Source organism: Erpetoichthys calabaricus, chromosome 10 (genome assembly GCF_900747795.2).
Source record: "Erpetoichthys calabaricus chromosome 10, fErpCal1.3, whole genome shotgun sequence".
NCBI lineage: Eukaryota > Metazoa > Chordata > Cladistia > Polypteriformes > Polypteridae > Erpetoichthys > Erpetoichthys calabaricus.
In genome coordinates this window covers 28,336,384-28,408,472 of record NC_041403.2, presented here as the reverse complement: position 1 = coordinate 28,408,472, position 72,089 = coordinate 28,336,384, and the positions used below count along the sequence as shown (strand labels likewise).

At 42.4% G+C, this 72,089-nt stretch overlaps 1 protein-coding gene across 2 annotated transcripts; it reads right to left on the bottom strand.

Annotated features, from left to right (window-relative positions):
• Nucleotides 1–16,222: 16,222 nt before the first annotated feature.
• LOC114658904 (regulator of G-protein signaling 2-like) lies at nt 16,223–29,708 on the bottom strand. 2 transcript variants are annotated; one of them, XM_028811015.2, is made up of 5 exons: nt 29,531–29,708; nt 24,711–24,812; nt 21,474–21,535; nt 18,227–18,393; nt 16,223–17,417 (listed from the first exon to the last, which is right to left on the bottom strand). In XM_028811015.2, exons 1-5 carry the CDS (start codon nt 29,629–29,631, stop codon nt 17,223–17,225), a joined length of 627 nt encoding a protein of 208 aa, XP_028666848.1. In that variant the 5' UTR covers nt 29,632–29,708; the 3' UTR covers nt 16,223–17,222. The 2 variants fall into 2 exon arrangements, with proteins under 2 accessions (XP_028666848.1, XP_028666849.1); XM_028811016.2 differs by having other exon boundaries at nt 24,711–24,809.
• Nucleotides 29,709–72,089: the final 42,381 nt, after the last annotated feature.

Below are 72,089 nucleotides of genomic sequence, written 5' to 3'. Positions count from 1 at the left end.
CTTTGTAGGGTCGCCCTTTGGATATGTGGATGTTTTGAATATCCAGATAAATGAAGTTATGGTTGAACCTAATTTCTTAAAAAATGATTATGTATATTGGAAAGTTTTAAAATAGAAAAAGAAGCTTAGGAAGAATATTCATCTTAACAACGTTAATTCTTCCAGCTGAAGTGAGATGAAGGGTTAACCATCTATGCAAGTCGTGCTTATTTTTTTCCATGCAGACAGCAAAATTTTGTTGATAAAGAGCTTTATGTTTACTCGTGATGTTTACCCCTAGATATTTAAACTGATCTGCGATGAGCATAGAGCTGTAAGTGTAGTGATAGACCTGCATTTATAGTTAAAGAAGGAACATGGCCGGGTAAACATTGAGGGTGGCAGAGTGGTTAGAGGGCAACTCACTGCAGGAATAGGCGTATTTGGAAACTAAATGAATAATTAAATGGAGACTTCTACTATAAAGGTCAATGCCTGGAGTAAGACTGCTATATTTAGAGGTTGAACAGAAGCTCCTGTTTTAGCGCCCACACCCATGTCCTGAGGCACAGCTGGCGCTTGACTATCCGGAGCACGCTGTACCCACTAGAAAACCTGCAACAGACATTAAACAAATTAGAAAAATGTGCACATGCTGTGACACTGGGATGCATTTGGGGAGTTCATTTTAAAATGTTTCTTTATTTACTTCAAGAGACAGTTATTATATTTTTGTATATTAAATATTTTTGTAATACATCAGCAATATTAGTGATAATAGACAGTAAATGCATGTATTAGTAATATTCATAAAATATGTATTTTATAAGAGCATTTTATAATATCATATAGTTAAAAACAGAGCGCAGATAGGCTGGTGGTGGCTAATATAAATTTCACAACTCCAACTCAAAATGGCATCGACTGATGTGCCATTGTTAGTTGTTGGACATGGAGGGTCACTGACTAATTGTCGTTCATATTGTTTAAACATGAAGTTATTCAAGGATGTACCTCCTGGACAGTGAAAAACCTCTGTTGTAGTCTCAAAGTAAAATTGTTAACTGCAATAGTGCCGACCCTGATGGACAGGAAGACCACCATGGCTGTTTACTGACTAATTAGAGAGCAGGAGAAAAATGGAATATTCACATAGCCGATGCCAGGGAAAGAAAATCGGTGGGGGGGCATCTGAAATTCTACAGGATATTCTGGTTGAAATGGGCCATGGCAGAAACAAGAAGATTTGCGAGAAGAACCACAAAGAGGAAGACCATCACTTTGAAGGAGCCCCAGAGTTTAGAAGACCAGTCAACTACAGCGCCTATAAAAAGTATTCACCCCCTTGGAAGTTATTACTTCTTCAATGTAACAAAATGGTACTGTCTGTGTGTATGGGTGTGTCTGAGCAACCTGATTGGTCAGTTTAGCTTTGGTCTGATTGGTCATTTTGGCTTTAATCGGATTGGTCAGGTCTCTTTGGTTGCTCAATGGTAGAGATGATGACGCGATAGTTTAGGGATGTAAAGTTCAATTCCTGATTAAAAGAATTAAATGGAGAAATTCAACCACAACAGATATTATAATGTATCGAATAATGTTTGGTGGCTAAATGCTAATGACATGCAACCTGAGTCACCTTCAAAGATGAGAAATTATGATGGCTGTTTTCATAGCTGGTAACGTGGGCCTGTCTACCGCTAGCAGTCAAAAAGTGGACAGGAGGTGCGATAAGAGTCCATGAATCGACAGAGTCGGAGAAGCAGGTTTGAGGGGAATGAGACTACGAGAGAGGAGAAACTTAGTCAAGAGAGGCAGAGACACACGGACGAGCACTGCAGGTACAAGAGACATTAACGCACGCAAACATAACAAAAAAAGCCACAGGATTAACACTGCATGTATGAGGATGGAAAGGCAAAATCACCAGCAAAGTCCTACACGATTAATTACATCATAGCAAATCGGTTACAGATTCATTCTATAAGCTGTCCACGACAGGTAACTGTAGCTGGTCTTATTATAATATAGTGGGTTTCAGCAAAAAAAGGCTCTTTTACTCAGGATGACAACAGGTCTACACAAAGTGGTTGCCACTCACGTGTGCATAGGAGGGAGCTGATGGACCAAATGAAGGTAATTCCACACCAGGCCAAGGGGTGGGGGAGTACGGTAAGTCTTCCTCTGTTGCCGCTGCAGACCAAATATGGGAAATTCTGCCTGATTCATCCCTGATGACACCACTTCCAGTTCCAGCCCCAAGGATGACGTCACTTCCACTTCAGGCCCCAAGAACATCATTTCTGGTTTCCGGCCCTAAATAACGTCACTTCCGGTTCCCTGTCTTAAAATGCCAGACGACTCGAATGTACCTCAGTTCACTTTTGGATTCCAATCTATGCACTTCATTGTGACTTTTCATACCCTTTTCCAGCCAGGGATAATATACGGGTGGCTACCCCAAACTTTTTTGTGGTTATTTCATAATGGTATAACTTAAATATGGATATCAAACACAAAATAATTGATTGTGTTAAGTGTTACTGCACTTGTTGAGGGTTTCCAAATAGTTTAAAATAGTTCAAATGTGGCTACCAGTGAGGCTTTACAACACCAGTATGACTTGCCATACATAAAAAAACTCCACAGTCCAAGTGTCCAAGTGTGTATAGATTTTAGTGAAATTCAGAGCAAATGGTTCACACAAAATAAGGAAAAAAGGAAACCTTCTTGTATCTACTGTAGGTTACATTTCTTAAGGTTCCTATTTGTCTTCTCATTCACTGCACATCAACAAGGCCGTCTTAACAGCATTATAGGCCCCCCGGGCAAAGCAGTGCACTGGGGTCCCTACTTACACAACCACTCACAGGAATAAAAATGTAAATGGTTGATAAAATGACTCATATATTTATTGTTTTCATAGCTGGTAATGTGGGCCCGTCTACCACCATCAGTCAAAAAGTGGACAGGAGGTGCGATAAGTGTCCATGAAACAACAGGTTTCATCTGAGAGCAGGTTTGAGGGGAATGAGACTGTGAGAGAGGAGAGACTTGGTCAAGAGTAAAGGAGACACATGGAGGAGTACTGCAGGTACAGATAGGGCAAGAGACATTAAAGCGCATCATCAGGGCCGTCTTAACAGCAGGTAGATCCCTACCTACGCAACCACTCACAGGAATAAACAAAATCAGTGTTTAAACATTAAAAAACATGCTGGACAGCAAAGATTAATCAACATAAACATTTGAACAATATAACATGAACCTTGAAAAACACAAAACTTTTAACATATAAATGATACTCAATTGGTAAACCGTGCAGACGGAGATGGCACAGTATGAAACCACTATGAATTATTTATTATTAATCAAGTGTTCAACACAAACATTTGCGAAATTTCTTTGCAGAGAATTGAGTTGAAGTGACGTCAACATATTGTGAAGACGCTGAATGCAGCCCCCCCTCTTAAACGGTGATTCAATGGGAATCAAATACAGTTGTTTATCTCCTCTTTGCCTGATCAGCTGCAGTCTTGCTGCTGCTGCTGCCGTGCCACGTGATCTGCATCTCACGCAGCATTTCAAACATTTAAAACCCTGTACTGCAGCTGTCCTTTGATTCACTGCCTTGTTTCTCTTACACCAGACATCCTCTGCTCCTTTTGGGGCTCCCGCTCCTGAGGCGCACCCCTTTGAAGAGGAAGATTTTCTGTTCTTTTGATTGAGAGACAGAGCTGTGCCCTCAGGGTAGTCACGGAGCCCAGACTACTCCTGAAAGAGACTTAAGTTTGTTCAAAGTGTTTGAATGAAGTTTTTGTCCCTGGAATTTCCTGAGTGTATCTGTGGAACTTTGTGACCCAAACGTGACAATATACATTTTTACGTTATGTAGTGCATGAGATCTGTACACATCCATGCTTGTGAGGTTGCAGAGGTGACCATGATACTAAATCAGAGGCGAATGCCTATTGTAACACAATAACAGATATTTATAGTTTAGTATAGTATAGTATTTATTTATTGACAGAAAGTCACAACATACATAGATTAGCATGAGGCCCCTATGCTCGTAGGGTCCCCGGGCAAATGCCAGGCATGCCCATGCGTTAAGACGGCCCTATACATTATACATATGGTCAGACAACTACAGCATATGCCCTTAATGGTGATCTGATGAACAGTTTGTGGTTCTCTCTAGCTGTCTAACTACAATCCAAGAGCTACACTATTGTCACACAGAGCTGACATTAAGAACATTATGTTACCTTAACTTATAGGGCTGGAACAGAGTCGTCCATTATCTATGTGAAGGAGACATATTGTTCAAGTTCAAACTAAGCAAACTAAAATAAATGTACCATTAGCATTAATATACAGGACTTGGCTCTTACAATAAGTATTCACCCCCTTGAGATCAGTCCTTTTGGTAGCCATGATGGCGCTGAGTCTATGTGCGTAAGTCGTTCTCTCAGTCAGCTTCGCACATCTGCACTCTTGCCATTTGTCTCCATTTCTTGTTCTCTGTCCATCAGCATGGTGTTTGTGAATGAACAGCCATTTGCAATCCGGCCACAAATTCTCAGTTGAATTGAGATCTGGATTCTGATTTGCCAACTCCAGGACGTTAACTGAGTTATTTGTTTCAAGCCATGCTTGGGATCATTGGCCTGCTGGCTAACAAATCTTCTCCTGAGGCACCAGTTCCTGGCAGACTGCCTCAGGTTTTCCTCCAGGATTTTCCTCGATTCATTTTACCCTCACAAGCCTAACAGGGCAGGCACCTCCACAACATGAAGCTGCCACAGCATACCTCATGACTGGGACGGTGTGGTTTTGAGGAGGTGCAGGGTTCAAACATGGAGTTCAGCTCAGTTTTAGTTTCTTTAGCCCACGGGACTTCAGAGTTGGAGTTCAGAGTCTCAAGCTGAGATGTCCTCCTACGCATTTATTCTCTTTTCCACTCCATAAAACGGCAAGTTGTGAAGCACCTGAGACGCTGGGGTCTGCACAGTCTCTCTAATTTCTACCGCTGTAGATTATAACACCTTCAGAGTTCTCATAGGTCTCTTGGTGGTCTCCCTTGCTTGTCTTCTTCTTGCCTGACCTCTCACTTTTTGTGGTAGATTTCCAGCTCTACCAGAGTCTTTCCGTTTCTTGATGACCAATTTAACTGGACTACAGGGGATACTTCATTCTTTGGATGTTTTCTTGTATCCATTTCCAGACTTGTGCTTTTTGATCCTCTTTTTACAGTGGAGTGGTCTTTTGTCTTCATTGTGTAGGTCAGACCCCAAACTGACTCACCATGAGTTGGCCCTGCAGCATCCAGGTGCATTTATACTACAATTGGCTTAAACCCCATGCAGGTGGTCTCCACTGACCTGATTCTGGGACTTCTAAAAGCAACTGGATGCTCCAGTGATGATTTAGGGGTGTCATATTGAAGGGGGATGAATGCTTACACAGTCAAGTATTTTGTGGTTCAATGTTGTATAACAATAAAATGTAAAAATGTCCAGGGTGTGAACACTTTTGTTGGCAGTATATATCACGGGCTCTGCAGCATATTGGCCAGTGTAGGAGGGGGGCACAAATGAAGCCACTACTCAAAAAGGACCATGTGAAAGTACATCTAGAGGTTGCCAAAAAGCAAGGAAGTCACCCTGTTGCGATGAAAGGTTTTGTGGTGAGATGAGGCCCAGGGCAGAGCTTTTAATCTAAAGTTCAAAGAGATGTGTGTGGTGCAAATGTAGCACTGCCAACACCTCAGAACACACCAGGCCTGCAGGAATGTATGGTGGTAGCAGCATTAGGCTGTGGGGCTGCTTTGCATCAGGGACTGGGCATCTGCTGGAAATAAGAAGGAAGAATGGAGGGTGAAAAATAGAAGCAAATAAGCAGGCAGGGTCACATTTCACACATGGCCGATGGTGGGATACCCAAGGACCTCCTCTCTGGAGAACTGGTATCTAGCGACAGGCCAACAGGAGGACCACAGACGCACTGCAAGTGTGACCTCGAGCCTCCGAACTCCTTCACTTGGCAGTCGGTCGCCTCTGACAGGAGTGCCTGGAAGCAGAAAGTGATGAAGGGTCTCTTGAGGTATGAGAGTGAAGTGATGCGGAAAGATGACAGTAAGAAATCCCACAGGAAGTCCCATACCTGAGATGCCTGCGATGTTAGAGCCCCCTTAGCGTTCTGCTGTACGTGGTGATACAAGCACTGCCACTCTCGTATTGGGGTCTGCTGACACAGGAGACGCCACTGCAACCCCTCAGCAGGGGCACAGATGCATGATCCCCTGAGTCTGAAGGCTGCCTACCATGTACTGTACACGAGGTGAGACGCAAAAATAACCGGATTGATAAAAAAATATATATTTATTGATGAGTTGCAGCATTCTAAACATTGTCACCTTCTATATACTCCACCTCCTGATCTCTGCACCGCTCCATACGTGTCTTCCATTGATTGAAATGGTGCTGGAAGTCTTCTTGCTCGAGACTCTTCAATAGGCTTGCCGTTTCTGTCTTCACTTCATCCATTGAAGAAAAACGTATTCCCTTCAGGTCACTTTTGATTTTCGGCAAGTAAAAATCACAGGGAGCTAAATCGGGTGAATAGGGAGGATGATCGAGGACAGCAATGTTTTTGTCAGTCAAAAACTACTTTATGGAAAAAGCATTGTGCGTGGGAGCGTTGTCTTGTCTTGTCTCGCTGTTCGCTTTTTTCACCCGATATTATCGTGGCAATTCATGTAGCGATTGTTGTGCAAATGCTGACTGGGCTCTACACAGGATACACCTAGCCAGTCGACAGTTTGAGAAGGTGTGTAGGAGGGGATGTAGTTCTATGATGCATGTCCAGTCCGGTTATTTTTGTGTCTCACCTCGTATACTAAAAAGGGACCCAAAAATAATGAGATTTTTTTTTTTTTGAAATCGTTTCTTTCTCTGAACATTTCCAAAATTTAATCACCCTCAAAATACTCTCCCTGAGACACAATACACTTGTCCCACCATTTTTGTTTATTGTTCAAAACTGTTCTGAAGCTCTTGCAAAGTGATAGCCTTCTGTGCCTCCATCATTTGCTTCTTGACCTCCTCTACATCCTGAAAATGCTTTCCTTTACTAACCCTGGACAAACTGGTAAGGAAGGCAGGCTCTATTGTTGGAATGGAGCTGGACAGTTTAACATCTGTGGCAGAGCGAAGGGTGCAAAGCAGGCTCTTCTCAATTATGGAGAATCCACTGCATCCACTAAATAGTGTCATCTCCAGACAGAAGAGCAGCTTCAGCGACAGACTGCTGTCACTGTCCTGCTCCACTGACAGATTGAGGAGATCGTTCCTCCCCCAAACTATGCGACTCTTCAGTTCCACCCGGGGGGGGGGGGGGGGTAAACGTTAACATTTAACATTATACATAGTTATTGTCTTTTTTTCACCTGCATTATTATCATTCTTTAATTTAATATTATTTATTGTATCAGTATGCTGCTGCTGGATAATGTGAATTTCCCATTGGGATTAAAAAAGTATCTATCTCTATCTATCTATCTATCTATCTATCTATCTATCTATCTATCTATCTATCTATCTATCTACTATCTATCTATCTATCTATCTATCTATCTATCTATCTATCTATCTATCTATCTATCTATCTTTATCTATCTATCTATCTATCTATCTATCTATCTATCTATCTATCTTTAAGGTTTCTCTTCATTCTTGGAAATAAGAAAAAATCGCAGGGTGCAAGGTCCAGGGACTGGGGGGGAACCATTGTCATCCCAGTTTTTTGGGAGAAGCTGCCACACACTCAAATATGTGTGGGTGGGAGTGTTGTTGTGATGTAGAAGCCACTCGCCTCATCGTCGCAATTCGTGTCATTTTCTCGGCACTGCATGACGCAATCGCTTGAGCACTTTAAGGTAAAAACCCTTGCCTGGCTCAAAACTTCTTCTTTGAAAGCCTCTCAAAGCATTGTGACAGCTTCTGCTGCTGTTTTCCCCTAAAGGATACAGAACTTGACTCAAACACATTATTGTTTCAAGTCTGCCATCACAAAATCGACAAAGACGGTGACAGAGGCTCAAGAAAAAAATTACACTGACCTTACAGACCTTTCCCCAAGAATGCTTCTTGGCCAAATGATGCAGAGAGCAGTCTAGTACATGCACCTAGCCGGCAAACATTGGAACTAACATCCCTCCAACCTCCAGAAAAAAATTCTCGTTATTTTTGGTTCCCCCCTATATACAGTGCATCCGAAAAGTATTCACAGCACATCACTTTTTCCACATTTTGTTATGTTACAGCCTTATTCCAAAAATGGATTAAATTCATTTTTTTCCTCAGAATTCTACACACAACACCCCATAATGACGACGTGAAAAAAGTTTACTTGAGGTTTTTGCAAATTTATTAAAAATAAAAAAACTGAGAAATCCCATGTACATAAGTATTCACAACCTTTGCTCAATACTTTGTCGATGCACCTTTGGCAGCAATTACAGCCTCAAGTCTTTTTGAGTATGATGCCACAAGCTTGGCACACCTATCCTTGGCCAGTTTCGCCCATTCCTCTTTGCAGCACCTCTCAAGCTCCATCAGGTTGGATGGGAAGCGTCGGTGCACAGCCATTTTAAGATCTCTCCAGAGATGTTCACAATCAGATTCAAGTCTGGGCTCTGGCTGGGCCACTCAAGGACATTCACAGAGTTGTCCTGAAGCCACTCCTTTGATATCTTGGCTGTGTGCTTAGGGTCATTGTCCTGCTGAAAGATGAACCGTCACCCCAGTCTGAGGTCAAGAGCGCTCTGGAGCAGGTTTTCATCCAGGATGTCTCTGTACATTGCTGCAGTCATCTTTCCCTTTATCCTGACTAGTCTCCCAGTTCCTGCCGCTGAAAATCATCCCCACAGCATGATACTGCCACCACCATGCTTTACTGTAGGGATGGTGCCTGGTTTCCTCCAAACATGACGCCTGGCATTCACACCAAAGAGTTCAATCTTTGTCTCATCAGACCAGAGAATTTTCTTTCTCATGGTCTGAGAGTCCTTCAGGTGCCTTTTGGCAAACTCCAGGCGGGCTGCCATGTGCCTTTTACTAAGGAGTGGCTTCCATCTGGCCACTATACCATACAGGCCTGATTGGTGGATTGCTGCAGAGATGGTTGTCCTTCTGTAAGGTTTTCTTCTCTCCACAGAAGACCTCTGGAGCTCTGACAGAGTGACCATCGGGTTCTTGGTCACCTCCCTGACTAGGGCCCTTCTCCCCCGATCGCTCAGTTTAGATGGCCGGCCAGCTCTAGGAAGAGTCCTGGTGGTTTCCAACTTCTTCCACTTACGGATGATGGAGGCCACTGTGCTCACTGGGACCTTTAAAGCAGCAGAAATTTTTCTGTAACCTTCCCCAGATTTGTGCCTCGAGACAATCCTGTCTCAGAGGTCTACAGACAATTCCTTTGACTTCATGCTTGGTTTGTGCTCTGACATGAACTGTCAACTGTGGGACCTTATATAGACAGGTGTGTGCCTTTCCAAATCATGTCCAACCAACTGAATTTACCACAGGTGGACTCCAATTAAGCTGCAGAAACATCTCAAGGATGATCAGGGGATACAGGATGCACCAGAGCTCAATGTTGAGCTTCATGGCAAAGGCTGTGAATACTTATGTACATGTGCTTTCTCAATTTTTTTATTTTTAATAAATTTGCAAAAATCTCAAGTAAACTTTTTTCATGTTGTCATTATGGGGTGTTGTGTGTAGAATTCTGAGGAAAAAAATGAATTTAATCCATTTTGGAATAAGGCTGTAACATAACAAAATGTGGAAAAAGTGATGCGCTGTGAATACTTTCCGGATGCACTGTATGTATGATGCACATTTGACTAACTGACTGACTGACTGATGGACTCAGTCACTCACTCACTTCTCACTAGTTCTCGTTTACCTAAAAAGCTGACATTTGGCTGAAATGTACATCTAGGCCAGTAGGTATCTGCTAAGAAAGGATATTTTGATATATCAGAAAAAAACTCTAATAGAATCCCCAAAATCTCAAAAATGCTTTGACTGATTTCATTGAAATTTGGTTATGTTAGAGAAAAAAAAGAAATTTAGCCAACACATGTTTTTTAGATAGATAGATAGATAGATAGATAGATAGATAGATAGATAGATAGATAGATAGATAGATAGATAGATAGATAGATAGATAGATAGATAGATAGATAGATAGATACTTTATTAATCCCAATGGGAAGTTCACATTCTCCAGCAGCAGCATACTGATACAATAAATAATATTAATTAAAGAATGATAATAATGCAGGTGAAAAACAGACAATAACTATGTATAATGTTAAATGTTAACATTTACCCCCCGGGTGGAATTGAAGAGTCGCATAGTTTGGGGGAGGAACGATCTCCTCAATCTGTCTGTGGAGCAGGACAGTGACAGCAGTCTGTCGCTGAAGCTGCTCTTCTGTCTGGAGATGATACTATTTAGTGGATGCAGTGGATTCTCCATAATTGATAGGAGCCTGCTGAGCGCCCTTCGCTCTGCCACAGATGTTAAACTGTCCAGCTCCATGCCAACAATAGAGCTTGCCTTCCTCACCAGTTTGTCCAGGCGTGAGGCGTCTTTCCTCTTAATGCTGCCTCCCCAGCACACCACTGCATAGAAGAGGGAGCTCACCACAACTGTCTGATAGAACATCTGCAGCATCTTATTGCAGATGTTGAAGGACGCCAGCCTTCTAAGGAAGTATAGTCGGCTCTGTCCTTTCTTGCACAGCGCATCAGTATTGGCAGTCCAGTCTAATTTATCATCCAGCTGCAGTCCAAGATATTTATAGGTCTGCACCATCTGCACACAGTCACCTTTGATGATCACGGGGTCTATGAGGGGTTTAGGCCTCCTAAAATCCACCACCAGCTCCTTGGTTTTGCTGGTGTTCAGTTGTAGGTGGTTTGAGTTGCACCATTTAACAAAGTCATTGATTAGGTCCCTATACTCATCCTCCAGCCCATTCCTGATGCAGTCCACGATAGCAGTGTCATCACCGAACTTTTGCACATGGCAGGACTCTGAGTTGTATTGGAAGTCCGATGTATATAGGCTGAACAGGACAGGAGAAAGTACAGTCCCTTGTGGCGCTCCTGTGTTGCTGACCACAATGTCAGACGTGCAATTTATTAGATCCTGTCCACACGTACCCGGGTATTTTTTGAAGCGTAAAATTTTTAAAACGCCTTTCTTCCACACACAAACTGCGTTTTAGCTCCTTGAAAACGGACCTTTTGAAAAACTCCTGCCTGGGTGAAGATGTTTAGAAACTCCATCACCCCTGTTTACGTGTAGACATAGAAAACAGGGTTTCTGGCTTGTAATGTCTCAGTGCATGCCGGTATCTGCTTTGCTTGGCGTCAGTGTGTGTGCCAAGTAGTGCTGGTGTTAACCTTGTTAACCGGTCTTTTAACAAATTAGCAATTACTTTATCTCTAAATTGAACAACAGAGGGGTCAGAATGCACTAGGGAGGTCACTGCTACGTCGAACACTCTGACGACACAGACCCAGCTGACCCGGTCGGATCTCCAGTTGGTGGGACAACTTTAAGAATGAGGTGGTTGCTATTGATGACAATTTTTGTTTGTCAAGCACGTCGCTGTTGTTTTTGAGTGAGCTGCTTCACCTGTACATCAAAGGAAAGACAACTGTAATGAGATCGCCTGTCAGTGCTGTCAAAAAAGTTGCCTGCACACTCTACTGTTTAGCAGACGAGGGGAGATTACGCAAGACGGCAAAATGCCTTTGGGTTGTCAAGACAGGTGGTTTCTAAAATAGTAAGGCAAGTGTGTGAAGCAACTACAGTCCACATGGGCCCTGTGTATAAACCTGGCACTGAGTCTAAAGTAGAGGAACTTGTAGCAGGGTTTCACCGAGCCAATGGCATCCCTCAGTGCAAAACGTTTTTTGTGTTTTCATGTGGATGGGATTTTTTTTAAGAATGAAGGAGGGAAAACTCCCATTTTTAAAAATACCTGGGTATGTGTGGCTTTAGTATTATGTTAACTTACATGCTCTGCCCTGTGCTCAGAGGTGGTGTTGTGTAAAAAAAAAAGAAAAAAACACAGCAGAAGTGATTGACAGCTGTACGAACCAATAGGGTGGACGGGTGATTGAATAGAGGGAGGTGTACTGGACAGGAAAAAAACAGAGATGCGTCTGTAGTCAGGTATGAAATGGAAGAACAAAGTTCACTGAAGTTCAAGGAAGATGCAATGGTTAGAAAGCTCTATGAAGTTCGAGTGCCGCTGGTAGACGCTGTGGCTGTGAGTGTTGGGGTGGATTCACTTGAAGCAAAAAGGCAGAAACAGAGAAGCAGAGGTGGAAGTGGCCTCCTCAGATAAAGGAGAAGGAGGGCAGATGGCGTAAGTTTTTTTTTTTTTTTGAGTTTTTTTCTTGTCTTTAAATCTGGCACCTGTAGAAACATGGAAGAACCTGTAGAAACATGGAAGAGGATGCTCAGGAGATTCATCTTCATCCTGCACGTCTAAACGAAATACCTAGGGAAGTTATCATTACTGTCTAACTGGAAATGCAAACACGCAATGACAAAATCGGTGCAGTGTTATCACATATGTCGTACTGTATATCCGTAGACCACAATGCTTGTCTAAACTCTATTCACTGTTGTTATGCCACAGAGTGATACAATAGTGAAAATGACATATTGATATGATATTGCAGCAAATAGAAGCACTTCTCAAACACGTGGAGCCAAGTACCCGCAGGGGTCACCGTGTTTGTGTGTGTCTGTCTCTTCTGTCTCCACTCTCGTTACAATCACATACATTCCTCATTAAGCTTCCGTTATCTAGTGCTACTGAGCTTCTGATTTGATAACAGCTATTTTAGCTTTTCATTTTCTCTCAGTGTCAAGTCATTTCCTCAGTTTCTTTTTGCTCTCTTCCTCAAACCTCAGCTGTTTAAAGTGCACGGACCGGAGGAATTCAGGACAGTTGTTTCAGGAAGAAGCCCTGTGCCTTTGCAGCGGCAGATTTCACCGATATTCACTACAAGCTTTTTAACGGGTCGTCCACAGACGTGTGTTCTCATTTGAGAATCACGTTTGGCAGTGCGAGACTCTCACCTCAGTGTGGCTTTCTGTTTTATTTTTTTACAATTTGTGCTTCCAGGCAAAAGGAAATGAGGAAGGCTTAAGAAAATGTTTATGGATGTGGTGAGAGAGGACATGCAGGTGATGGGGGTAACACAGCAAGATGTAGAGGACAGAAAGATATGGAAGAAGATGATCCACTATGGTGAGCACCCGAAAAAAGAAGAAGATTTGGGTTTTTATTGAAATTTATACACTTTAGTGTAAATAATATGAAATATATCTAATACAAAATATAAATTTGTAAATGTTATGGGGAATTTTGTGCAAAGAGACTGTCACCTGTGATTTATTAATTTCTTATTATAAAGAGATTAAAGATCAAGGCGTTGAGTGCATGAACATCAACACGAGAGCTGCACAAAGCTGTTTCAAACAGTTGCCATTATCTAAGATTCCCTCATTTTCCTCACTGGGTTCACATACAACACTCTCCCAAGTACCAGAAATGTACAACCAGAATCCAAGTTTACAACGTATTCTCTCCAGCAGCAGGGTGGGCACTCACCCAGGGTTGGCGCCATGACCGAGATCTTTGGAAGATCACAGAGACTTCCTGGAGGAAAACTGGCTGGAAGTGAACAGTGCCAGTCTCATAACAACACAACCCGTCAGGGTGAAGGGGCACAGAACATCACTCAGAGACACTGGCATAGACTGAGACCTGGAAGTGAGTAGAACTTGGACTGGCTGTTGGAGTTTCCATTCAAAATCACCACAACTCCCCTCCAATCAGGTGATCATGACTGAACTCACCACAGTTTGTCTTTTGGTGGCTCAGATGGCACAATATTTTAGGGGTGTAAAGTTCTGTTCCTGATTTTGACAATTTTGTTTTTTTATCTTTTTTACAAAAAGGAGTTAAAATTGAGAATTTCAGTGACAACAGAGTAGATAACTTACCAAGTGATGCTGGGTTCAGTTTATACTAACAAGGTGAGATCTGAATTGCCTTTAGAAACTGTAATGAGGGTCCGTTGACCATTGGTGGTAGTCAAAAAGTCAACGGGAAGCAAGCGAGGTACTTCAAAATGATGGTGTCTGAGAAGAAGGTTTTAAAGGGAATGTGATCGAGAGAGGGACCAGCAGGCAAGAGAGGTTTAAACACACGAGGATGCTGAGAAAAGGCTCAGCAGTAACACTGAGGGTACACATATAGCAAGAGGTATCAAATATTTTTAACTTTATATTTAACAGGTAACTGGGGCTAGTAGGAAATTAAACTTAATGCAGAAGAGAAGATGCAAAGATGAAACAGTTCCTTGGGTGTAAATTTCAGAACTGTACAGACAAATTAATAAAAATGTCATAACACTATTATTATCAATTGTCTGATTGTTACGGGCAAACAGAAACCCCAACAGTATCTCTTTGCACTGTGTGGCAGAATGAATCAGTGGCTAAAGGTAATCCAGGGCAATGCATCATGGGAAGGATGGGCATCATTAAAGGGTGATGGCCTCTGCTTTTGTCTCGGCCTCTGGTGAGTCCAGGGGCAGCCCAGTAATACAGCTGGCCTGCATGATCAGTTTATTCAGGTGTCTGCAGACCACAACACGCTGGCCACTATGGACTGGCAGAACATCCCCAGCATCTTCTCAGCGGCATGCAGGTGGATTAGCATTACATCTGTAACACTTGATGAAACTGATGATAACTCTACATCAAGGGGGTGTATCGATAAGGGAGATGAAACGGAAGTCAGGTGGAGAACTTTGTTTCGTATTTTAGAAAGAATTATCTGTAAGTTAAGATCAGCAAAACCAGGGAACTGCTTAGACTTTCACCGCACCAAAGAGCCTCCCGTCACCGTTTTGGGAGTAGATGAGTAGATGGTGCACTCCTACAAGTACTTGACAGGCTGAACATGTGTAGTAAAACAGAGGAACCATATAAGAAAAGACAGAGCAGACTGTGCTCCTTTATTATGAAAAATGATGTCCTCTACATCTTCTACAACTCTGTGATGGCCAGTGTGATCTTCCATGCTGTGGTGTGCTGGGCTGTTAACATCACTTCAGGAGAGGCCCACCGAATAAACAAGGTAATAAAAAGGTCAGGCTCAGTTGTAGGACATACTTTGGACCCCCTGGAGGTCGTAGCGAAGGAGAGAATGAAAACATATCTGAGTGTCATTATGAACAATGCTGCACATTCTTTCTCAGACACACTAACACTTAAGACTTTCAGTGTTATCATTCAACAGAAGGTTGTCAAGAAACACTACAGGGGGTCCTTTCATACCAACAGCAATATGCCTACATAATGCCTGAGTGGGACTGGCACTGCCAAGTCAGATGATTTCCTTAGGAGGCTCTGTTCCTTTAATGTTGGTATTGACATCCTTCACATCTTCTACAACTCTGTGATGGCCAGTGTGATTGTTCTACACTGTGGTATGCTGGGCTGGTAACATCACTTCAAGAGAGGACCACCGAATTACAAGCTGATTAAGAAGGCAGGATTAGGACCCCATGGAGGTAGTAATGGAGGACAGAATGAAGACAAACCTACGGTGGGTTGGCACCCTGCTCAGGATTGGTTTCCTGTCTTGTGCCCTGTGTTGGCTGGGATTGGCTCCAGCAGACCCCCGTGACCCTGTGTTCGGATTCAGCGGGTTGGAAAATGGACGGATGGACGGATAAAGACAAACCGATTGTCACTATGAACAATACTGCCCATCCTTTCCCTGACACACCAATACTGAAGAATGTCAGACAATGAATTAATCAGTAGAAGTGTGTCAAGAAATTCGGTGGGACTCCTTCATATTTTACTTATTTATTGAGAATCTGTTAAAAGCCATATGGGGCAAACATCTGTCTATCAGGCCTGAGTCCCCTTTGCACAGCAGTCATCAGGACAGACAGACTCAGTTTAATCTTAGCGTACGCTCGACAAAGAGCAGAGGAGCGCACGTACTGTGATATGACGGCAGTCCATTTGAACGTTTCACTGTCCTTCACACCTGATGTGTGGCCTGAAAGGCGGCCCAAGAGGAAAGCCATATTCGACTCAATCCCCAGAAGCACCACAAAGCTCTTTTAAAATGTCTTCTTTTAATGTACATATTCAACATTTACACATCTACATGTCCAAATGTACAACTGAATCGAGAGCATATTTACAAAACTAGTGTTGACCATATTGCAGCATTGCTGCTCTTACACATTAAAGAAACGAATAAATACACAATTTTATAAAAATATATTTCCTTCATTTGGACCTATGGTAATGCCAACGAGTCCCAGCACTTCCTCAGTTTTCCGATTCCTGCACTTCCACTGAACTGAAGGTGGCAGTTTACATACACTTCTCAATAAGTCTAATGGAGCTCGAGAAGATCTGCTTGGCTGCCCAAGTCCAGGTGTACAAAGCTTGGAGAGCTTGAAGAGATGCTGCTGTGTGTGTCTTGTGCTTTCACCATGAAGCTTCAGTGATGCTTGCCCATCAGTGGACTCCTCTGCCCTTCACTATTGCTGTGTAGTGATGGCGGTGCCACTGATGCATCTCTGTTTTGATGTGAACAGTTTCAGGATGGCTGCTGACCTCGTTTTTATAACATTGCTGAATACATTCATGAAAGAACGATATATAAATAGAGCACCTTTCATTTCTGAACTATCAAGAGTTTCCGTTCGTGTAACAGTCGTAACGGTCATGATGACCAGTGTACAATGATAAAGGTGGCACTTCAGTTTTTTCAGAGGCATCCACTCAGGACGCCATCTTTCAGATCTTTACAAGCATTTATCACGGCCTAAGCTCACCTCGGCGTAGCGGACAGTGTGCCACATGGCTGCTTTTGAGTCCTCATTCAGCAACCTGCACACTCAATAGAAGAGGCACCCAACACCTAAAAGTCCAAAAAAAATTCCTCCTCCTCCAACTGATGGAGCAAATGTGGCAACCGTTATCACATTCCCATCTCTCATGCCTTAGGCATTCCTGTTCATTTGCTGCAATTGAAGAGAAGAAGCGTTCACGCCTTTCCCGGCTGACCTTTCAGTCCTGCCAGACTCTTCCCGCCGGCGAGCGACTCACGATCTCTCAAAGTTGCCGTCCTGCTGGGCCCTGTGGCTTAGCTCCTCAAAGGCGGCGGACTGAAGGAAGCGCGGGTAGGCGTTGTTCTCCATCAGGCTGTACACTCGCTTCTGGGCCGCAGTAAAGCAGGAGGCCGGAGGGTTGAACAGAGTTTGCTTAATTCCTTCCCTTGTCATGAATTCTAAGTTGATCTAAAAGATTGAAAGAAAGAAAGAAAGAAAGAAAGAAAGAAAGAAAGAAAGAAAGAAAGAAAGAAAGAAAGAAAGAAAGAAAGAGAGAGCCATTAAATAAAAGGAAGAGCTGAAAATATGCAATTACTGTATTACTTCATGATATTGTCTTAAAAAGGGCAAACATGGCCTAAAAAGGGGACTGCATAGCAGACTGAGAAAGTCAACTTTCTGCACACATCACTGTGTCGTGGATTTAATTTTAAACGGACCAGTTTGCCATTACTGCCCATCCATCTACACTCGATCACCCATAATGACAAAGTGAAAATTATGTTTTCAGAAAGGTTTACAAATTTATTTATCAAAATCGGAAATCTCTCATTCATGGAAGTATTTGGATCCTTAATTCAGGATTTTGTTAAAGCCCCTTTGGCAGCAGTTACAGTTTTTTTTTTTGCTTTCTTGCGTTAAGTCTCTGCAAACTTTGCACACCTAGATTTTGGCATTTTGCTAATATATATTTTGTTCAGAAAAGTTCATTTATTTTCTAATATGGAAAGGGTAAGTCCTGATTGTCAGTTAATTCCTATAGGTAGTTCCTAGTTATTAGCACCTTCAGTTAAACCTTAATGGTGTGTAGGATGTTCAGCTACGTCATATATTGTTTTCACATTGTTTAGATTGCAGCACAGTAACTTCATCCAGCGGTGGGATTTCCAAACACTTTACAGATTTATTTATTTTGTTTGTTTTTGACTCAAGGGGGGTTTTAGCAGATGCTGCCAATGACCCAAATGAATGTTCAGATAAATAAAATGGACACCAACCTGCTTGGGAGCTTCTTCGTAAACGAATTTTTCATAAATGACTCTGGCTTTTCTGACGCGCTTTGTCGTAGATTTCAGTTGCTTGAATTCCTCGCAGGCGAGCCAGAAGTCAATGTTCTCTTCACTGTATTCAGATTTCAGGAAAGCTCGGAACATAGCCTGGCCAACTAAAATAAAAAATAAGACAAACAATGCATCATTATGCGTTAAAGGGCTTCTCGTTTTTCAGGGCAAACAATGCAACACGTTGTGTAACACGTATGAAGGATACACGTAATTATTCCTTCAAATGAATTCTCGATTCTATTGCGATATTACCGTGCTTGGTATTTTACTTGAGTGATAGAATGTCATTATATAACGTTCAGTCCTCCATTCTTATTCAGTTCAAGGATGTGGGGAGGTGATGCGTGTCTTGGCCACAGTGGGTGCAAACAAAGGAGCAAATTGTAGATGAAGTGCCAGTCATGGAGTTCTCCTTCATGCACTCATACTAAGCCAGTTTAGAGTCACCCATTATGAGATGTGTGCAGCAGAACATGAACACAGGGACAACATGTAAAACCCACCGGTGGGAATTCAAACCCAGGAGTTTGATGGTATGAAGCAGTAAGTTGAACTACTGTGCCACCACTTATACTAAGTCAGTTCTCCATATACGTAGCACACTTTCAGGAGGGACTTCACAAAGAACCAGACATACTGCTTATTATACCATATATCATGAGTCCTCTGGTCTCATCCTAGAGGTCCACAGTGGCTGCATTCCAGTTGCTTATTTATGCCAGTGTCACATTACATGGCTTCTAGTCGAAGGGGATGTCAAACCTGATAAGTGAGTTTTTGTTCTTGTTCCCTGAGGATGTCAGATCATGTGACTAGAAATCATAGGGGATGACAAATTGATAACATTGTGACGTTTGTCCAGCTCAGTTTGACATTGTGATGAGGTTTGCAAGGCAACAACATGCTGCCTGACAGGAGCAGAGCCATACCAAAGGTTTACAGGTACGACGAGTTCAGTAACGCATTCTTGACCCTTTCATTTCCTTTTGTTTCATTCTGTTGTGGTACATAACACAAGAGACATGAGACAGATGAGCAGCTCTTCTGTTTGCCAGGTCCGAAACACCCGTGTTCCTTATTCTTCGGAGTACTTGTTGGTTGTCAGCTCACACACACGCACGAGACCCCCGCTACAACTTACGAGTCGCAGACCCGTTTGTCTGAGGCCCCATCCACACTACTATATTTTAGCTTAACAACACAGGCTTTTATGTCTCCATGTTCGTCTTTTGTCCACACAACCCTGGTGTTTTCAACACAAGAAAATGGAGATTTTTGAAAATGCTGAGTACTCCTAAAAACGTCAGCTTAGCGCTTCAGTGTGATGGGTGAAAATGGAGAGCTCTGAAAATGCACTCTGATTTGTTTGTGCTTATTATGTAGCCCTTCCCTGATTGGATCCTGCTCATTACCACATTTCATTCCCTGACTGCAGTGGCGATAGCTGCCCCGGGTGGCACATTTCTGGGGGCAGCATTATTGGCTAAAAGGCTCAATACAATTCATGTGTAAGCAGCAGGGTTTGGAAAAATATCACTCATGAATGAAAACAGTAAAATTCTCTGATTTTTATCCACAAATGCTTCAAAAATTATTTTCAGACTGTCCTTGTGTGACGGCATCAGACACAGCAGTTGAGGCAATAACAAAAATAAACAAACATTAAACCGATAATAATTTCTAGGAAGATAAACAACTAATTTATAATTGTGTTTCGTTATCAATCCAAATACGTTCTTGCTCTGCGCAGAAAACATCCCCACCTATCACTTGTACACTACACTGGTTTTGGTTTTCGCAACGTAATTATAATAAACTAATAATTAGGACACGGCTTATCAGTGCGTCTATACTACATTCTTGTCTAGTTGAGGCTTATAAATAATAATATGTGAAAAATTATTGCTGTTTCTCTATATATGATTAAATCTATGCAAAATATATCTTAATTTTTCCCTATACGTCATTTTAATTTTCTATTTAAATAAGTTAACATATTCAGATATGTTGGGGGGTGGCAGAAGCAACGCAATGCCCCAAGCGGCATGAACTCGAGCTACGCCACTGACTGGCTGATGAGCCTTCATGATTGAAAAATGCATTCCAACATAGCAGACGCAGAGGAGTTGCTTTCCATGGCACTTGGTGTGTCGCTTATATGTTTGCATTGAAATTACGTTTTTTACAACATGAATTCTGCATATGTATGCAAAATGTAAATAATTTACTGGTTGCTACAGTCTAAATTTCATGGCAGTGTGATGTTACAATCAATAACCTTCAAGGATTTTTCCACCACCTTGTGCATGGCAAGTGTGGGTGAATATCTACATCACATGTGATTTCGGTTGCTCTAGTGTGGGCAGAGATACTTGTGTAACCGATGTGAATACACTGGTGTGGACGGAGGTCGTTTCAATTTGAAAACACTTTGTAAATGAAAACATAACTGCGTGAACATAGCCTGAGCCAATGGGGGGCACCAGACGACATGACCAGCAGTCACTGCAGTGCCTCTGACTCACTAAGAAAAATCGACAAAATAGAAACGACCTGACATAGCAAAACAAAAACACGTACACACTGCAAAATGAAACAAGTTCTCTTATGGGTGACTCTTCTTCTTTTTTTATTTTTTTTTATTGAACTTATTAAAAGCACATAACATGCCATACAATCAAGTCAAACTTAACAAAACTAAAATCAAATCAAATCAATCCCCACCCATGAGAAAGAGAGGAAGGTCAACAGCCAGAGCAAAACTGATAAGAGTAGTAAAGAGAGAGAGAAAGGAGTTTTTAAAACCCAATATAAATTCTTATTCTAAAATGTTATTGATTAGAATGTGCCAGGTTTTTAAAAAGTTTTGAACAGATCCTCTAAGTGAGAATTTGATTTTTTCCAATTTCAAATAGTATAAAACATCAGTTACCCACTGACTTAGCAGAGGTGAGTTAGGATTCTTCCAGTTGAGCAAGATAAGTCTACGTGCCAATAGTGAAGTAAAGGCAACTACAGTTTGTTTGTCCTTCTCCACTTTAAGGCCACATGGGAGTATGGGCGACTGTCCTAAAGAAGCAACTGGGATGAATCAAAAGCCTGAAGCCAATTTGCCCACCCGACCCCACCAGCCACCTGCAATAAGAAAATGTACAGTTGAGGAAACACAAATGCAACTTACATTTATTTTGTATCAGGCTTTCAAAAGACTGAGACCACTTGTTTAATTCCTCAGTTGTAGGCCTGTAAATAAATCGAAATTCATTTTAATTTTGAACAAACAAAAACGTACATTAAGAGCATCAGTAAAACATTCATCCACTTCATTAACCTGCTTATCCAGGATGGGGCTGTGGGGCAGCTGTTATACTTAAAGGGGCAGATAGATAGATAGATAGATAGATAGATAGATAGATAGATAGATAGATAGATAGATAGATAGATAGATAGATAGATAGAAGGTTATTTGATAGTCCCAGTTCAATTAATTATCTCTCTCACCCCTTCACCATTTAATAAATTATGTTTGGTGAGCATACTGGCACAACAGGGGCTGCCATCACATCATCCAGGAGGATGCTGCACATTGTGGCTGCCCACTCACTAGGTAAAGTGCTTTACTGACAGGTGAAGTGAATGACATTGATGATCTCATTACAATGGCACCTTTCAAGGGGTTGGATGTGTTAGGTAGTAAGTGAACAGGCAGTTCTTGAAGGTGATATGTTAGAAGCAAGAAATGTGGGCAGGATCATTCTGGCCCCCTAATTATCCCCTGTCTCTAATTGGCTATCTCTCTCACCACTTCACCACCGAATAGCTAATGTATGGTGGGCATACTGGCGCAAAAATGGCGGCCGTCACATCATCCATGTGGGTGCTACTGCACATTAGAGGTGGCTGAAGTAGCTCCCCACTAACTGTGTAAAATGCTTTGAATAGTGAGAAAAATGCAATATAAATGTGAAGAATTATTATTATAATTATTTTATAGATAGATAGATAGATAGATAGATAGATAGATAGATAGATAGATAGATAGATAGATAGATAGATAGATAGATAGATAGATAGATAGATGTAAAAGGCACTATATGATAGATAGATAGATAGATAGATAGATAGATGTAAAAGGCACTATATGATAGATAGATAGATAGATAGATAGATAGATAGATAGATAGATAGATAGATAGATAGATGTAAAAGGCACTATATGATAGATAGATAGATAGATAGATAGATAGATAGATAGATAGATAGATAGATAGATAGATAGATAGATAGATAGATAGATAGATGTAAAAGGCACTATATGATAGATAGATAGATAGATAGATAGATAGATAGATAGATAGATAGATAGATAGATAGATAGATAGATAGATAGATAGATAGATCGCTCTACACATTTATATATAACAGGTAATCTTATATAGCATGAGCTGGCAAGGCGGCCCCAAGTTAACGAGTCAGAAGAAGAAAGAAGTACGAGGCTACAGTACAAAGGTGAAAGAAAGAGACTCCATCGCCAAAGTGAAACCACCAAAAAAAGACAAACTCGCTCAGCCGCTAATACACAAGCGAGACGAGCACATCAGCAAAACAAAACATCCAAGGAGAAAGAAACTCGCTTAGCCGCTGACAGTAAAGGGGGACTAGCACGTCTGCAAAACGAAACCGCCGACTCTGCCTCTGTCTGACGATTTCAATAGTTTCTAGGAGCCTGGTTGTTTTACAGCACGGCCTTACACGGCTAGTATATGTATAATATTTTATTACTAAGCTTTCATGCTGTGAATCACTTTTAGAAATGTAATTTAAACAAATTCAAACAAGTCCTGGCCTTCTTATATTCCCCTCAGTGCCCCATAACTTCTATTTGGTGTTCCATTCATTTTCTGTATCGGCTCGTTCTTGCTTCAGATTTCAGGAAGTCTGAGCCACAGGTGCAAAGCAGGTACCAGGCTGGCAAGGAATGTCAGTGTGGCGCAGTGGATGAGTGAGGCATCCATTAAGATACAGGTTGTTGAATTAATTTGTAATCCTGCTCTTGTTAAGCTGCCTTTGCTCCAAATTATCTGTAAACCATTATTATGATTCCCGATGGTGTTAGTCGCCTTAAGTAAATGCATCTGCTAAGTTTGCTGTAACAGCCCATAATGTCAGGCTGTTGTCAGGATTTGCTTCTACATGACAAGCCAGCCAAGGTAAAAGACGAATTGGGAGGAAATTGGAATCCGTTAACTTGTAGCGGGCAGCCCAGGTAGGGTATGACCCATGCCAATACGCTGCCACAATGCACATAAAAAATGATAACATTTAGAAACCTTGCATCTCCATCATCCAGTCCAGTATGAAGTGATGGGGAGATGAAGCCTTCCCCCGCAGCATTGAAAGTAAGGCAGGGACCTCACTTGGATGGGGTGCAAATCCAAAACTCACACCAGACCCTCACTAACATCATAACAGGCACACACCCGATGGATCGCACTCTGGCCCTGTTAGTAACTACCTGTGTAGCTAAATCCGACGCTTTGCGACTCTGGAGGTCAGTTGGTTTGACGTGGGGCCATTCTGTGGATCTTCTGCATGGTTACCAAGGGCACGATGACGTCACTGCACAGTGCGCATGTCCAGAGATTTGTTATAATACAGGCCTTAAAATGAAAGCCATGCATCAAGTTGGCGCACTCTTCAGGGTTCTTTCGTGCTTTGTACCCAGTGCAGTGGGTATGCCTGCCTTGCATTAAATGATCTAAGTATGACTGACGACGAAGTTTAGTATTAGAAGGGAAGTAAAAATGAAAAAAAGGGGAAAGAATGACGCAAGACCCAGAATATACTTTAAAACGTGAGTTACGTCTGGGGTTTTGTGTATTTGTAATCAAATATCCAGTTTGCTCGATTTTCCTGTCTGTGCATGAAATTGTTGGTTTTCCACTGACGTACGTGTTACGCTGATAGCCATATCCAATTTCATGTGATTTGAGGGTCCGTGAGTGAGCCCTGCTTGCTGCCTTGTGCCTGAATGCTGCTCGGATTGGCTTCATCTCCCTGTGACTCTGAACTAGAAGGATTGTGGCAGATACCTATGTTGAATGGACTTCAAAAAAAGAAAGAGTATATCTTAAATTATTTACCTGGGAGGCTGCCAGGATCAGGATGGTAGAACTGGCGCAGTTCCTGATTCTTTGACTGAACTTTACCAGATACCAGATCAAAGTTGACTGGGCAGAATGGAGCACAGGAACTCCCTTTAACAACTAGATGGACCCCAAACAGAGCCATCTATTCAGCTCTCCCGCTCTCCCACCCGCTCCTTGGGCTGTGCCATGCAAGATTAGTCAGGAAAGTGAGTAATATGAGCATGACGTATGGCCAGAGCCAAGTAAAAGAAGTGCTAAAGGCACCTTACCTGTGAGAGGCTTTGGGTCTGCTGCCGGCTCTGCTGGGCTTGTAAAAAGAATTGGGAGACTGCAGAAAGCTGCTTAACCGAGACCTCCAGTTTCCAGATCTGCTAAACAGGGGGGAAAAAAATAAAAACTTGTTAGGGCAGAACATTTCATAGTCTTTAACAAGAGTGTTGTACAGATTTGGCATGGAGACAAGGAATTTGGGTGACTGGTAGAGGCAGAGATGAGGGAGCAGCGGCAGACAGACAGCATCTGTGAGGGAATGGTGGGAATGTGGGCTTAGGCTTATTAGTGTGATGGTGGTGGTCAGCCTTTGGAAACCCACAAGCATGTCTAAGCTTACAGTGGTAAAAGAAACTCCGTTCGGAATGCAAACTGCATTATTAGCCCGAGAAAAGTCTTCCGATGATTTACATAAACCCGCGGAACTGTTTTGCAAAGGAAAGCAGGAATAATCCTGTCGCTTATCTCTCACAGGTCCCTATCTGCTGTGTGCCTGTTTGTTGTAGGTGAAGGAGGAACAATGCCCTCCTTATACTGACGTTAGGCACTGCATGTTGAGTCACGATCAGCGCTGCAAGACCTGCTAATATTACAGGGGAGAGAATGCAGAGTGCTGAAAGTAAGAGGATGGGACTGGAGCAAAATGTTCGACAACACACCCTGGAGCAGAATGCCTCACTAGCTACTCACACAGCGCGCTGCTGTCATTGATGGATTAGTAACACTTGACTCGTGCGATTAGTCAGGCTACTGGATCACCTCCCTCCCGTGGGACGTATGTGGCCTCCCCGGATGCAACACATGCTTATCTAGCTATCATATAGTGCCTTTCCTATGTAGCTTCTAGTAGGCTAACGCCCTACGACATTTGAGATAAACTTGGGTCACTTCTTTTACTTTTCCAGTCAGAGCACAGGCTGGTGACTATCTATCTATCTATCTATCTATCTATCTATCTATCTATCTATCTATCTATCTATCTATCTATCTATTATATAGTGCCTTTCATATCTATCTATCTATCTATCTATCTATCTATCTATCTATCTATCTATCTATCTATTCTGTAGTGTGGTAGAACTTCAAAGTTCAGTTCACACAGATTAAAATGAATAAATTCACGTTCATAGTTCACTGTTTCAATTTTGAACAAGTTCATGTTCAGTTCATTTTTTGTTTTTTAAAGGAGTGAGAATAAATGACCCATCAGTTTACTTTTTTCAGTTTTGCATGCCTTATATTGGGCGGCACGGTGGCGCAGTGGGTAGCGCTGCTGCCTCGCAGTTAGGAGACCTGGGTTCGCTTCCCGGGTCCTCCCTACGTGGAGTTTGCATGTTCTCCCCGTGTCTGTGCGGGTTTCCTCTGGGTACTCCGGTTTCCTCCCACAGTCCAAAGACATGCAGGTTAGGTGCATTGGCGATTCTAAATTGGCCCAAGTGTGTGCTTGGTGTGTGTGTGTGTGAGTCCTGCGGTGGGTTGGCACCCTGCCCGGGATTGGTTCCTGCCTTGTGCCCTGTGTTGGCTGGGATTGGCTGCAGCAGACCCCCGTGACCCTGTGTTCGGATTCATCGGGTTAGAAAATGGATGGATGCCTTATATTAAGCTATTGCAGTGTTCTTGAATAAAATACAATAATTATGAAGACTTTTTTTTTTATTTAAATACACTTTATTGAGTCATACCCAGCAACAAACACGTATCACTATATGTGCTAATATCCTCCCGGTCAAAAAAGAAATTACATAGATGCAAGTACACATTTAAATCACCGCTCTATTTCCAACCGTGTGACACAAATGGTGGTTGTGGAACCAGCGTGTATGTGAACTAACTTATTACGTTGCTGGTCAAAATTCACGTCACATATTGCATAAAACATAAAGTGGCCTCGTGAAGTACAACGTTTACCTAAAAGCAAAAGCGGAGCTTCACCGCGTGCTTGTGTCAATGGGGGGTGCGGCTTAAGGACAAGCAGACAGACACAGACAGCGCCTATTTGATTTTACGTTATTTTTTAAAAATACAAATAAATGGCAACAGATTCGCACGAAATAAATATTTGTAAAAATCCACCATTTGTGCTTCTCTGAATACCGTATTCGGATTCGGCTCCACCCCTACATTACAGGGTAAGGTACAACGATTATTCGGGACCTAAACCACATCAAGAATGTCACCTAAAACTGAACGAGCTCACGTTCAAGTTCTTCACTTGTACACAAATACGTTACGTTAAGTTCACCGTTCTTAGAAAAATGAGCTTGTTCGATGAAAGCGCTATTTTGAACGAGTTCATGCACAACACTTCTATCTATCTATCTATCTATCTATCTATCTATCTATCTATCTATCTATCTATCTATCTATCTATCTATCTATCTATCTATCTATCTATCTATCTATCTATCATATAGTGCCTTTCAGTCTATCTATCTATCTATCTATCTATCTATCTATCTATCTATCTATCTATCTATCTATCTATCTATCTATCTATAGTCAGAAAGTAAGGGTTTAGAAAAGGCACACGCTCTAATAATGATAATAATTGTGGATCTACATTAATTACAGTGTAAAGTACATAATAATTTTTCTCCACCTTATTTTTGCTTTCCATTGTAAGGTAAATATTTGCTCCCTTTAAAAAAACAGAGCATGCTAATCATTCTGTCTAAAAGACAAAGAACAAAACAAAAACCTACATGCATGTGTTATTTATACAGCTGGGTGTGTTGGTGTGATCCTGAATTTTAAAGACATTTTTATCACACAGTAACAGCGTTAGCCTTCAGTGCCTTTATTATTAATATTATTATTTATTTATTTTTTTGTATTTTCTCATACAAAGCATGGTTCCTAACAGACGGATATGAAAGGATAAAAACAGCCTTAGATAAAATGTGCAGGACTTTTTATAAGGCACGCTTCAAGTCTCAAGTTGCTTTAGTACAATGTGTTTCCTTTTAGCCTGATGATAAAATGCTCCATTAATTCTCTTATGCAAGTCGGTGTTGCAAGTCGGTCCTAGAAAAACGCCATACATCGGGTCACAGTCATTTTAAATGTACTGCACTGTTCCGGTGTGAAGGACTGGCACCCCACTCAGGGTTGCTGCCTGTGTTGTGCCCCGGGGTATTCACATCCTGGAAATGGATTAAGTGGGTCTGCAGGTGATAGCACATGTTATGTAATGTTAAACAATGGACCATTTTCTGAAAGTACATTTTAAAGCAGAAGCATAATGGTGGGTGGTCCGGTGGTAGCACTTCTGCCTTGCAGTAAGGAGACCAGGGTTCATGCCCCGAGTCCTCCTTTGCGTGGTTATTTGCACGTTCTCCCTGTGTCTGCGTGGGTTTCCTCTTACAGTTAAAGACAGGCAGGTTAGTTGGATTGGTGGCACCAAATGGGCCTGTCTGTGTGTCTGTGATTGTTTCTGTCTTGTGCCTTGTGCTTGCTGGGATTGACTCCAGCTGCTCTGCAACCCTGCTCAGGATAAACGGGCTTGGAAAACAGTGTGGAATGGCAAAATGGTGCCCTCTCCAGGGATTGTTCATGCCCTGTGCTTTATGGGGTAGGCTCCTGCAACCCTGCTCAGGATAATTGGGTTTGAAGATGGATGGATGGTTAATCTTATTAGTATTTTAAAATATAATTTAGAGCATTAATAAAAATGCTGTATGTCTGCAAATATATAGTAATAATAATAATACAGCGATGGATTAGCGACCTGTGCAAGGATTGTTTCTGCTTTACGTCCTGTGATTGCTGGAATCGGCTCCAGCGGCCCTGCCCTGGATAAGTGTGGTGGGAAGATGTGTAGATGGAAAATAATCATAATAATAATAATAATAATCATAATCAACAATACATTTCTTAATTAAAAATGGCATGCTGTTTTTTTGTTTGTTACACTATGAATTTTTAAAATATGTTTTAAAAACAGAGCATAAATATAGAGGATATATAAAAATGGTCTATTTCTGCATATATGCAATTAATCTAACAATAATAATAGTAACAGTAGTAGTAGTAATAAACAATGCATTCCTTAAAATATATTTTAATGCATTAGTAAAAATGGCCTGATATATATTTAATGTAATGCTGTACATTTTTTAAAAATATGTCAAAGAATACATAAAAATGCTCTTTATTTATGTCTACACATATGAAATAATAATAATAATAATAATGTATTTATTAAAATATATTTGTAAAAATGGTATGATGCAATTATGTAAGATATATTATATATAGCAATGTGACACTCACTAGGAAAATTGGTTAAAATAATGAGATGAGATGAGAAATTTTAAAGCATAAATAAAAATGGAATATTTCTACATATAAATATCACTGACAAAAAGTGAATATCTTGTAAAAAGCTGATTAAGTAATTGGCTAAGCATAAGAAAAACCACAAAGAAAAATATGAAGTTCTATACATGCAATTAATGCAAAATGTGTATAAGAGAAACTGAATAAAAATGGTGTGGTATGGCAGAGTAGATCTGCTTATATTAGGTAGATATATATACGGTAGATATGAAAGGCACTATCTATCTATCTATCTATCTATCTATCTATCTATCTATCTATCTATCTATCTATCTATCTATCTATCTATCTATCTATCTATCTATCTATCTATCTATCTATCTCTAAGCACACATTGACACACATAAATATAAACACACAAATACATCCATGGATATTCTCAAATTAGAACTCAAAACATACTAAAACATTGCTGAGTTTGTTATGAAGATGCAAATATTGGTATCAAAAACATTATAGAAAATAAGAACAAACAATCCACCTGATCATTTCATTTGATTTTGGTTTCTCCACTCGGCTCAAGGCTGTTGCTTCCATTGGACCCAATTTGTGCTGTAGAACCAAAAAAGCAGAACTTTGCATTCTTAACCCGCTCGTCCCGGCGTGCGCCGTACCTTCTAATCTCCCTCTTAGGACCGACTGCTGCCTACTTCAAAGAGCTGCACTTTCTTTATAGCCCTGCCAGGTGTAGCCGTGGGCCTGGCTGTTACCTGTGCTGAATGCTGATTGGTGGAGGCCGCCTGTTTCCTTAGCACACATGTACAAGAACTCGAGAACACCTCTGACGTTCTGGTAAACAAAGCAGAGCCCCAGGCAAAGAGCCCTGTCCAGACTGGTGTTGGAGACGCAGACGCAGGTAATTCCTGCCTTAGCACCTGAAGAGAGCAGTAAGGTGATTTGAATACAAATGCATTTGTGTGTTTGACTATACAAAGTAGTGCAAGATCTACAGTATTTTCCAATGGAAATATTTACAGTTACTTTAGAAAAAAACTATTTTGCGGAGGGGCTGCCATCTAAAGTTCTTTCTTTCAGGTATTCGATATATTCACTCTATATTTACATGGAATTAATCCAAATCTGTATTGACCGTTTGCAGCACCTGTACGCTGATGTGTTTTGTGTTGCTTCTTCATACTTCACACGTGCTGCACATATGCTTGCATATTGCACGACTGCCGTCTGCCTCCTTTTTTTGGTACTAAGAGAACATGAACAAATATGAATTGTAATTTGAATCACAATGTGTTGGTTACATAAAACTTGAACTTGAGAACTAAATCAAGCTTTATGACAGCTGGAATGGGAAACTAAGGAAATTCAAACCAATCAGAATGACTTTATTTTAAATGGCTCAGTATGTCACAAATATCATAAATGCAGTATTTCCACTCTTCTCAAATATGGAATGAATTTGTCTTGAATAACAATATGCAAATTATCATATGCAAATCAGTAGGGGTGCAGACAGCGCAGGGGCTCTCTTCTTGTAATAGAGGGACCCAGACTGTCATGACACCCCAGAGCAAGGGGAAGACCCGGGAAAGGAAAACCGGGTCTCCTAACAGTGTAAAGGGTGAGCCCAGCCGCTTTTCGTATGCCAACCTTGGCTGGGTGTGAGGTGGAGCAGACCTATCCATCCTGTTTTCGTGTCTGGAGGGCACGGACTCGAGGTGGGGAGCAGTGATGTTATGAGTGCCATTGAGTTGGCCACGGGAGGAGGTGCTGTCCTTATAAACTCTCCATAGATGCATGGGGAGGGCATTGGTGTGGCGCCTCCCTGTCCCCCTTTTGTCTTTGTTTTTCAGGACGGAACTGTGGACCTGATGAGTTCAACTCCCCATTCGGTGGAACAACCACCCTCTTGGGACAGGACACTTCGCCCCACAAGGCTCAGCTGAGGGAGGGGCAGTGTGACGGGTGGCCTTGGCCATTACCTGCCCGGGATGCCAGTGAGATGGAAGGACCAGGGGACAGAGCATCTGTGAGGCTCTACCTCCCCATGGATGCTAGAGGGCAGCCTCCCTGGGTGGCTGTGGAACCACGGATTCCCACAGGGCCGCTGGGACTTGGGGTTTGGCACAGCCTTGTTGGCTACCAGGGGAGCTGCAGAGCCCTGTAATGGACTTCCACCACACCTGGGAGTGATTCTAGGTGATACTGATGAGCCACCTGGAGCACTCCAAGGAGCTGAATAAAAGAAGTTGCCTCACTCCATTCGGGGAGCCAGAGTTGGGAGGAGATGGATGAAGCTTGCCGAAGTGAAGTGGAGGTGGATGGACTGGGAAAAGAAATGGACTGGCAAAGAGAAGGGACTGTGCTTACTTTGCTGTACTGTGGACATTGTGTGCCCCCACGTGTAAATAAACTGTGCTGTGTGGCAAACTTGTGTCTCAACCTATCATAGTCGGGGATAGGGTGGCTGTATGCGCCCCGATGGTTCACAATATATATACTGTATATATACTGTACTGTATAGTGAAAGCCAACTCTGACACAGACAGACACAAGAGGCACACGCTCAAAGCACATGTGATATTTTATTTTCATCTCCCTTGTGGGAAACGTCTTCCCTGTTTCACACAGGCACAAATAGCACCTGCACACAATACACAAATCATTTTCTTTCTCTTCTCTTTCTTTTTCTCTCTCCTTCAATCTCCCCCAGCAAGCTTCGTCTCCCTCCTCCCGACTCTGGCCCAAGTAGTGGCTGCTGGCTCCTTTTATAAGGCCCCAAGAAGTGCTCCAGGTGCTCGTTGGAGTAATTCCAACAGCACTTCCAGGTGTGGCGAAAGTGCTGCTCTCCAAGCCTCAGCAGCAGCTGCAGCACCCCCTGGCAGCACCCACGGATCCCAACAGTTCTGCGCCAAACTCCAACTTCCATGAAGCTCTGTGGGAGTTCGAGGCACCACTGCAACCCAGGAGGGGCTGCCATCTAGCACTCCAGGGGAGGTAACACTCTGGCCATCCACCACACTATACAGTGCATCCAGAAAGTATTCACAGCACATCACTTTTTCCACATTTTGTTATGTTACAGCCTTATTCCAAAATGGATTAAATTAATTTTTTTCCTCAGAATTCTACACACAACACCCCATGATGACAACGTGAAAAAAGTTACTTGAGGTTTGTGCAAATTTATTAAAAATAAAAAAACTGAGAAATCACATGTACATAAGTATTCACAGCCTTTGCTCAATACTTTGTCGATGCACCTTTGGCAGCAATTACAGCCTCAAGTCTTGTTGAATACGATGCCACAAGCTTGGCACACCTATCCTTGGCCAGTTTCGCCCATTGCTCTTTGCAGCACCTCTCAAGCTCCATCAGGTTGGATGGGAAGCGTCGGTGCACAGCCATTTTAAGATCTCTCCAGAGATGTTCACAATCAGATTCAAGTCTGCACTCTGGCTGGGCCACTCAAGGACATTCACAGAGTTGTCCTGAAGCCACTCCTTTGATATCTTAGCTCTGTGCTTAGGGTCGTGTTCCTGCTGAAAGATGAACCGTCGCCCCAGTCTGAGGTCAAGAGTGCTCTGGTGCAGGTTTTCATCCAGGATGTCTCTGTACATTGCTGCAGTCATCTTTCCCTTTATCCTGACCAGTCTCCCAGTCCCTGCCGCTGAAAAACATCCCCACAGCATGATGCTGCCACCACCATGCTTCACTGTAGGGATGGCATTGGCCTGGTGATGAGCGGTGCCTGGTTTCCTCCAAACGTGACGCCTGGCATTCACACCAAAGAGTTCAATCTTTGTCTCATCAGACCAGAGAATTTTCTTTCTCATGGTCTGAGGGTCCTTCAGGTGCCTTTTGGCAAACTCCAGGCGGGCTGCCATGTGCCTTTTACTAAGGAGTGGCTTCCGTCTGGCCACTATACCATACAGGCATGATTGGTGGATTGCTGCAGAGATGGTTGTCCTTCTGGAAGGTTCTCCTCTTTCCACAGAAGACCTCTGGAGCTCTGACAGAGTGACCATTGGGTTCTTAGTCACCTCCCTGACTAAGGCCCTTCTCCCCCGATCGCTCAGTTTAGATGGCTGGCCAGCTCTTGGAAGAGTCCTGGTGGTTTCGAACTTCTTCCACTTACGGATGATAGAGGCCACTGTGCTCATTGGGACCTTCAAAGCAGCAGAAATTTTTCTGTAACCTTCCCCAGATTTGTGCCGAGACAATCCTGTCTCGGAGGTCTACAGACAATTCCTTTGACTTCATGCTTGGTTTGTGCTCTGACATGAACTGTAAACTGTGGGACCTTCTATAGACAGGTGTGTGCCTTTCCAAATCATGTCCAGTCAACTGAATTTACCACAGGTGGACTCCAATTAAGCTGCAGAAACATCTCAAGGATGATCAGGGGATACAGGATGCACCTGAGCTCAATTTTGAGCTTCATGGCAAAGGCTGTGAATACTTATGTACATGTGCTTTCTCAATTTTTTTATTTTTAATAAATTTGCAAAAACCTCAAGTAAATTTTTTTCACGTTGTCATTATGGGGTGTTGTGTGTAGAATTCTGAGGAAAAAAATGAATTTAATCCATTTTAGAATAAGGCTGTAACATAACAAAATGTGGAAAAAGTGATGCGCTGTGAATACTTTCTGGATGCACTGTATATATATAGAATACTATATAAATATATATATATATATATATATATATATATATATATATATATATATATATATATATCATATATGCTGATTATATATACAGTTGAAGTGTGAAGCTTACATTTGCTTTGGGTGAATTCACTTTTTATACTCACCAATACCAATTTTATACTCACAAACTATGAATTTAGCACATCTACTTTTTGCAGGGCAAAATTGTTTTCCCAACAATGTTGACAGACAGAGTATTTCACTTTAATTGATTTTACTTGATCACAATTCCAGTGGATCACAAGTTCACATACACCTTGTTAATATTTTGTAGCATTGCCTTTAAATTGTTTAATTTGAGCCAAATGTTTTTGGTCGCCTTCCACAAGCTGCTTACAATAAGTTACTAGAACTCTGGCCTATTCCTCCAGACAGGACTGGTGTAACTGGCACAGGTTCGTAGGCCTCCTTGCTTGCACACACTTTTTCAGTTCTTCCCACAAATTTGCAATTGGATTGAGGTCAGTGCTTTGTGATGGCTACTCCAATACCTTGATCTTTTTGCCCATAAGCCATTTTGCTACAACTTTGGAGGTATGCTTGGAGTCATTGTCCATTTTGAAGACCCATTTGTGACTGAACCGCAACTTCTTTGCTGATGTCTTGAGATGTTGCTGCAGCACATCTACATAATTTGTCTTCCTCACTTAGGGACAACATAATCCTCCCAGTCTAACACCAAGTCAAATAAGCTTAAGAGATATCAATCTGTCCAGTTAGGAAGCAGATGTGATTGTGAATCAGCGTCACCTGCTTTGGTGTAAGTGAAAGTGACAGCAGGTACACCGGAGAGGCAACAGCAAGTCAACCAACAAAAAAGGAATGGTGGCCACAGACAATTGCTCTCTCCTTATCACTCCTGACTGATTCTTCTCTAGTTTTGTATTTTGCCAGTGTTCTTGTCACCACTTGTAGCATGACGCGAGACCTGCAGCCGATTCAGGTTGTACGGGTAGTCCAGCTCCTCCAGGATGGCACATCCATATGTGCCGTTGCAAGAAGGTTGACTGTGTCTCTAAGCACAGGCTCAAGGATATGTAGGAGGTACCAGGAGATGGGCCATTGTATGAGGAGAGCTGGACAAGGCCGTAAAACAGCATTAATCCAGCAGCAGGACTGATATCTGCTCCTTTGTGAGAGGAGGAACAGGAGGAGCACTGCCAGAGCCTTGCAAAATGACCTCAAGTTGTCTAATGGTATGCATGTTTCTGACCAAACTGTCAGAAACAGACTCCATGAGGGTGGCATGAGGGCCCAACATTCTCTAGTGGGACATGTTCTCACAGCCTATCACCCTGCAGCTCAATTGGCCAGAGAATACCACAATTGGCAGCTCAGCCATCGGCACCCAGTTCTCTTCACAGATGACAGCAGCTTCAAAATGAGCACATGTGACAGACATGAAAGCTGCGGTGATGGTTATGCAATCTGCAGAATTATCCAGCATAACTGATTTGGTTGTGGCTCAGTAATGGACTGAGGTGGCGTATCCTTGGAGGGTCCCACAGATCTACATGTGCTAGTCAATGGTACCCTGGCTGCTGAGTAAATCTTTAGAGCCATTATCAGACCTTACATTGGTGCGGTGGTCCCTGGGTTCCTCCTGGTGTAAGACAATGCCCGGCCTCATGTGGCCAGAGTATGTAGGCAGTTCCTGGATGACAAAAACATTGATGCCATTGACTGACAGCACATTCCCCAGATCTGAATCTAATTGAGAACCTCTGGAACGTTATGTATTGGTGCATTCAACACTACCAAATAGTACCACAGACTGTCCAGGAGTTCACTGGTATCCTGCTCCAGGTCTGGGAGGAGATCTCCCCAGGACACCATCTGAAATCTCATCAGGAGCATGCAAAGACATTGTCAGGAGTGCATACGGGCATGTGGGGGGCATCGACACTACTGACTCCCATTAGGAGTTGCCGTGATGAAATTCACACAAGTTGGATCAGCTTGGGATTTCAATTTTTGACTTTGATTTGCAGTGTGATGTTGAATCAGCCCTCAGTGGATTGATGATTTATATCCCGTGGCTCCATCTGTGTAGTAGTGAAACAGGACAGTGAGAAGGGCCCACCCGCCTCCCCACTCCTGACATCATGCGTCCCCCGAGCCTTTGTCTCGGATTAGCGTGAATATATCGCTCCTGCAAGCGAACTATGATTCTTAGCGTGATGAGAGAAGTTGCAAAATCAACTGGAATGTTCAAGCAAATTATAGAAAAAAACCCGATCTAAATCCATTACGTAGTTCTCTCGTGAACAGCAGACAGACAGATGTTGGATTTTATCTACTCTCTATATATAAAATCCTAAGCCAAAAAGTGCAAAAATTTTGCGCAACAATTTTATGTGCTATTTTTATGTCACGTTTTTTGTCATGCTTATTTTAAAACCTACATATATATGTTTGGTATCATTCTTTTCAGAATTTATGAAACTTTAATATGATGTTGTTAAATTTTCAGATTCTTATTCCATTTTTAAATTATAAACTAAAAAAATATCAAGAACTCGAGTCTTTGTACCAAGAGATTTAATCATGCCCGGGGACGGAAATAAAAGACAAAGAGTAGATGACAAAGTAGGACGTCGTAGAGACAGGTGCTGTACAGGCTTTTAAATGTTTGAAACGCCATGCGAGATGCAGATCACGCAGCATGGCAGCAGTTGGAAGCAGCGGCAGAGATATGAAGTGGCTGGGGGCAAACCCCCTAGTATATATAAAGATATATACATATTATTAGATAATTAAATAGACTGAAATACTTTCCTTAAACAATTTTAGAAATAATTTTTACCATTCCAAACAATCCTTTTGCAAAAAGCAAAAAACAAATCGATACCATAAGATATTTGAATGTCTTTAAAGAAAGAAACTAACACAATTAAAGAGCACAATAACATTAAAAAATGTGAGATCTTTGTTGGCAGTGCTTGATTATGGTGCTGATGATCAGTGACACCAAAGTTACAAATTGAAACAGAAGCAGCAGAGTAGAGGGGATAAAACTAGACAGGGACCACCAGACTAAAAAGGGGAGGTGGTGGTTTACCCTACAAATCTTACCCCGTGACTAAAGGGAGACTAACGATAAGACACAAGGTGGCCATCCTGCATCTTCAGGGTCTCTCCCAAGCAGACAGGTGTTCCCAGATGTAAACCTTGAGGGATTCTGTCTTGCCTACTAAGTGTGCAACAGGACCAGTCCACTTCACATGTCACACTCAAGTGACGGGTTGCAGAAAAAGGAAGCTGTCAACCCCACCCGTCCAGTGCCATGACAACTCAGCCTCAGTTACAAAGGCAGCTCTGAGAAGTGGCGGCCACACCTTGCCCATTTTCCATAATCAGCTCTACATGATTACCAGCTGTTCCTTAATCTGAAGAGCTACCATCAGTGGCCATGCCATGCCAGTATTGATGACCTTAAGTCAGCAACAGAAAAGAAGAAAAAGAAGATATTGCATTAATAAAGAGCTTTTCCAGGCACTCAAAGTACTTTACATAGTGAGTGGAGAGCCACTTTCACCACCACCAATGTGCTGCATCCACTGGGATGATTGAACGGCAGCCATTTTGGTGACAGTACGCTCACCACACATGAGCTATTAGGTGGTGAACAGACGAGAGAGACAGTTAGTCAATTAGAGACAAGAAATGACTATTAGGTCAGAATGATCAGGCCCTGATGGGCAATTAGCCTGGACATTGGAATACACCCCACTCTTTACAAAGGATGCCCACAGATCTTTCATGACCACTGAGCGTCAGGTTTTACATCGTATCTGAAGGATGGCACCATTTTTTCTGCACAATGTCTCTGTCACTGCACTGGGGCATTGGGGGTCCATATTCACACCACAGGGTAAGTGTCACCTGCTGGCCTCACCAACACCTTTTCCAGCAGCAGCCCAAGAATTTCCTAGATGGTCTCCCATCCAGGTACTTGCTGGGCCTGAACATGCTAAGCTTCAGGCGGGTGACCTGTTCTGAAGTGCATGTGGTATGGTTGCTGCATCAACAGGACAGACTTTTTAGAGGGGTAGCATAGAAACGCATTGTGAACATTAGAACAAGTGGCTAAGCGCTCATGGGAATTATGTTGAAAATAAAACTTGTTTGATGTTTGTCTTAGTAGGTCAAGCTGATGACCTCAAGCTTCTCTCTCCCTCCCTGTGTGTCTCTAGAGAGTAAGTTGGGAGTATGCAAGAAATTGTATATGGAAAATAACACAGTGGATTCAGAAAGTATTCAGAACCTTTCATTTCTGCACAAATTATTGTGTTGTAGATTTATTTTTAAATGAAGACATATGGGATGGCATGGTGGCGCAGTGGTATTGCTGCTGCCTCGCAGTAAGGAGACCTGGGTTCGCTTCCCAGGTCCTCCCTGCGTGGAGTTTGCATGTTCTTCCCGTGTCTGTGTTGGTTTCCTCTGGGTGTTCTGTTTTCCTCCCATAGTCCAAAGACATGCAGGTTAGGTGCATTGGCGATCCTAAATTGTCCCTAGTGTGTGCTTGGTGTGTGTGTGCCCTGTGGTGGGCTGGTGCCCTGCCTGGGGTTTGTTCCTGCCTTGTGCCCTGTGCTGTCTGGGATTGGCTCCAGCAGACCCCCGTGACCCTGTGTTAGGATATAGCGGGTTGGAGAATGACTGACTGACTGACTGAAGAAATGTGCCACTGTTGCTCAATCTACACTTAATAATCCATAATGACAAAGGGCAGACATGTATTGGAATAAGCTACCAAGTAGTTGGATAGACAGTAAGACTTTAGGGACTTTCAAAACTTGACCTGATGTTATTTTGGAAGAAATAAATGGATAGGACTGGCGATCTTTGTTGGGCTGAATGGCCTGTTCTCATCTAGATTGTTCTAATGTTTTCAGAAAGGTTTGCAAATGTATTAAAAATCAAAAAGTGAAATCTCTCATTCACAGAAGAATTCACACCCTGAATTGAGTACTTTGTAGTCCCCTTTGGCAGCAATTCCAGCTTTGAGTCTTCTTGGGTAAGTCTCTACAATCCTTGCACACCTGCATTTGGGCAGCTTATGCCATTCTTCCTGGCAGAGACTTGTCCTGAGGCCACTCCAGTGTTTGTCTTGGCTTGTATGATTTGGGTCATAGTCATGCTGAGAGGTACACTGTCACCCTGGTCTGAGGTTGTGTATACTCTGAAGAAGGTTTTCTTCAAGGTCCTCTCTGTATTTGGCTGCATTCATCTTTCTCCCTGTTCGTACTGCTGGAAAGCACCTTCATAGTTTGATACTGCCACCACCATGCTTCACCATAGAGATGGTATCAGGCAGGTGATCAGCAGTGTCTGGTCTTCACCAGATATAGCATTTGAAGAGTTCAATTGAATCAAGAGAATCTTTGTCATTGTGCCCTCAAAGTCCGTTAAATGCTGTCCATGTGGGCTGTGATGTGCACCTGACTGATGCACTTCTCATAAGTTCAAACCTGATAGATAGATAGATAGATAGATAGATAGATAGATAGATAGATAGATAGATAGATAGATAGATAGATAGATAGATAGATAGATACTTTATTAATCCCAAGGGGAAATTCACAACACTTCTGACAAGTTCTCCTACCTTAGCAGGACTTCTGAAGCTCTTTTATGCTGGGCATACGCTCTGCGATTTTGGCACGATGTTAATTCCGATTTGCAAATAACTGACTGATTTTTTGAGTCAGCCTTAATTTCAGCTTCATCAACCATCGTTTCACATGCAATATGAGAAGAGTTGCACTGATTGATTTCATCTTATGAAAGTTGCTTTTGTACGACTGGAAGAATTTCTGTTATGTGTTAAGGACGGCTGGTGACCTTACCTTGGTGCCTTCAGGATGGAAGGACAGGGTTGTGACAACTTATACAGAGCTTTATCTCCTCCAGGACGATAGATGTCAGCTAACTCAGGCTCAGATTCCCACATGAGTGTCCACAGGGAATGCTGGGTATTGTAGTCCCAGGTTACAGTCTTGTTGGGTCCCATGGGGGCTGTCAGGAGGAGCTGCAGGATTGGGGAGTCCCTATGTTGCAGAATTTCCACCTCACCCGGAAGTATTTGTAGACAATGTGGCCAGAAGAGCAGAAGCACTTCTGGGACGGCTTAAATAAAAGGAGCTGCCTGTCTCACATCAGGGAGCCAGAGGCAAAGCTTATGAGAAGACATGGAGGAGGCAGCAACTGAGAGAAGACGAAGAGAAGACAAAAATATTGTCTAATTGTGCTTCTGCATACTTGTGGTTGTGGTGGGAAACACTTTGGGGAAGAGTTTCCCATAATAAAGATGCTTTGGCTTTTACCTTGTGTCTTGAGCCTGTTTGTGTTGGGTGTTTGGGGAGCTGGATCACCCCCTACTGTCAACACGTGTCAGAAATTTCAGTCAGCTGTCTTGTAGTGTGAGGTGTCTTACGACCTGATTTTCTGATGATGCTATAACATTTCATTGCATGTCGTTCGCAGTATATTGTCTTTAAGGCCAAAGATGGTGTTAACAGCTGCCTCTTCAAAGCAGATGCTTATAGGAGGTGACAGTCCCTTGGGAGGGCCGCATTGAAGAGGTTAACAAATGAACATGGTTCAAAGTACCATGAGCTGGTGGAGCAGTGCAGAAGGAGTGGCTGGAATGCTTGTTGTGAGCCCATTGAGGTGGGGTGTAGAGGTTTTGCTGGCCACTCCTTACTGTATGTAAGGTCTACACCCTGCTGCAAAAAGAAGAGCCATAAAGTCCACCATAGAGGCTGGAGAGAGGGCCTCCAGATGGCTTTGGATCAGGAAGTCTGAATCGTGGGCCAGTGCTGCTGGGACACAAGACAGGGCCTGATCAACCCTGACTGGGTCACCTGAGTGTGAGTATCTGATGTTGTAAGACCTGAAACACCTGATGACCTCAGGAAACATCACTGATGATGAGTCTCAGTGCATCCTTGGATGTATCATTAAACTAAATATTGCCGTTGGGGATTGTCATTGTCATCATTTTCACATTTTTAAAGATCTAAATATCACATAGCAACAAACATACAACTGAATGGCCAATGACAATAGGAACTTGGGAAATGTTTACTGGAACACACAACGGTAAATTACAAAGACTGCACACTTCTAATTCTCTCTCTAAAACAGGAAGACCGTATTGTCCCTGCCTCAACCATCCATGTGTCCATTTAAAACTTTTTCTTGTCTTTGTATGTTCAGAGCACAGTGTAGTCAGGAACTCAGCTGTTTTTCTTTGTTGTATTTTGAAAAGCCTGTGGCCATCACAATATTTTTGAGCTGGTAACACTTTTGTTTGGCACCATGCATAATCTGAGTAACCATGTCATGGCACGTCAAACGTGTTCGTACGGTTTAAGCACATATCGGACTGGTGATTCTATCGTGCAGTGTGAGTAGTCACGTCCCCACAATTTCTTAAAATCGCACAGAGTTGGTCTCGTCCGTTACAGGAGATGGACGTCTGAAGCGGAGCTCCGTTAGCAGCGGCTTTATTTTCCCACGTATTTCTTATTATTTAGAGGTATCCTGTATTTACCCGACCCAAGGAACTTCCACTACATTATATAAACATGAGTAACAAAAAGAGAAGTCAGAAAGAACCGGAAAAGAAACTTAAAGCTGCATCAAAGTCTGGACAGACATCTGGCCTGAGTACGAGGTATGGCCTCTCGGAGACTGACCTGGACCAGGCAGACGAATGCGCAGACTTCCTAGGACCCCGCTCCACTGCATCGTCTCCAGTCGAAAGTGAAAATGGGAGTGAGGGTGCAAGTGATACAGGTCACGATGGATCGCCGATTTCTGAGGATCATTCAAGACTAGAAAAGGCCCTGCAGTACGTGCTCTCATCTACTCATCGCGAGCCTGCAGCATCTGCTGTAACAGGAGCTGCAATTACACTTGCGGAGCACGAAAGCTGAAGCGAACTGTCCGAAATGAAAGAGTATGATCACTACACTGGCTACGGCCATAAGTGAGCTTACGAAGGATAACAAAAACCGGGAAATGCGTCTACAGTAATCCCTCCTCCATCGCGGGGGTTGTGTTCCAGAGCCACCCGCAAAATAAGAAAATCCGCGAAGTAGAAACCATATGTTTATATGGTTATTTTTATAGTGTCATGCTTGGGTCACAGATTTGCGCAGAAACACAGGAGGTTGTAGAGAGACAGGAACGTTATTCAAACACTGCAAACAAACATTTGTCTCTTTTTAAACTGTGCTCCATGACAAGACAGAGATGACAGTTCCGTCTCACAATTAAAAGAATGCAAACATATCTTCCTCTTCAAAGGAGTGCGTGTCAGGAGCAGTGACTGTCACAGAGATAGAGAGAAAAGCAAACAAATCAATAGTGCTGTTTGGCTTAAGTATGCCAAGCACCGCGGCACAAAGCTGTTGAAGGCGGCAGCTCACACCCCCTCCGTCAGGAGCAGACAAAGAGAGAGAGAGAGAGAGATAGAGAGAGACAGAGTTTGTTTTTCAAGCAAAAATCAATACGTGCCCTTCGAGCTTTTAAGTATGCGAAGCACCGTGCAGCTTGTCGTTTCAGGAAGCAGCTGCATAAAAGATAGCAACGTGAAGATAATTTGCGAACAGCCCCCCTGCTCAATCCCCCTACGTCAGGATCAGAGAAAGTCAGCGCAAGAGAAAGAGAAAAGTAAGCTGGATAGCTTCTCAGCCATCTGCCAATAGCGTCCCTTGTATGAAATCAACTGGGCAAACCAACTGAGGAAGCATGTACCAGAAATTAAAAGACCCATTGTCCGCAGAAACCTGCAAAGCAGCGAAAAATCCGCGATATATATTTAAATATGCTTACATATAAAATCCGCGATGGAGTGAAGCGAAGGCGAAGCGCGATATAGCGAGGGATCACTGTATTTAAACGTTTTGACGTGACCTTTAAAGGCTTAGTGGAGAAATTAGAGGAACACATTGAAGAAAATAGATCCAAACTGAAAAAACTTGCCGATCAGTTGAATGACGTTACAGATCAGCTGGAGGACGTTAAGCAGGCATTCACGGCTCGAATTGAAACAGCGGAACAAATGGCATCTAACGCCGATGAAAAAGCTACAGCTGCGAATTCCGAATGCATATTCTCACACTCAAATCAGTTCTGTTTTGGACTCAAACCTGTGAACATCTCAAACAAAATTACCCATTTGCAGCCAGGGCACAATATAGGGGTGGCTGCCCCAAACATTTTTCGATATCTTTAGGCTGTTATTGTGACAGTCTCCTCGGAGAATCCTTGGGTACCGCTGATTTGACTTTGTGTCGAATGAGTGATTGCTCAAGGAAACCCAAATAAGACACATTACCTGCATCATGAGGGATCGTCAATTATGGCACTACGCCCATGTGGTGCGATTCCCCAGAGGGTGATCTGGCTTGCAGGATCCTGATTGTTGAGGACCCGAGTGGCTGGACCAGGCCAAGGGGACACCCCCGTAACACCTGGCTGCGGCAGATAGAGGGTCATTTCTGGAGGGTGGGACTGGGCCACATGTTTTCCTGGGAAGCTGCCATCCAGGATCCTGAGCTGTTTTGTCATGTGGTGGGTGCAGCAACACGCTGTATCAGTGCATGCTCCCCAACCTGACCTGACCTGACTTGACCTGGCTGCATAACTAGAAGTCCTTTTAAAGGGTGAACCAAGAACACTGCTGTGGCCATGCCCAGCTGACAATCAAGTGGTTTCTGAGTCATCCCAGAACTCTTGAGTGTCATCCAGCTGTCACCTAAAAGGGCCACAGAGAATACTTGCTGCCTCCTGCTGTTTGTAAAAGGCCAGTAGGACTAACTGTTGGCCTACTGGGTGACTCTGACTGCCTTCAACCTTCAGCAGCCTCCTCCAAGTCGCAGACATCTTCTTGGCATTGTGTCCAGACTGTGGTCCTGTCAAACTCCCAGAAGGAAGAAAACACTTCAGTACCTCATCACACCTCTGAATGCCACTTTGCGACAGGACTTTTCTCAGCTGTGATCAGGACCCTCCATCAGACTCCTGAAGCCACTGTGACTTCAAGGGTTTCTCACCATGACCCGAAGAGGATGGATTTCTGAAATTCACACACAAGTGTTTTCAGTGGAGTATCTGCTATGCTTATCACATTTTCCAGGATGTAATTTGATCTACAAAAAGTGTTCTTGAATAAAATCATCTGACAGAAAATGATGAAAATTGACAAACAATAAGGAAGAGTGTTGATCCAGGCCCTGTGGGGAAGTTTGTCATTAAGTCATTGAAGACACGGGAAATGACTAACTGTAAATATTTCAGAAGAGGAATATTCAAAATAGTTCCTGACAGAAAAAAATGTTGAATCTTCCACAAGCTCATGTCTGAACTTTGTACCCATAGCTATTAAACTTTGATTCTCAGGTAACCTTAGGACCAAGACCCAGAATTGTTTCCAATGTCCATGGTGACCTTCTGCCGTTACAAACCCTTTTGGATAGACCAGACCTCTCTTTAGTGTTCCCTGGTGTACATGCACCCTTGTGCCCTGTTTGTTTTCGAAAGGGTCAGGTCTCCTAGATATTTGCTGATGTTCCAGTCTGCAAGGTCTCTCTTGAGTCAGTAACTGGCCAGGTGGTGCCATTCAGTGTGCTGGGGAACTTGTAATGATTTTCTGCCCGTTCTCCTTGGCACTGGACTCTTCAAAGTTTCTTTCGATCTACACTGATTTGCTCAGATTACCCAGACTTCACATGTCATATCTTATTTCAGGACCCTTGACAAACCCACCACCTGTACTGTGTTGTCTTCTTAGGGACCCTTGCTTTTGGAGATACTTCACTTTCCAAAAAACCTTCCACAGCATGCTGTATGTACTGTATGTGTCCACTCAGTGGACTCTTTATTAGGTAAACTTGCTTAGTACCATCTTGGTGGTGTTTTGCACCTTGCAACCTTTTGCAGGCTTTGTACCTCTCATAATATACCTAGTATGTATGGTATATACAAATATTATGGCCTAAAGGGAGTACCCCAGCTCCCCAACACCCGCCATAGACAGACACAGGCACAAGTTCAGCAACACACACAGGTGTTTATTTGTGGAAAACTCTTCCCTAACAACTTCCTTAAGTGTTTCCCACTGCAGCAACTCAAATACAATAATGTACTAAGCAGACCACAGTAATACTTTGTCTTCTATCTCTCTCTACCGCCACTCCTACTCACAAGTGTTGTTTTGTCCATCCTGCCTCTCGCTCCTGGAGCCGTAGCAGCTGGCTCCTTGTATGTTACACCCAGGAGTACTTCTGGAGTCCCATAAGCAGCTGAGGTGACTACAACATCCCCTGGACCAACCAGAAACCCAAAAGGGCTGAGCCACCAAACTCCAACTTCATTCTCCCATGTGGTGTAATCACCCAATGGGGCTGCCATCTAGCGATCTGGGGGAGATAATGCCCTGAACAGACTTGCTCCCCTGGTCCTTCAATAATGGAGGCATCCTGGCTGGGTAAGTGCATTGACCATCCACTATGAATAAATGGAAGACAGAAAAATAAAGGGTTGGGGTCTCAGTTTCCATAGGAGGCCATTTCTAATATCCAGGCTAATGAAAGCAAATTCCAAAAGAAAAAAATAAACAATTTGGTGATCTTGCCAGACTTGGTTAATCTTGTGACGGTTTGTTGCTTCTTCTAGCAGGTCTGACCACTGTGGAAGCAAGTCTGTCAATGAATGCCGATTTCCAGTGGCTTGTGGGTTTATATGACATTTGCTCTGGAAGGGGCAGGGCAGAAATGATGTCACTGGTAATCTGGTGACTTCTCATTCTGTGGACAGAAAAGGAGAAATGGTTAGAGACATATACACATACATATACATTGTCACAAATGTGCGCTTAGTCAATGAGCCTGGAGGTGACTGAAATATCGCGAGACAAAAGGTTGATTTGTGGAACTAATGCCTCTCTCTCTCTTTCATCAGACTGAGAGAAGAAAAATAATTCCCTTACCTTACTTACGTGTTCCAAGATGGCCACCAAAATGTCATTTCCGGGATCCTCTGATGATGTCGCTTCCGGCTCCAACCAATGACGACACTTCCGGTTTCCAGAAGATGACGTCACTTCCAAAACTACATCACATCCGGTCACTTTTGTTGATGTTGTATCTGTCTGCCCGTTTCAACGTCATTTCCTGCCAACTCATTTACATCCACCATTTTGTCATTGTATAAAGCTACGTGTTTTTCTTTTGTCCTGTGGACATTATTTGGGGATGGTCCCCAACTCTTTTTTCCTTTGTGTAAGAGTTTTTTTCATTCATTACAACATATACATATACATATACATATACATATACATATACATATACATATACATATACATATACATATACATATATGTTTGAATAAATTAGAGGAAGACAGGTAAAGGGTTGGTGTCTCAGGTCCCACAGGAAGTCCCTTTGGAGAAAATAAAGAATTCGGCCATCTTGCCAGGCTCACTTAATCTTGCGAGGATTTGCTGCTTTTTCCACCACGGATGACCCCTGCCGACGTACATCTGTCAATAAATGCTGACTTCCAGTAGATTGTGGGTTTATATGACATTGGGCAGGCAGGAATTGCTGAGGCAGGGCAGCAGAGTTGTCAGTGTTCATTTGGGGTCTTCCCCATTCTGAGGGCAGAAATGGAGAAACGGTTAGAGATATATACACGTACCTAGAGATATAGAATTAACATCATACGGTTTCTGTGGCCGCACATTCATATTGCAGACCTCTCATTGCTCCTCACCCCAAAGTCACTCTTATGGATTGATCTGTGTAGGCCGTTGCAGTAAACTGAAGTCTCTGTGATGTTTGTGGAACCAACTTGAGTCGATCCAACATGCACTTTGTGCCATGCTGCAATATTTGTTTAAAAGAAGACTGTAGCCATAAAGGGCATGCACATGATCACGTAAGCTACTGTACATTGTGGCACTCCAATAACACTCAGTTGGTACCAGGAGGTTTAATGTGTTCCAGGAGAACATTCCACACACCATTATACTACCATTACCTCTAACCAGGGTTGGCAGAAGTGTGGTTTTCATACCAAATTGACCTGTTTTTGAAATCATTGTATGGGGAAAAGCCCTGTTTTTTTGTGCTATGGTATTGAGGTGTGTGTGGCCACCCAAAGACCTAAAGTCCTCCTCTTCCGCCTCATCCTGACGTTGTCAGAGGCAATACACCAAGAGGGCACCGAGTTGTTGACAGCATCATTTATTTGGGCTTGTTTACAGCACCATTAAGTGAGTTTTAAACTATCACTGGGCTGGAAGTACTTGCAGGAACTGACAACCTTGCCTGTCATAATAACACAAGGCAGGATGATTCTCAGAGTCATGCTGTTGTTGATGACAATTTCTGACCGTTCCATCTGTATGTCACAGCAGACAGAGAGATTAGTTTGACAAAGCAACATTTTTCCCATCTTGATTAGTGTTGACGATCACATACTCACTGTTGTGTCACGTTGTAGTTGGACACGTCGTCCATCTGAAGATGCCCTTCTGCTCCCGGCTGTTGTAAAGAGCTGTTATTTGAGAGTTTGTGAATGTCTGCTGGCCGAACCAGTCTGGCCACTCTGCTTTTAGCTCCCTCATTGCAAGGTGTTTCTATCCTTATCGCTCATCACTTACTTAATACTGTGTTAGCGCTAGACAATCGAGTGAGTGAGAATGCCAGAGGCGAAGTCGCTTATACAGTATCACACGTCTTGGCCAGTCTAAAGTTTGGATAGACATCAGCTAAATCTCTTATTTATTAAGTTGCAGCCACTTGACTGTCTGTTGGGAAAAGCAGAATATTTACATTAACGAGCAAACAGACCTGTGTTTAGTTCTGTTTACATTATATAGCATAATATATATACAGTACATACTGTATATTGTCACACATGTGTGGATGGGAGGCAGCCAAAGGGTCCAAATGGGAATGAAAATACAAGAGATAGGGGGTTGGAAACAAGCACTAATGCCTTTTTTCCTCTTTCAACAGAACAACAGGAGAATAACCTTTCTTTTCCATTTCCGTCCCAACCAGATGACATCACTTCTGTCTCCTCTCTGATGACATCACTTCCGGCCCCTACTGACGACGCCACTTCCGTCACCCTCAGATAACATCACTTCCGTCCCCAGCTGATGATGTCACTTCCGACGGCCCTCAGATGTCATCACTTCCAGTCCCAACTGATGACATCACTTCTGCCGGCCCTATTCCTGGTTACGCCCCTGCCTTATGGATGAGAATCTGCTTGTAGTTCTCAGCATTGATGACTCCATTCATTCTGACCAGACAAACTGCTTCTTGTTTTTTTTTTTTTTGCAAAGGTGATTCTCTTGGCTTTGTCTCAGAGTTCAGAGGACTGACTTTCTGGCAACAACACTCCATGAAGGCCACTTCTGATAAGACTTCTGATGGTTTCAGTTGAGTTCAGAGCTGGTATCAGTGCTGGATGTCTACCAAAGGGATGTCAGTTTGATGTCTCTGATCATCAAAATACCATCCAGCCATCCCTGTTAAGGTATAAGCTCAGAGATAACCTGGTGAATGAGCCTGTGGTGTCCTGGGTAATGGACAATCTGTCGGGCAGGCTGCAGTTTCTAGGACTCAAGGACTGTGTGAGTGACACTGGAGCACCACAAGGAACAGGCCTGTCTGGTTTTCAGTTCACTCTGTACATCTCCGACTACAAATATAACAGCAGGTCATGTCACTTGCAGAAATTCTCAGATGATTCTGTACTCATGCGGTGTAATGATAAAGAGGATGAGACAGAGGAGAAGAGTCAGGGGGAGAACTTTGTTTCTTGATGCAAACAGAATTGTCTGCATCTTAACATCAGCAAACCCAAGGAGTCACACCAAAGAGCCTCTATGTCTGGTCACAATTCAAAGAGTTGATGTACTCCTACATGTACTTAGGGGTCCATATCAATGACAGGTTGGACTGGTCTCAGAACACAGAAGAGCTTTATAAGAAAGGGCAGAGCAAGCTCTTCTTCCTTAGGAGACTGTATTCCTTTAATGTGGGAGTGACATCCTTCACATCTTCTATAACTCTGACCAGTGCAATTTTCTTTGCTGTGATGTGCTGAGCTGGTAGCATCAATTTAAGAGAGGATCACTGAACCAATAAGCTAATTACAGGAGAAGGCTCAGTTATGGGACTCAAACTTGTCCCCCTGAGGTAGCAAAGGAGAGAATTCAAACAAAACTGAGTGCCATTATGAACAATGCTACACATCCTCTCTCTGACACACTAACACTGAGGACTTCCATCCATCCGTTACCCAAACCGCTATATCCTCACTACAGGGTCACAGGGGTCTGCTGGAGCCAATCCTAGCCAACACAGGGTGCAAGGCAGGAAACAAACCCCAGGCAGGGTGCCAGCCCACCACAGGGCACACACACACACGCACACACACACCAGGGACAATTTAGGATCGCCAATGCACCTAACCTGCATGTCTTTGGACTGTGGGAGAAAACCAGAGCACCCGGAGGGAACCCACGCAGACACGGGGAGAACATGCAAACTCCACGCAGGGAGGACCCGGGAAGCGAACCCGGGTCTCCTTACTGCGAGGCAGCAGCGCTACCCACTGCGCCACCATGCCACCCACACTGAGGACTTTCAGCCAACAAATCATTCAGCAGAAGTGTGTCAAGAAACATGACTGGGGCTCCATTATACCAACAGCAATATGTCTGTGACTGGGACTGCCAAGTCAGACGTTTTCTTTCTTTTCAGTTATTCTAGTGTGTGTTCACACCATAGTGTGAATGTATATTTATTTATTTATCTATCTATCTATTTATGTGTTTATTTATTTAGTGAGGTTCTGTAAAAAGCCCACTTTCCCCCTGGGGATAATGAACCGTCTCTTTAACCTAATCTTCTGCACTGACCCCCGTGTTTCTGCTTGTCCTCCTTGCCCATTCCTCTGTTCTTCTTCAGAAGAACTTGAATGGTGTATCTTGAAGCTCCTGCTTGGCAGAGACCTTGCTGATGCAGGAAGACCACCTTGTATCTCGTTGCTACACTCACTCTTGCCAGGCTATAAGACCTGAAGGTTATACTGTCACATCGGCCACATCGTCACCTTTCAGTTTTGCTGTCCTTTGCCCAGCTTGATGCCTTCTGCACGACTTGTGTTTCAGTTAATCAGTTGGGGTCCATCATCTCCTTAAGTCTTTGACCTTTCACACCTTTTTCTTATTTCTGTTTAATTGTGCAATGAGCTGAAGACCTACAAAGTCTTCCTGTTCTTAACTGAATATTGCCCTGTTACTGAATATGCTCCTTATGTTAAATTTTTGGAAAAATTAATGTATGGTGATCTAATGACACAATTTTGCAAAATGCAAATAATAAACACCTAACACAAAATTTATATAGAAATTCCAGGTTGCCTCTGACTTCTGCACACTACTGTGTTTTTCAGACATTTTATTGTGTTGGCAGCTTACAACATGTCACATGTTTTATCAGTAGCTACACTACAGACAGGATATTTTTCAATGTGTTAAACATTTTTTTCATTTAAAGGGTCTTTTTATAGGTGATTAAATATAGTAAACACTTTAATGGGCTTTATGTAATTGGTCTGATTTTCCATTTAAGAATACCTTTTTTCTGTATTTTGCTTCTTTTTGAGTATTCTGTTCATAGTGTGCTACATTTTTATTTTTGTTTTTGCTCAAAAAGTGCATGAATGTAAAAAAAAAAATAAGCGGATTCTCTAGAGCAGCCCTTACATGGAGTAAGATGTAATTAACAATGCCTCAAGTGTTTCTGTGGTAAGGTCAATGTGACAACACGCAGAAAGTGGAAAAATATGAAAGCTGACAATACAGTTCTGTCTGCATCGCGTCTTTTGCATTTGTAGCCTCTTGGGTAAAGTCGTTTATTTATAGACACTAACAGTGAGCCTGAATACACTGGAAATTCTGTTGAGGAAGCAAATGATAACAAAAAATTTGATGGTCTTCACCGGGAAGTTGTTTAAAATTTCTTGTAATTTTGGATCCTGTAAATGTGGTCAATGAACCATCACAGCCCTTGGGTTGCTTGGTTTGCCCACAGCTGCCATACTTCTCCTTGGACCCGGGACATCGATGGTCATAAACCGAAAATGAGGGCTTGGTGCAAAGTGCATTGTGCAATTTAGTCATCAACAAAGTGTTCAAAAAGTGCAGTGCACTCTACAATGATCCATACAAATACGGCACTCTGGTGAGGAAGTTCATACCAATAAATAATCTGAGAAGTATTCCATTAAAATCAAGGGTAACATCTGGGCTAGAGTCACTCTTATAGCTTTTCAAACCACTACTGCTCACTCTCTCTTCTCATTCTGCTCACTCAACTCAGTGGATTTGAGACACCAGTGGAAGTGGCCATCATCGACTCCCTGTTGTCCTGCAGAACCCGACTCCCTCATCCATTGTTGCCCCTCTCGGAGCACATGATCACCCCAGCTCTCTCTTATTTTCAGCAGGATCGATTTAGTCCACCCCAGGAGTGACTCTCACTCAGCTTCTTCGTGGGGCTTCCCCTGACCACTTTTCCACCTTCTCTCCATACTTGGCTTGACCCGATTCTTTGCACTGTGTTCCTTCACAATATTATGGTGGCTCTGTGTTGGGATCTGGAAGGTTGCCGATTCAAGTCGTGTTTCTACTGGAAGGGATCCTACTCCACTAGGCCCTTGAGCAAGGCCCTTAACCTAAACGTTGCTCTAGGCATGCTGTACAAAGACTGACCCTACACTATGACCATCATTAAGGTCTTGTGAAAAGACAATTTCCCCTCGGGAATTAATAAACTATATCAAAACAAAAAACAATCACTTCCTATTTTCTTTCTCTTTTCTTTTTTGCTTATGTTCTCTCCCCTGGTCCTTCCATTACATTGCTGCCACTGCTTATATATATATATTGTTACACATGTGTGAATAGGAGGTAGCTGAGTGGACTGAAAGGAGGTAATTGTATGCCAGGCCAGGGAGGGGTGGGGTGTACTAAACCTTCCTCTGTTTTCTCTGAAGATCAAATCCGTGAAAACCTGCCTTATTTCGTCTTCAATGACATTACTTTCAGTTCTGGTTCCCCAAAAGATGTCACTTCCGGTTTCAGTGCCCCAAAAGATGTCACTTCTGGTTCCGGTGCCCTGAAAGACATTACTTCCAGTCCCGGTGTTGTGTATTTGTATGTTCAGTAACAAGTTAAATTGATATTGATGTTGATTGACATTCCTGTTGTTGGTAATTTCTTGTAGAATGTTAGTGGGTGGGATTTTAGAAGGAAAAGGAAGTTCTTAAAAAAAAAGGTTTTTGTTTTCTTTTATGGAGAGAACCTAATGAGAAACTGACACGATTTTACAGTTATTAAAAACTATATTTAAGAATCATATCAACGTCTGTGTCGTAATCCCAAATTATACCCGACATCCAAGATGACATCACTTCCGGGACCTGATCTATAAAGACGCCATTTTGTCTTAAGAAATCAGTTCATACTGAGAACTCGAACTGTGCACATCAGTGCAACTACTAAAACCTTTTGCAGTCAAGTATAATATATGAGTGGCTGCCCCAAACCTTTCTGTGTGTCCGAGGCTGATTTATTTTACATTATATACAGTGCATCCGGAAAGTATTCACAGCGTATCACTTTTTCCACATTTTGTTATGTCACAGCCTTATTCCAAAATGGATTAAATTCATTTTTTTCCTCAGAATTCTACACAGAACACCCCATAATGACAACATGAAAAAAGTTTACTTGAGGTTTTTGCAAATTTATTAAAAATAAAAAAATTGAGACACTGTGCTCAGACACTGTGCTCAAGAAAGGGAATAGCCGGCTCTACCTAATGAGGAGGCTTAGGTCGTTTAATGTATGCAGGAAAATGATGACAATGTTTATTCACTCTGTGGTGGAGAGTGTGGTGTTTTTTGCAGTTGTGAGCTAGGGCAGGGTGGTGAAGACAGCTGATCACAACAGGTTGAACAAGCCGATTAAAAGGCTGGTTCTGTCCTAGGCGTCAAATTAGAGGATCTGACGGAGGTGTCCGAGAGGAGAATGCTGAAAAAGCTCCTCATTATCATGGACAACCCCTCTCACCCCATGCACACCTCCTTGAGGAACCAATAGAGCACACACAGCAAAAGACTCATTGCCCCCAAATTCAGAACCAAACACCACAGGAGATCTTTTCTACCTGTGGCAATAAGGCTTTATAACTCCTCTTCATTCTGTAGGTTATCTTTTTCAGCTTTTATGGCGGTATGTTAGTCCCATCCTATTATTATAAGCGGCTAGATCATCTTATCTTATCTTATCTTTTCTTATCTTATCTTATCTTATCTCATCTTGCCTTGTTCCCTGCGCTAACTGGAACAGGCCCCTGGTATGGACTGAGCAGGTTAGAATATAATAGGACTTCTAATTTGTTGCTTTTTAAAATTTTTCTAAAAAACGCATCTCACAGCTCTTTAGTCCACCTTCCAATGTTTTGTTCAAAGTTGATATACAGCAAACATACCTTAAGATGGAACAAATGTAAGACCTCAGAATGTTCACCTTTGTTTTCATTGTTATGTGTTTATTTATAAGTAGGTTGTCAAGTTAGGGGGTCTGAGGATCACCCATCAGACTCTGCGAACACTTGCAATACCACCTCTGGGCATAAGAGGGTGCTGCCGCTGACTCTTCAGTGCTGAGAAAACTCCCAATGTGGGGAACTAAGCCCTGCCCATGGCCTTTTCTGAAACTCCGCCTCTTCCGGTAAAGAACTATAAGTACGGTGTCCCTGGAAGGAATGATGTTTGATAAGATACAGACCTCCTGTATGTCGGACATCCCTGATCTTGATCAGCTCGATAGAGCATTTAAAACAGACAAGCCTGGCAGGCTAACCTGCAGTTTAGGCGACTGTTTTCTGCTCTTGTGCCACCAAGTGCTGATTTCCGTTATTTTGTTTGGCATTAAACAGGATAGCCTGGGTGGTCCCCCGTAATTTTTCTTGAGGACTTTTCCCTTCTTTTTTCCTGTGACAATTTGTTTTATTTATTAAGTGAGATCAAGAATAGAAAATTAAATATTTTAAACACATTATAAAGTCTGAAAGCATCGAAGGTGCTGTATTGCTGGGTAAAATCAAACGGAAAAAAAGCAAGAGGAAGGCAGAGAAGCTCCATCGGTGGACACGCAGTGGGAACAACAACAGTTGCAATGAGATTGTTAGTAAAAGAGACCGGTGGAAGACCACGATCACCAACGTCTGCATCGGACAAGGCCCTGAGACAGGGAGAAAGAGAGATATTGCCTTATGACTCGCCGGTGCTTTGCCCTCTTATCACTCCATTCACCTCTCCATCGTCAGATCGACTTAACGGCTGCAGTGTCATGTGTGGTAAGAAGAGCCGCCATGCTTGGTGCTTTTCTTGTGATTACTCAGCTCTCTTTTAGCATTTGAGTGTTTTCTTAATGTTTCTGCAAAGTAAAATGAAATCAGCACTTTTAATAGACAGAAGAACTTCTAATTCTAAGGTAACATTTAGTCTGGTTGTCATTTCCTTTCTTTACAGCTCTTGTTTTTTTTGTTTTGTCTTTTTTTAATCTGATTGTGTCCTGACCACATGTTTTGGGTAGAATTACTGCAGGAATGAAAGCCCAGTTATGACGAGAAATTCTGACAAATGCTGAATATTGTTTTTCAAAACTGTTGATTTAATTTCGTTGTAACTGCTTTCTCACAACTCACATGGCAAGCAGATTTATTCATCGATTGTGTTTACTGACCTTTTAATTCAGAGCCCATTTCAGTCGAATTAGGGGCAAAGCAGGAACCCTCTGAAGAAGTGCCAGGGCACCACTGATGCACACACACCTGCATGTACCTTAACATGGATGCAAAGGAAATTTGAGAACCTGGACAATGGAATATGGAGGCAATACAGTACTCAGACCCCTTCTGCACACTTTATTGTACTGTGCATTTAATTTTAAATGGACAAATGTAACTTCTGCCTACCAGTCTGCACTCAATAACCCATAATGACAACAAGTTTTCAGAAAGGTCTGCAAATTTATTACAACTCAGAAACTGAAAGCTCTCCTTCATAGAAGTATTCAAACCCTTTGTTGTGGCACGCCAGACTGTTGCTCAGGTGCATCCTGTTTGCTTCATTTTTCCTTGAGGTGCGTCACGAACTTGAATGGAGTCCACTTTTGGCAAATCAGATTGATTGGACGTCATTTAGAAAGGTGCACACCTGTGTATAGAAGGACCCACAACTCACATTGCATGTCAGGACAAAAACAGAGCCTTGAGGTCCAAGGAACTCTCAGTAGGCCTCTGCGATCAAATTATGGGGAGGCATAGATTAGGAGACGGGGATTCCATCATAAAGCTTTGAGTGTTCCCAAGAGCACAGTGGCCTCCCATAGAGAGGAGAGAGGTTGGGAGCATGCACTGATACATTCACCATACAACAAACCACCTCAGGATCCTAAATTAGGGCCCAGGCGCAGTCATGCAACACCTCAGCACCACACTAGTTTGAATGGAATGGAACTGTGGGAAGTTTTTTTTACGGTGGCTGGCGTGCCAATCCTGCCACTAATTCCCAAGGTTTCCTTGCCAGTTGGAGGACGGGCTTGTAGGGTGTGATTCAGGTTAACATCTGTTTTGTCTTGGTAGAGTTCTATATTCCTCTACTTTCCCCTTTTGTATTATTAATATGTAGCCTGTGGAAGGCAGCCCGGACACAGCCAGGAGGATATCGATGGTTCACCCAACACACGTTTATTATACATATTATATACAATTAGTGCTCACACACAACCCCAAACCTCCCTCAAAGTCCAGGCCTTTCTCACAATGCCTCTCTTCAGGCCGCCTCCTTGCCTCTTCTCCCGAGCTCCGTCCTTCTCCACTCTTGACTCAAGCCATCGAACGGAGGGAGGTGGCCCCTTTTATGATCACCCGGATGTGCTCCAGGTGCCTCCCGGGTGTGGCGGAAGAGCTGAGGACCAGGGCTCCAAAGGCATTGGGGCGCCCTCTGGCAGTGACCACGGGCCACTACAGGGTTGAGCTTCAAAGCTCCGTACCCGTGGTCCTCAAAGCCACCAGGGTGGTCACCCCCTCGTGGTCTGGCCTCTTGGGCGTCCCGGCTGGGTACCACCCCCAGTCACTTGCCACAGGCCTTTGACAGAATGCCTCAAATCCCACAGACCTCCCACTGTTTATAAGGTATTTTCCCATATAACTTCTTCCCACCTTCCCTTCTACATCTATAACCTCAGGCAATTAGATGTAGTAAAAGACAAGCAGGAGTTAAGTTACAGTTTAAATAATGTATTATTGATAATATTCATAAATAATAACAATAAGCAAAGTACACTTGAATATTGCCAACCATACAACCTGTTTAAATGTTGATGTGTAGTTTCAGGTGGCACACAGACTTGTTAGTTACTTATAATGTCTCTAGTTAAGGCATCATTGGTGGTCAGCTTTCTTCAGAACAGGCCGCATGCCTGTCTCAATATGGCTGCTGAGCTGTGCTCTTCATTGTGTTGTCTTTTTCAGTTCATGGTGTGAGATGCTCCTTCATCAGATGTTTCTAAGAGAGAGGGGTAAAGCAAGCAAATTTATAGATTTTCTGTCCAACCCCTACAGCCAATAGGATGTCATGGTACTTAAAGGCTTCTGATACAAGCCAATTACAAACAGCCATACTTCAGACCAATGGGGGGACAGAATACCTTCACACCTGCCCCCGTGAAATTTGCCAGCTAGGCAGTCTGGCTTTCCTGTGTGGGTTGATTTAGAGAGTCCAGCAGAGAATCATTTGCCAAACTTTCTTGAGGCACTTCCTCCAACCCTGTCGTAAAATTTACTATCCTGACTTAGTCCTAGGGGGTAAACATGAATGCTTCTCACTAATGTAACACTAATATTACATTGCTTTGCCTAAGTTACAAATAAAGACATACAAAATATTTATCAACTAGTATGCAAAATTTCACACCACAACAACTTCTTACCCAGGATGGAGCAATTGCAGGTTAAGGGCCTTGCTGAAGGGCCCAACGGAGTGGAATCACTTCTGGCATTTATAGAATTTGAACCAGCAACCTTCCAATTGCCAGCACAGACCCCTAACCTCAGAGTCATCACTGCGTCCATAGGACTGAAAAATCCAAATAGTGATCTCTTTAATATCTTTTTGGTTTCTCCTAGTCAACCAAGAGTTCAGAAAGAAATAACAGAAGATTTGTTTCCCGAGAAGAAAACACCCCAATATTCTCACAAGTGTCTCATGAGACATCTCAGTGAAGTCACACAATGGGCTCAGACTCTCCAAGTAGCGTTTTGACATTTTAAGGCAATCTGAAAGTATTTGCATTGTGTGCTCAGTAATATATGGTGAAATGTATGGACAGGGGTTTGTGGTAATCAAACACTTTACGTTGATTGCAAAACTGCAGTGCTTGCGTCTGTATAATACTATCTGTTACTCTCATTTACATTACTGTGCTCCAATTAGATCACACTCATTTTGGAAGAAGAGGAAGACAGTGTGGAGTAGTGGTTAAGACTTGGGGCTTCAAACTCTGAGGTGCTGGTTCCAATCCCACTACTGACACCACTGGGTGGTGATAAGCACATCACTTCATCTGCCTGGGCTACAATTGGTAAAACAAAAGAAATGTGACCAATTGTATCTCAGATGTTATAAGTCACCATGGGTAAAGGCATCATTCCAACAATAACTGAAAAATAAGAAGTCTTGAAAGTAATCACAGCAAGAGCAGAACAAGATCTTCCAAAATATCTCATGCTTTCAAACCAAATTTTCCATTTTGACCCCTTGTACCTTAGTTGTGTATCCTAAGGAATGTTTGGAGAAACTTCTTTGACAAAGTTGATTCTAAAATGAAACATCACTGCCAATCTCTTTTAAGGGTGCACTCATACTAGGTACATTTGTTCCGTTCCATGTCCAAACGTGATTGTCCCCCCTTCCTACTTCCCTGCTGGCCTTCTCTCACACTGCGCTTTAACATTCCACGCTTTTTGTCACAACAATACGACTTCGTGTAAAATCAAAACAAGATTCGAACATGGAGTGACAGCATTCATGTCAAAATGATTTTACTTATTTTGCGGTTATTTTGGAGTCATGTAGGGCAGGATAACGCTCTGTCCTCTTACATATTTGTTAAGTGCGCAGGGCAGCATTTTGCTGTTAATCGTGCTTCACATACGACAAGATTTTTATGGTGATTAATTTCCATTTCTTTGTGATTGTTTAAACTTGTCTGCAGGAGATATTCAGTGACATGGGTGCTTTCTTCTCTCCATCCACTGACGTGAGCTTTTCAATATCCCCATTTCATGGAGTTGCCTGGACTGTTCTTTTGTCTTTATTGTGTGGGTTAGCCCACCATTCTGACTCGACACCACATTCAGGTGCGCTTATATGACAATCAATTGACAGCCCAGACAGATGATCTCCAATGAACTAATTCTGTGACTTCTAAACCAAAATGATGAAATAAAGGTGTTTCATGTTAAGGGGGTGGATGTTGGAAGGGGTGAATACTTTTGAGGTCAATTATTTTGTGTTTTACATTTGTAAATTATTTAGACCACTTTGCAGAGATCTGCTTTGACTTGAACATTTTTCTGTTGATCAGTGACAAAAAAGCCAAATTGAATTCACCTTGATTAAATGTTGCGTAACAATATCCATCTCAGGGTTGCCAGGTCCCTAAAAAGCATGGGCCAGCGTCGACAGAGAAAGGAGAGAGGCTTAGGACCATACCATCAGAGCCTGGGGAAGAGGGGGTGGGTGTTGATTCCCTTTTGAGATATCTGAGTGTGATCTGAGTAAAAATCATCACACAATGGGGGGAGATTTTCACAATGATGAAGTACTTATACAAGTGTGAAAGCCAGGGGAATGGATGCCGGATGGATGAAAAACATTGTAAAAATGTCTTTTTGAAGAGAGATATTTTCAAGACCCGAGAGATGAGACTTTGGCCATGAGATTTTTTTCAAGTCCCGCCCTCCTTTCAACCATTTTCAAACACGCCTACGGTCCACTCAACTCTCATTCGTGTGAAGGCTTTTGTCAGACACAGTTCCTGCACTCTCAGCTCTTATTAATTTTTACGTTTTCCTCATTTAAAGTCGTTTATGAAAAGTCTTCAGTTTTATCCCTTAAAGAAGCTTTTCTGGACAGTATTCTTAGATATGCAATCTATTTGTTTCCTTCGATTTAGTCCTTTTCTGGACAATAATTTTATACATTCTAGATGAAACGTCAACGACTAAGCTAAGAAGAAATGTCGAAAAGATGCCCAAAAGCGAATTTAAAAAGAACAATAATAATCTAAGTGCAAATTCGGAAAATAAGGAAAGTAATAATCAGCCCAGACTAAGTGGAATCGAAAACCTAACAGGTCCATGCAGGGTTGGAAATAAAAGACAAAGACTAGAAGACAAAGTAGAACATCGTAAAGAGGTTCATAAACGTTGACGCGATACACATGCACAGCAGTGACAGATAATGAAAGCACTAAAATTCGAAAGTCTCAAAAAACTGATAGTAAAGATCACATTAGTGCTCACAAATGGAAATTATTACTCGGTGAAATAACGGAACAGTGAAAAGAAATTGAATATATGGACATAGGTGATATGACAGAAGTATGTAGATATTGTTTGGGTTTAAAGTTTAAGTTGGAGACTTGTAGATCGTCTAATTCGTGTTGCCATCAGGGAAAAATTTCTTCCCAATGAAGAGGTGTATCCGCAAGAATTAAAAGATTTGTTGTTTGCCATATGTTTTTACTGAAGCGTTACAGTAAAAGTGTAAGTTTAAAAAGTATTTGCGTGTTACTTTCAAAGCCAAACAGAATGAAAAACTATAACTCAACGAATACCTCTAACACAACATGAAACATAATTTTCTTTCAATTTAGTACGTTATACTATTTTACTATGGTTAATTACTTGCTGTAATGTTAAAAGTCATTTTATTTATCACAGAGAAAGAAACGATATTCACTCACAGGCAGTTATATGTTGTGTTGTCACACTGTAAGTCCAAACATGGAATCAAAATTCAATGCAATACAGACGAAAAGTTAATTCCAAATCTTGTTTTTACTGAAGTGTTACAGTAAAAGTGTAAGTTTAAAAAGTATTTGCATGTTAATTTCAAAGCCAAACAGAACGAAAACGGATAACTCAATGAATATCTCTAACGCAACATGAAACATAATTTTCTATCAATTTACTACGTTTATACTATTTTTTTCTTAAAGTTGCTTTTAAAAAAGTTACCCAGAAAACTGCAACCTATGAAAATCAATTTTTTCTTGTAGATGCTGCTCAAAAATAGTCCAATTGGGTGGGAAAACCACAGACCTGGCAACACTGATCTATCCATTCATCCATTTTCCTAATCTGCTTATCCAGGGCAGGGTTGCTGAGCAGCTGAAGCCTATCCTAATAATCATTAGGGACAACACCAGGGCTGGGCAGGGTGAACGTGCACACACACACGGACCAGTTTATCAGCACTAATTCACCACTAATTCTGCATGTCTTTGTATTGTGAGAGGAAACCAGTATGGACATGTGGAGAACATGCCAACTCCATAGGGAACACCCAGGATGTGGACCCTGGTCTCCTTACTACGAGGCAGCTGCACTACTACTGTGCAACATGCTGCCCTGTTGTATTACAATAAAATGTGAAAATGTCAAGGGGACGAAAACTTTATATAAGGAAAAAGATATCTGGTTATGGTGGTCCAACACCCTGATTTTGATACAAATCGGACCACTGGTTGTCGGTTCAAGTTTTTTGGCTCTCAAAAGCTTTTGACAAGATGCATCAAATTGGGGCTAAAGCACTGGAAGTGTTTACACTCTTGAACACATCCAAAGCAGGAGTGACTGCAGCACTTTAAACTTTAAGGTATTGCAGAGTCCTAAATCTGAAAATGAAAAAATTCTGCACTTTCAAATGAACCTTCTGCGCCAAAGCACAATGAATCAAGTACCAGCTAAACGTGTTATTTTCTGAATCTTCATGAAATTGTTGTTGTTGTGTGCGCGCTTTTTGTTTCTCACACTAAAAGTGCTACAAGAAACAGAATCTGAAACTTCCTGTAACGCTTCAGTGCATCCTGCAGAAAACCCCAGCATCTGTTTATCAGGAAGCTCGAGGTGCCTTAGGCCACCCGAAAACAAAACCTCCATTTCCAGCAAATCTCGAGTTTCTAGAATCTCACGAATTTCAAGTTCAATTGAATTTGAATTTATTCTCATTTATAGCATTTCCAATTAGGCACATGGTAAGCCCTGCATATGTTTGCTTGCTTGATATATTTAAAATAAAATTAAATGCTATGCAATTTTTACAGGCTAATAAACATATAAACCATCTGAGAGTTCTCTCTGTGGGTAAATATAACACAATTAGTCATGCAATGCATCCATACAGATCTATCTATCTATCTATCTATCTATCTATCTATCTATCTATCTATCTATCTATCTATCTATCTATCTATCTATCTATCTATCTATCTATCTATCTATCTATCTATCTATCTATCTATCTATCTATCTATCTATCTATCTATCTATCTATCTATCCATCAGCTCCACTGGTAATAGTTTGGATGTTTGCCCCGCTGTGGACCTCTCATTACTGCCAGACCATTCGGTTGTTAAGTTCACCAAAGGAACAGTGGTGGGCTTTGATTCGCTGACCAAGAGAGAGCTTTATGAGTACTGCGTTAAGGTGACTCACTTCCATGCATTGGTGTCTGTGCTGGACACTCCATGGAGGGAGAAGCTGGGAGTGGAAGGGCACAGGGGGCCTGCGTGGAGGGAGCTCTACAAACCACCAAGCAACAAAAGAACTGCAGACTTGCAGTGGAGAATTGGGCATGGGATTATTGCCACCAACTCCTTTTTAAACATTATTAAAGAAGTGGAAAATGATTCTTGCATATTCTGTGGACAAAAAGAAACAATTTTTCATTTGTTTTTGTATTGTAATCGACTGGCGGGATTCTTCAGATTCTTTGAAGCTTTGTGTACAAATTTGATTGGAACTTTTAATGAAGTCCTGTTCATTTTTGGAAGTAAATATAATAAGAAAACTCGATGCAGGATTCAGCTGTTTAACTTTCTGTTAGGTGAAGCAAAGCTGGCCATTCTCAAAAGTCGAAATAATAAGCAATGTGGGTCAGAACCGACGGATATTTGTTTAATTTTTAAGTTGAATGTTTATTCAAGAATAAGACTGGAGTTTGCTTTTTATAAACAAATGAATAGAATGGGGGTGTTTGAAAATGTGTGGGGGGTGAAAGGGGTGCTGTGCTCAGTTGATGAAGGGGAGCTGAAAATGAATTTCTGATTTCACTGTGGTGGGCAAGAGAAAGAGAAAGAAATGGTGGGCATCAATAACATGTGATTATTAATGTGCGGAGTAGGAGGAGTGTAAAGGGGGAGTAATAGGGGTCTGATGTATGGCTCTGTTGTTTATTCTGAAATTTGGTTTTTCTTTTCTATTGATTGTGTATGTTTATGGTTGAGTTTTTTGCTTATGTTTACAATAAAGGTTACTTTAAAAACTATCTATCTATCTATCTATCTATCTATCTATCTATCTATCTATCTATCTATCTATCTATCTATCTATCTATCTATCTATCTATCTATCTATCTATCTATCTATCTATCTATCTATCTATCTATTAAATAGTGTCCTATCTATCTATCTATCTATCTATCTATCTATCTATCTATCTATCTATCTATCTATCTATCTATCTATCTATCTATCTATCTATCTATCTATCTATCTATCTATCTATCTATTAAATAGTGTCCTGTCTATCTATCTATCTATCTATCTATCTATCTATCTATCTATCTATCTATCTATCTATCTATCTATCTATCTATCTATCTATCTATCTATTAAATAGTGTCCTGTCTATCTATCTATTATCTATCTATCTAGTGTCCTATCTATCTATCTATCTATCTATCTATCTATCTATCTATCTATCTATCTATCTATCTATCTATCTATCTATCTATCTATCTATCTATCTATCTATCTATCTATCTATCTATCTATTAAATAGTGTCCTATCTATCTATCTATCTATCTATCTATCTATATATCTATCTATCTATCTATCTATCTATCTATCTATCTATCTATCTATCTATCTATCTATCTATCTATCTATCTATCTATCTATCTATCTATTATATAGTGCCTTCCATATCTATTTATTGTGAAAGCCACGGGGACATACAGCTCCCCAAACCCGGACACCGAGAGGCACAGAGACACACAAGCGTAAAACAGCACCCAGGTTATTTCTTCCGGGGCAGCTCTCTTTTCCGCTCCCCACTTCAGAGCACAGTACCCAATTCCCAGCACAACACTGCTCAGTCCCTTCTTTCTTTCTTTCTTTCTTTCTTTCTTTCTTTCTTTCTTTCTTTCTTTCTTTCTTTCTTTCTTTCTTTCTTTCTTTCTTTCTTTCTTTCTTTCTTTCTTTCTCTCCTCCACTCCTCTCCCAGCAAACTTCGTCCACCTCCTCCCGACTCTGGCTCTCCTCTTCTATTGAGCACCCAAATGTGTTCCAGATGCTCTCCAATCGTCTTCCAGCAGCATTTCCGAGTGTGGCGGAAGTGCTGCAGTGCCCCTGGAGGTGGCCACGGGCACCAGCAGGGTTGAGCTTCTAAGCTCCAATCCCGTGGCCCTGATGTAATCCAGGGGATTTGCTCTCTTGTGTTCTGGTGGAGCTATTGCCGTGAACATGTTCTCTCCCCAGTTCTTCCATCAGAGGGGCGTCCCAGCCGGCCAAGGGCCCCAGCCATCTGCCACACTGTCTATTTAGAATTCATTGTGTTATTGTTCTGATTTGTTTTAAGTTATGACATGATTGTTGTTATTATTTTAGTTGTTATTCATATTTTTTTATGTGACATCATTGTGCTGCTATTTTGTTTAATGACTTTCAACAGAATCGGCCATTTTGTATGTTGTTTTCATGGGAGCTTCCATGTTGTTGTTGACAGTGACATCTGCTATTTTTTTTTTGCTGTTTTGTTTTTCTTTTATTCTATTATTGTAAGGCACTTTGGCCACAGCATTACTATGTTGTTTTAAATGTTCTATATAAATAAATTGACATTGACATTGACATTGACATTGCTACCAGTCACAATGGTGCTGATATTTAAACGTCCAAACTAAGACTCTCAGGCATCTCTGCTAAAACGTTTCCTAAATTCTTTTATCCATCTTATTATGCAATAATATCATCATTAATTTGAAATAAGAGAATCTCTGGTTAACAAACACCTCAGAGGTCCAAGACATTCAGGGCAGGGCCATCAGGCTGCTGGCACCAATTCCAGGGCACAGGGCAAGAACAACCTCCCACCAGGGTGGCAGTCCAAACCCATGGGCCCACTTAGCAGTTCACCTACCCTGCCTGCCTGTGAACTATGGGAGGAAACTGCAGCGCCAGGATGAAACCCAAGCAGACATGGGGAGAACTTGCAAATTCCATGCTGGGATGCAGACCCTGCTGTCCTTACTGTGAGGCTACAGCACTACCGCTGTCCCACCATGCCACCCAAAGACAAGTATGTTCTGAAGTATTTCAGATCAAACAGACAGAAGCTTCAAAGTAAGGTTGCTCTCCTCAATAAATGGCAACGTGTTTCATGTTGATTACCACACAAATGTAAAAATTGCACCATACACACGACAATAATGACCCCATGTCCGCTATGCCCCTGTAAAGAATACCCTGTGATGGACTGGTGTCCTGTCCAGCTTTGATTCCTGTCTTGTTTCTGATGCAGCAACGCCTTGACCCTGAACTGAATTAGGTGGATTTCATTTTGTTTTGGTATTTTAGAGATGTTTAAAGTATAATAACATTGCCGTTATGACTTGATAATGTCATGTTATTTTCTGACCATCTCAATCCAGGTCAGGGTCCTGGAGGGTGCTGGAGCCTATCCCAGCTAGCATAGGGCACAAGGCAGGAACAGACCCTGGACAAGGTGCCAGTCCATTGCTGGGTGAATACACACGCACACACAAACGCAAACACAAACACACACACACACACATACACACACAAACACAAACACACACACACACGGGCTAATTTAGCATTGCCAATCCACCTGGCCTGCATGTCTTTGGACAGTAAGAGGAAACCGGATCACCAGGAGGAAACCAACACAACATGCAATCTCCATGCAGGGAGGATCCAGGATGAAAACCCTGGAGTCCACCCTGACACAATAATGAAGGATGCTGAATATGTGGCACAGATGTGCAGTGGTGGCACTGTTGCCTAGCAACAAGGAAGCTGGCATTCAAGTCCTGGGTGCTCCCTGTGTGGAGTGTGCATGTTCTCCTTGCTTCCTCTCAGGTTAGGTTAGGCCTTGAGGTGTGTGTTTGTATGTGTGTGTTCACCCTGTGATGAGGGTTGGTGTCCTACCCAGTGATTGTTCCCGTCTTTCTCGTGGTGCTTGCTGGGATAGGCTTTGCTCTGGATAAACGGGTTTAGAATATGCATGGATGCATAAGGTACATTGTACACTTTTGGCTTTGTCAGTCATCTTAATAATATAGCAGAATTCATCAGTAAGAAGGTTCACCTTCTGCAGTTTTATGCACTTCTATAATAAACCAGCAGTTTGCATTTAGTGCTCACCGTTGGTGGTCTCATTTAAAGTGCACCCCTGCTATGCACACAGCACCTCTCAGTCCCGGGGATGAGGTCAGTAGTCCATCTGGGGCTTCATGGCTCCAACTTATTAAATGGTGTAAGTACCCAAGAGGACGGATGGGCATCCCGGCCAGTATGGAGAAAGATTTCATGCCCGGCCGAGAAACCATAATGAAAGGATAGTCTGATTACAGACACTACTCAGCCTGGACACCTTATCATTTCCATCCTGGATGGGATACCAGAAGGACTAATGGACTGAGGAGAGCTGGAAGCTGGGAGCAGTTCATCCCCCAGATTAATAGGTGGTAGTGTTCCTCGCCAACGGTCCCAGTTTGGACACCCGCAGGGCTGCATGGGAATTGGAGTCCGGAAGTACAACACTGTAGGGGTCCTTGGTGAACGAGAGACTGTGCTGCCAGGGGAGGTCATCCCCAGTTTCCTGATGATCTGGGAAGTACTTCCGACAAGCCACACCGTGCCACCAGAATTTACTTCTGGGTCCAGCTTAAAGGGAGCCCACCGCCACACCTAGAAGAGTCAGAGTCGGGTGGAAGAGGACAAAACCCACTGGAGGAGAGCAGGAGAGGGCGAAAGCGAGAAAGAGCACATTTAAAGTCTGTGTGTTGGCTGTCTTTGTTGTCTGTTAAGAGCTGTGGGGATTACAAAGTCTTATATTTGAACCAGGAGTTGTGTTTGGCCTTGTATATCTGGGGTTTGGGGGCACCACAATGGCTTCACACTGAATTGCCCCTTCCAGAGCTCCAATGTGTACAGCTTCCCTGTAGCTTATGAGGCCACTGAGGACACTATGGTTAAGTTAAATATGGGAAATGACAGACAACATGCAACGTGGAAAACTGGGAAAGTGTTATGCAAATTTTTGACATCATCACTGCATGCCAAATGGAAAATAAACCTGTCCATTGTTTTCCAGAACTTGCTTACAGTTTGCTCAAATGCAAATCTTCTCAGCTGGAAGGCAGAACACACAAGTCACTGGTTTAGTTATTCCATTGATGTGGCTGACCCCGACACCCCCTATAGCCGCATGCAGTTTGATTTTGATGAAGAGTTGCAGGTTAATTTAGTGGTGTCCACATCTCTGGTGGACAACATGAACTTATGATATATAGGATGTGCAAAAGGCCAAATGGCTGAACCTTATGATGTTCCAGAAGATGAGGTTGCAGACCCCGCCATCAGTAGTGCTCAGACCCTCATGCAATGGGAGGCTGCCTGTTAGCTCAGATTTTGAACTGCGATGAATGTGATGATGCAGGACTATAAAGTCCATACGTTCACAGACAGCAGATAAAAATCACTCCCTGTTATATTTTAGAAATTTCCAGTCCAATCTAATTTACATAATTTTCAAATTCTGTAGAATTGTTCTCCACATCATGTGTCCAGTCCTGGGACATCCAGTGCACTGCCCACCCAACATAGGCCTCCTCCAACGTGCAGAAACGGCTCCTAATTCATTCAACACAACTGTATACACAATGCATTGTGGTACAACTGGGAACAACTTGTCATTGTAACAAGTGAGAAAAGGTGCCATCCATCCCTTCATCTCTTTATTTTCCAAACCAGTTCATCCTGATAGAGGGTTATGAAGAACCAGGCCTCATATGGGCAGCACTGGCACAAAGCAGGGTCCAGAATCGGATGGGATGTCCCATTGTTCATACTGGGCCAATTTAGAGTTGCCAGTTAACTTCACACCTACATGATAGGGATGGCGGGGGGGGGTTGGGTGTGGGGGTAACCTTTATGTGCAGACAAAGACCTCCACCTCAGGACCCTGAAGATGAGCCTCAGGTTAGAGAAGCAACAACAGCAAAGGAATTCAGGCACACTGACGGTGAGGTGGGCAGAGGCCAGGTCTGTGGAGTCTGATCTCAGCCTGGTCTCTAGTAGTGTGTGGTTTGCACGGTAGCCTAGGCAGATATCTATAGGATAGAAGAACAAATCAATAGGAAATATAAAAGGCACTTTATTAGGTAGGTAACTAGCTAAGAGAGAGGACCTGTATTAGATAGACAGATAGATAGATAGATAGATAGATAGATAGTCCCAGTTCAGCTAATTATCTCTCTCACCCTTCCACCATTTAATAAATTATGTTTGGTGAGCATACTGGCACAACAGGGGCTGCCATCACATCATCCAGGAGGATGCTGCACATTGTGGCTCCCCACTCACTAGGTAAAGTGCTTCACTGACAGGTGAAGTGAATGACATTGATGATCTCATTACAATGGCACCTTTCAAGGGGTTGGATGTGTTAGGTAGTAAGTGAACAGGCAGTTCTTGAAGGTGATATGTTAGAAGCAAGAAATGTGGGCAGGATCATTCTGGCCCCCTAATTATCCCCTGTCTCTAATTGGCTATCTCTCTCACCACTTCACCACCGAATAGCTAATGTATGGTGGGCATACTGGCGCAAAAATGGCGGCCGTCACATCATCCATGTGGGTGCTACTGCACATTAAAGGTGGCTGAAGTAGCTCCCCACTAACTGTGTAAAACGCTTTGAATAGTGAGAAAAATGCAATATAAATGCGAAGAATTATTATTATAATTATTTTATACTGCGGTGGGTTGGCACCCTGCCCAGGATTGGTTCCTGCCTTGTGCCCTGTGTTGGCTGGGATTGGCTCCGGCAGATCCCCGTGACCCTGTGTTCGGATTCAGCGGGCTGGAAAATGGATGGATGGATGGATTATTTTATAGATGGATAGATAGATAGATCAGCCTAGCTGTAAATGATCCACTGAGGGACATCTTATATTTTAATAACACAAACGTTACTCTCTAAACTAATATCAGAACTCCAATTTAAAAAGAACAAACCTGGGTAGCAAGAATCAAACTCAATCTTTTTGTATTTTATAGCCAACAACTTAAATTTAACAGCAAGGCCTCAGTAACTTTCAGCCATCTTAGGCCATGCAGAGGAGGCCCATGTGAACGGCATGAGAATTAGAGAAGTGAGTTATGAAACTGGAACAAAAGTAAAGTTCATGTCAAAATGGTTGGACAATTGCAGAAGCAATCCGTATAACTAAAGCGGCGGCCTGTTGAATCACTTGAGACAGCCCGCTGTAAGCTTCACATTATTAGTTCCTTTATTGAGGTTTGAAGAAGGTCTTGCATGCGAGTGTGTGGATGTTCATGAACCTTCTGTATTGTGTAAGATGCCTATAAGCAGCAAGCAGATAACACTTTGCAAAGTCAGAATGTGATATGACCATTTTAGAAATCAGTGAAGTTGCAAAACTTCTCCTCTGTGCTGGATTTCTCTTCTTTGTAGGTCGGGCCACTGTGAGTGTTTTAGCAATTTATGATCTAGTGATAATCAAGTAGGGCGGCACGGTGGCGCAGTGGGTAGCGCTGCTGCCTCGCCGTTGGGAGATCTGGGGACCTGGGTTCGCTTCCCGGATCCTCCCTGCGTGGAGTTTGCATGTTCTCCCCGTGTCTGCGTGGGTTTCCTCCGGGTGCTCCGGTTTCCTCCCACAATCCAAAGACATGCAGGTTAGGCGGATTGGCGATTCTAAATTGGCCCTAGTGTGTGTGGGTGTGTTTGTGTGTGTCCTGCGGTGGGTTGGCACCCTGCCCGGGATTGGTTCCTGCCTTGTGCCCTGTGTTGGCTGGGATTGGCTCCAGCAGACCCCCGTGACCCTGTGTTCGGATTCAGCGGATTGGAAAATGGATGGATGGATGATAATCAAGTAATTAAAAGGTACTAAATTAAACTTACTTGCAGTGCGATGTGTGACATAAGCAACTATGATTGAGGACTTTAATCCATAAAGCTGCCAGTTTGATGCCTGACCTTAGTAAATATAATACAATGCAATTTTTCTTTGTAGAGTACAGTTCACTGAGTGTAGGAGTGGAGCATTGTGAGCAAATTCTCATGTAAACTACATGTATAGCTTATACTTAATACTAAATATAGAATTAGTACATTTAAATATACAGATTTATTAAAACAATCAGAAAACAACGACAAACCCAATAACATAAATAGAAACCAACAATATTTATCCATTAATGAAATGATGAACTATTGCCAGCTGTCAACACAGTAGACAAAAATTGTATGAGAGGAGGTCAGAGAGAACGTCAGACACAGTCAGAGTCCTGGAGACCTCGGCCAACTGGCTGCCCACCACCTGCTGGGCTTTCTATAGTAGTGTTTGTGCTGGGCCATCCAATCTGAAGACAGAATCTTTCCATCCGATGATTTTAATATTCCCAGTACCCCAGATGACTTTTTCATATGCAGGAGGGCAGCCTGGCAGTAGAGCAGTGGTACCAAGTGCCACATCCAAATGCCGAGAAGATAAAACAGAATAGAGGAGGGTTAGTAATGGTTTAAAAATATTGTATTACTTATATTTCTGTACAAATGACTAACAAATAAAGATACAGTACGCACAACTAATCAGCAGCTCTAGTCAGGATATGAAAGACTAAAGTGGCGAGTCTTTAGCCTGAGCTGAGATTGTAATGGCACCTCTTAAATGAGCAGGCAGATCAGTCCACAGCTTTGTGGCCCTGTAACTAAACGCTTGACCTCCTGCTGTTATTGTATTAATTCTTGGAATCTTTCGCAGGCTGACATCTTGAGATCTTTACACGCACTCCTGGTTTGTAACTGGTCTGATAGGCAAACAGAGCCTTGGCCATTTAAGGCTTTATATGTTAAATAGGAATCATCTCTCATACATGCATGTCCATTATCCTCTATATTTGTAGAGCATCCTGAGTTGGTGTGCAGACTTGCATGTCGCTATATAGAATATAGATTATGTGTTTTATGTTTGCATACATTTATTTTTTACACTGTATACAATAAAAACACACACAAATCAACTCATACTGTATTTCCCTGAAAATACAATACAATACAATTTATTTTTGTATAGCCCAAAATCAAACAAGAAGTGCCGCAATGGGCTTTAACAGGCCCTGCCTACTAGACAGCCCCTCAGCCTTGACTCTCTAAGAAGAGAAGGAAAAACTCCCAAAAAAACCCTTGTAGGGAAAAATTGGAAGAAACCTTGGGAAAGGCAGTTCAAAAAGAGACCCCCTTTCCAGGTAGGTTGGGCGTGCAGTGGGTGTCAAAAAGAAGGGGGTCAATACAATACAATACACCAGGGGTGGGCAAAGTCATTCCTGGTGGGCCGCAGTGGCTGCAGGTTTTTGTTCCAACCCAATTGCTTAATAAAAAGCATTTACTGCTCTAGAATCACTTCTGCTTCATTTTAGTTATCTCCCTCATTAAGATTTTGAACCCTTATTGCTTATTTAAGTCTTAAACAGCTGCATTCTCAGTTTTTAATTGCTCCTTATTAACAATAAGATGCAAAAGACAAAAGAAACCAGCAGTTATCCATTTTGCTTGTTACCCTTTACACCTGTGTGTATTTATCGTGCAATATTTGTTTTAATTCAATACTTGGAAGGAAAGAGAAGAGAAAAAAGTGAAGGATTGAGAATTACTCCTCCGTTTTACACTTCAAAGTATTTGGATGATATCCTTAGAATGGAAATAAAATCTAGGATATGAGAATGACTTGACATAGCAGAGTTAAAGCACTAACAAGCTATGAAATGTAATTATTGGCAAGGATTGTTTTCTAATTAAGCAACTGGGTTTAAACAAAAACCCGCAGCCACTGTGGCCTTCCAGGAATGACTTTGCCCACCCCTGCAATACACAGAACAGAACAAATCCTCAATACAGTATAAAAATAAAAATATTACAAGTACAGAGCAGAATTTAACAGTAGATGATATCACATAATATGATTTGGATTTGTTTAGAGTCCTGGTGACCTCAGCCATCAAGCTGCCTCCTGCATTTAGCCATTCCACGGCTGAAACAGCGCTGGGCCAGCCAATCCGATGAAAGGACCCCTCCTTCCCATGATTCCTGTGATCCTCCATCAGGGATGACTTTACCTTAGGCAGGCAAAACAACTTGGTAGGTGGGCCGTGGCACCAAGTGCCACATTTGAGTACCGAGAAGAGAAACAGAGTAGGTGAGGGTTAGTAACAACTGTATAAAGAATAGTTTGAACATCCAGTGAACACTGCACTGCAGTAGTCAATCCTACTAGAAATAAATGCATGAATTAATTTCTCAGAAAATAAGACCTACTCCGAAAATAAGACCTAGCATGATTTTCAGGCTGCTCTGTAACATAAACCGTACCCTAAAAATAAGCCTAGTCAAGTCAACTGAAAACTAAGGTGCCTAAGGCCAGGTTTACACGCGAGGCGATGTGATTCGACGTGTGCATCTCTGGATGCAACTGCTACTGCTTGCCACTGCTGTCAGGTCAGGAGGAAGCCCCAGAAGCACATAGCGATTAACAACTGGGTCGGTTTTAAGATGACATTTACGACGGTCTATTTTAATGATAAAGTAAACTGCGAGGTTAAAGTGAACATTTCGAGATTAAAGCCGAAATTTCCACTTCAATC

Excerpts from the sequence above, each read along its gene's own strand:
- LOC114658904 (XM_028811015.2), bottom strand. The coding sequence starts at position 29,631 with ATGCAAAGTTCTGCTTTTTTGGTTCTACAGCACAAATTGGGTCCAATG. Across the intron at positions 24,813-29,530 it reads AAATCAAATGAAATGATCAG|CAGATCTGGAAACTGGAGGT; the intron begins GTGGATTGTTTG and ends CCCCCTGTTTAG. Across the intron at positions 18,394-21,473 it reads AAGCCTGATACAAAATAAAT|TTGGCCAGGCTATGTTCCGA; the intron begins GTAAGTTGCATT and ends TTTTTATTTTAG.